We start from the raw sequence: 70,575 nt of genomic DNA on the forward strand, positions 1-70,575 counted from the left end.
GAGTTACAATTGTTGTAATTAGTAAAGGAGTTTACTTACCTTTTAAACTTGGTTTTAAGTTGAGGCCAAAGTCCACTTATAAATCATGTTTGATAGGATCTTAGAACCACTTGATTCAAAAGGGACACATTAAAATTGGTCAAGTGCATAGCTTTTATTTTAAAGTGTTTAAAATTTGTTAAAAGCTATTATGATAAACATACTTATACTTTTTGCATCTTCTATGTAGATATCATGTCTGGTAACAACAATAATTCACCTTTTAACTTACGTTCAATCCTTGAGAAGGATAAATTGAACGGGAACAACTTCCTTGATTGGGAAAGGAATCTAAGAATTGTTCTTAGGTCCGAAGGTGAGAGGATGTTCTTGAAACCCCGATCCCAGTTTTAACTACTACCTCTACTGATGCTGAGAAAGAGGCCCATAAGGCCGTTGCAGAAAGGTCAGTAATTGTTACTTGCCTTATGCTAGCGGCTATGGAACCAAGCCTTCAAAAGAGGTTTGCAAGCTTGGATGCCTATAGCATTATCCGACAGTTGAAAACCATGTTTCAACAACAAGCTCGGATAGAGAGGTATGAAACTCACAAGGCTATTCTTGAGTGTTCGTTAGTTGAAGGCAAGCCGGTCGCCACTCATGTCTTCGAAATGATTGGTTATTTCGAAGCCATGGAGAGGTTGGGCTTTCCTTATAGCCAAGAGTTGGCTACTGACATCATTCTGCACTCACTTCATAAGGGGTTCAATACGTTTCGATTGAATTTCAATATGAACGGGGTGTCGAAAACCCTTGCTGAGTTCATGGGATGCTCATGACTGCCGAGCAAAACATCACTATTGCACCTAAGAAGGAAGTTCTTATGGTTCAAAAGGAAAAGGGTTTTAAGAAGGAATGGGCTGGCAAGAAAAGCAAGATAAGGGCAAGCAAGTTGCCACTAAGACTGCTATTAAGCCACAGGCAAAGGCAAAGCCAAAGGTGGCCGCAAATGCCAAGTGCTTCTATTGTGATCAAATAGGTCATTGGAAGCGTAACTGCCCAAAGTACTTGAAGGATAAGAAGTCTGGGGCTTCTTCTTCAGGTATCTATGTCATTGACATTAATTTAGCAACCTCTACTTCTTGGGTATTTGATACCGGTTGTGTTTCTCACATTACTTCGAATGTGCAGGGACTAAGAAGGAGTAGAACTTTGGCTAAAGGAGAGGTGGAACTGCGAGTTGGAAATGGTGCAAGAGTTGCAGCCGTTGCAGTTGGGACTTATAGTCTACCTTTGCCTTCTGGATTAATATTAGAGCTTAATAATTGTTATTATGTTCCTGCTATTACCAAAAACATTATTTCTATTCCTGTTTTGGATAATGAAGGGTTTTCATTTACAATTGAGAAAGGTTGTTTCTCTGTTTATTTGAATTCAATGTTTTATGCCACTGCTAAGAGGTCTAATGGTCTATATTACCTAGACTTAGACAAAGATGTCCTTAACATAGACAGCAAAAAACATAGATCAAGCGATACTAATCCTACTTACTTATGGCATTGTCGTTTAGGACACATAAACGCGAAACGCATTCAGAAGTTGCATAAAGATGGACTTCTAACATCTTTGACTTTGAGCCATTTGATGTGTGTGAATCATGTTTAATGGGTAAAATGACAAAGTCACCTTTTACTGGAAAGGGTGAAAGAGCCAGTGATCTATTGGGCCTAATACATACTGATGTATGTGGACCAATGAGCACAAAAGCTAGGGGAGGGTTTGGATACTTCATTACTTTTACGGACGATTTAAGTAGATATGGATATGTCTATTTAATGAAGCATAAGTCGGAATCATTTGAAAAGTTCAAAGAATTCCAAAATGAAGTCCAAAACCAGCTTGGCAAAACAATCAAAGCACTGCGATCCGATCGTGGTGGTGAATATTTGAGCCAAGAGTTTAATGATCACTTGAAGAGTTGTGGAATTCTTTCACAACATCTCCACCTGGAACACCTCAGTTGAATGGTGTTTCGAAAGGAGGAACGAACTCTACTTGATATGGTTCGGTCTATGATGAGTTTTGCTGATCTTCCAATATCCTTCTGGGGATATGCTCTCGAAACTGCTACTTTCACACTTAATAGAACTCCATCAAAGGCAGTAGATAAGACACCATATGAGATATGGAGTGGAAAAGTTCCAAACTTGTCTTTTCTACGTATTTGGGGATGTGAGGTTTATGTAAAGCGTTTACTTTCAGATAAACTCGCCCCTAAATCAGATAAGTGTTTCTTTGTGGTTATCCCAAGGAAACCAAGGGCTATTACTTCTACAATCGCACTGAGGGCAAAGTGTTTGTTGCTCGTCGTGGTGTCTTTTTGGAAAAAGATTTTATTTCCAAAAAGGCAAGTGGGAGTAATGTATTTCTCGAAGAAGTTCGAGAAGAGCAACAAATGGACATAGTTCATCCTATGTTAGAGACAACGACACAAGAGCCAGATGTTGGGCTTGAAGTAGTTCCTCCTTTGGAGGAATCTTCTCCCATAACTGACCAAGTGTTGGAGGACGTGCATCCCGTACACGAACCTCCTACTGTCCCACTCGAATCTAATTCGTGCGAAAATTCTCAAATTGTTGAGAAGAAAATTTCTCCTGTTGCAGCCCCTCGTAAGTCTAGTAGAACAAGAATACCAACCAAGAGGTTTGTTGATTTCTTGTTAACCGAAAATTCTGAGATAATGATTTTAGAATTTGAGGAACCTACTACTTACAAGCAAGCTTTGATGAGTGAAGACTCCGAAAAATGGCTTGAAGCCATGAGGTCCGAAATGGCATCCATGTCTGAAAATCAAGTATGGGACTTGGTAGATTTGCCCGATGGGATCACACCTATTGGTTGCAAATGGGTTTTCAAAGTGAAAACAGACAAGGATGGTAATATTCAGGTTTACAAAGCAAGGTTGGTTGCAAAAGGGTTCAAGCAAGTTCATGGTATAGACTATGACGAAACCTTTTCACCGGTAGCCATGCTTAAATCCGTTCGGATACTCCTAGCGATCGCCGCCTTTATGATTACGAGATTTGGCAAATGGATGTCAAAACCGCTTTCTTGAATGGGTTCTTGAAAGAGGATGTGTATATGACACAGCCGGAGGGTTTTGTGGATCCAGAAAATCCTAGGAGCGTATGTAAGCTTCAAAAATCCATTTATGGATTGAAGCAAGCATCTCGGAGTTGGAATCTTCGTTTTGATGAGACAATCAAACAGTTTGGTTTTCTCAAAAACGGAGAAGAGTCTTGTGTTTACAAGAAGGAAAGTGGGAGTAACATAGTCTTCTTGGTCTTGTATGTAGATGACATACTTCTCATAGGAAGAACATTCCCATGCTTGAGTCAGTCAAGGAATGGTTAAAAAGTTGTTTTTCTATGAAAGACCTTGGAAACGCTGAGTACATTTTGGGGATCAAGATCTATAGGGATAGGTCTAAGAGGATGATCGGACTTAGCCAACGAACTTATATAGATAAGATCGTCACTAAGTTCAACATGGAAAACTCTAAGAGAGGCTTCCTACCCATGCAACATGGAGTGTCGCTTAGCAAGACTCAGTGTCCTTCTGGGCCTGATGAGATTAAGCGAATGAGTAATGTTCCTTATGCGTCAGCTATAGGGTCCATTATGTACTCCATGATTTGTACTCGCCCAGATGTTTCATATGCCTTGAGCATGTGTAGCAGATTCCAATCAAATCCAGGTGACGCACACTGGAGTGCAGCTAAGAATATCCTAAAGTACTTGAGAAGGACTAAGGATAATTTCTTAGTGTATGGAGGTGAAAGTAAGTTAATTGTTGAGGGTTACACAGATGCGAGCTTCCAAACTGACAAAGATGATTTCCGATCCCAATCTGGTTTCATCTTTTGTCTAAATGGAGGGGCAGTGAGCTGGAAAAGTTCAAAGCAAAGCACTGTCGCTGATTCTACACAGAAGCTGAGTATATTGCTGCAGCAGATGCAGCAAAGGAAGCCGTTTGGATGAAGAAGTTCATTCTGGAGCTAGGAGTAGTGCCTAGTGTTGGAGATGGTATTGTTTTACATTGTGATAACAATGGTGCCATAGCTCAGTCTAAGGAACCAAGATCACATCAAAGATGTAAACATGTACTTAGAAAGTTTCATCTCATTCGAGAAATCGTTGAGAGAAAGGATGTAATAGTTTGCAAGGTTCATACGGATAGCAATGTCGCTGATCCTTTGACTAAACCTTTGCCACAGCCCAAGCATGAGAGTCATACTAGGGCTATAGGGCTTAAGCATATAGGAGAGTGGGTTTAATTGTGTACTATTTACTTTTAATTAGTTCACAGTTATAATTACTCGCTTTGATATGTTATGTTTATGTTTATCAATAAAAGTTTTGTTCTTATTTAATCTTGGTTTAGTATTAAATAAAACGTTCAAAGTATTTTATAACGTTTGATAGAATTGTCAAATACGTGATTTGACAAATGGAACTCTATCCAGTGAACAGGAGTTATAATATACCTTAGTCCCTAGTTCGAATCATTAAGTTGAACGTAAATGATTCAATTTCATGGACTAGATTGCAAGTTGATTGATAGCGCAGTTTCATGGGCTATAGGGACATGGAGATGTCTAGTCATTTGCATAGGCTTGTATAGTTGATACACGCTGGGCAGACCTAGTGGGAGTTCTCTAAAAGGTTTATGAGACTCTTATTAATATATTTAGTGGATTCCTTTGACATGAGTATGAAACTGTTCTTACTTAAGGATTAGTATGTTCTTGACGCTGCAAAACGCCGTGCCGTAAAAGGAGGTATAAAAGCAGCGATCGGAACTGCTATGAATTGAGTGGGAGCTTTGGTCATACAAGATTGGATAAGTCCTCCTAAGAGTTAGGATTGGTGTCTTGGCCTCTTGAAGAGTGAGAACTGAAAATGCATGGCCGTGCTCAAATGGATTAAGAAGTTAATCATTTGTTTCGACAGTTCGAACTCAGATTTCAAGGAACGACTTGAATATTGGTATGATGAACATATGATGTTATCATATCATCAAGTTAGACATTAAGCGACTTAAGGAGTTTGAAGGTTACACACTTGTTCTTAGACAAGTGGGAGATTGAAGGATTTTGTCCTCGATCAAGTGTAATAAACTAAATAATATTAGGATAAGTTATGGAGATAATATATTCAATAATATTAGATGATCACAACGTTTTGCTAGAAGCTAATTGTGGTTTGTTGGACTAATATGATTAGGGCCAACTACTAGTATTATTGGTCCTATGAGGTCACACAAGTAATAACATTGGATATATCCAAACCATTTGTGAAATGGGTTGGACGGTTTTATGGTGGATGGAAAGATGTGTAACTATGAGTTTATTAGGCTCATAATGTATACATTATGAGGCCAATAAAACCTCATGAATTCACTTGTAACCACTCTATATATTTGTATTAGGAGTTACATAGTTTCATCTTTGTGTGTCATCTTCTTAAGGAAAAATCTGATTTTTCCTCTAGTTTTCCTCCCATATTTGGCCCTCATACACCACCAAAGAGAGCAAGTGAGTTTGTCTCTCTTCCGTACTAGCATACGTGGTGATCCAAGTGTTGTTCGTGGACCAACATTAGAGGAACGGCGCTTGACGTTCTAAGGTGATCTCCACTAGAAGTTTGGTGGACAAGAGGAACATACGCATCAAAGGTATAATTCTATACTATTGTTTGATTCATACTAATTTATGCAATGATCTTGGGATAGATGTACAAGTATTTGATACTTGATTTTCCGCATTATGCATCTAAGTTCTTACACCACAAAGAATAGCACAATTAGAAATTAAAGCAAGAAATGTAGAAGATAACAGCATACTTACTTGCCTGTTATTAACAGAAAAGAAATAGCAGTTGTTTTGGTTCTCTGATTGACCAAGCAGTTGAGCAACCAACATGTTGAGAGGAAGAAGACGAAGAACCAATGATAGAAATTGGAAGTTCTGTATCTTTGAGATTAAGGGAAAAACAAAGTGAACAACCTTTAGAAATGATGAATTATAAAAGCTAACATTGATGGGAGGCTGAAGACAAAAAAATCAATGGTAACTCGAAAAATCAGAGATTGAAATTTACAAAAGTTCAATGGAAAAAAGGACATAATTCGAGAGAAACCTGCTGATCAGATGCCTATTGCCTGGTGTGGGGATTGAGGGTAAACAGTTGATTTACAATTTTTGTTTAACTCCCAAATTTGAAGCGCCAAGTATGGGAGATGAGATGAGATGAGTGGTTCAGCAGACCTGGTGCCCACGGATGACCAAACCTCGTGGCTGGAGCTGCTGAAAGGTTGGGCGAAGATGGACTCGACGATAGTGAAGCGGCTGTGCTTCCTGGCGTGGTTCCTTTGGTACCGAAGGAACCAAGCTACCTTTGTTGACAAGTTTATTGCAAATCAAGTGGTGGTGGAGAGGGCTTCAAAGCTGGCAATTTATTATTGGGAGTATAATGCAAGCATCTACGGGGTTGCTTTTATGCCGCATTGTACCAGCCCGAGGCCTTGGATCGCCCCACCTGCAGCAGTAATAAAAGTGAATGCAGATGAGAAGGTGGGTGATGATGGATGGGTAAGATTGGGTGTTGTTACCACTTGCCAGGGATAGTTCGGGGAGTGAGCTTTGGGATGCTACTCGTCGATGTCGTGCGTGCCGCGTGGTGGCCTACTGGCCTCCCGAGGTTGCAGAAGGGAAAGTGTCGTTGTTTGGTGCAAGACTGCTAAACTACTAGACTACTAGACTAGCCCAACGCCATACACCCCATGAGCGATCTTCGAAACCGACTGCCAAAGCTTGGTCTCTAAGCTCTCTAAAGGAGCCATCGATCTTCTTCTTTGATCTAAGATACAATATTGGAAGATACCTTTTTTATTTGCAAAAATTGTTGTTTGTTGTTTGGTCACATGTGTAGGCAATACGGATGACAACAGTGTGGCTCATCACTTCGCAGGAATCATTTCTTTTGGTGTAGAGCAACAGTGAGCGCCATGTTCCTCCCCAAGTTGCATCTTATGTTCTCATGGATGTTCGACCTATTACTCAAAATATGAACAACACCTTTCCAATATTGCTAAAATTTAATAATTAATATTAAAGTATGGTACGTGCAAGACACGTGTATTGGTGACGTCGAAAGTTCTGGACGCTTTTGGGCAATGCGGGATTTCGTTATGTGTATTACATCGCCTACAGCAAAGTGTCGACGTACAAGCAAGGTTCTTGTAGTAGTGCACGATCTCAATGAATCGGGAGTTTTTAAATTTTTAATCAGTTTGTCTAACTAAATCAAGGATTTTATAATTTTTCCAAATATTTAGCTGGGAGGGAAGTAAATGTGTGATGTAAATTCTTACTTCCTTATTTTTGTTATGCCTTCTCTATCTTTTTATTTGTTTTGATTAATTAGGTAGTTACATATCTTTTTATATTTTTCTTTTTCTATTTTTTTTTTTTTTGTGTCTCACCCCTGTTACCATATACAATGGAGATATAGCCTAAATCGCATGTAATGCGTGAGATAACTTTCTAATATTAGTACTAAAATTTAAGTCTTAAAAATAGTAATGCCGATTGATGAAATTTCATGTAAAAAACAGAAATTACAACACATTGAGATAATGACAAACAAATGATAATTTAAAATTGTCAAAAATTTAAAAGAAATTTACAAAATAAAAACTTAAAAAATTCATCAAAAATACTAAAAAAAAGATTGATTAAGAGTGTGAAGTAAGGTCAACACATATGTCATGATGATTGTAATAATTGACGACGACGACGATGTTTTGTAACATAGTGTTTCCTAGGGATAAGAGACATCTCCGACTAATTGACGATAGAAAACAATTAGTTGCAAATACAATATTTACATTACAAAAGAAAAAAAAGGAGAGACAAGTTCGATAGTGAAATAGAAGATCAGAATATCGACATTTATATACCCATCAAGTAACTAAATTCATGGATTTATGTGAATGTTTCTATGAATTGTAAAAAAAATGATTTATTTGTGCATGAGAAAATTGATGTATTAACGGGTTAAGTGATGAATTGAGGATGGATTTGTTAATTAAAATCGCTAATTTGGGAATTTTTTTATTTAGAAAAAAAATTAATTAATTGATTAATTGAATCAATTAAAGACTTAAATTAAGGACTAATTGTAACAACTTGTCCTTCTACTACTAAGATACTAAATAATATCTACTCTAGATTGAATAAAACAATAAATAAAGATAATCTCAAACTAAAGTTTCATAGGTTTCAAATGAGATATCTCAAACATTATAATTCTAATAAAAAGGAACATTCCAAAATATCATAGAAAACAACATCATCCGAAACTACGAGACATGCAAGTCTCCCATAACATCTCAAATAAAACTAAATATTTTTGAGGTCTAGCATAACATAGGACTCCCTATTGTCTGCATACAACTCATTTACCAAACAGACTACAAGCAATTTCTTCTCATCATTAGCTACCCACACTTTGCTAGCCCAAGTAGTCACAAGTCTAGCAGTCATTTTCATTCACAATGATATATTAAATAATTTCATAGTTAGTGAGGAATAACTAGCAGTTCTCCCTAAACAAAAGAAATCAAAGCATAATTCAGACATAGATTAATAAGAAAGGAAGGCATACTATCAAAACAATTATAACATGGATTAAATGATTATTTGTTATACAATTTTGCAATTGCAATGGATTCTTATTTGGGATCTACACCGTCAAATAAATATATCTCTTGCAAACCCAATAAATCGATGCTCTCCTAAAAGGTTTTACGATTCACCAAACAACATAGATTATGGGTTACTGAAGGAGAAAAAATTAATTTGCTTTTTGTGGGAGCTCCACTATACCTCCCTTGGTATGTTTTACAATACTAGATTTTTTTTGCACGCTACGCGTGCAGTGACATTTTAGGCATATAACTATTACTTGGTATTAAAAGAAATGAAGAATAAAATTATGAAAGTACGTATCTACGTTTTTTAAGTATTTAAATACTTACAAATAGTATTTAAAAATATTTTTAAAGTAACTATAAGTGATAAAATTACGTATTTAAATGATAAAAAGCTTGCCAATAATTGAAATGCGTATTGAAATTTGAAACTTTTGAAATACTTCAATAGCATACAAAAGGGGAAAAAGGAAATAGAACATCTTAACCAAACATTTGGACAAGCTTTTCGAAAAAGAGCCAAATTAAAACAAAATTCCATTAATTGAGGAAAAAGAGACATACTACAATAATAATTAAAGGAACCTTTGAGGGATTTTCAGAAGATCAGGAACAAACATACAAGAGAAGCGGTGGGATATAATGATATGATCCTCTAATCAAACTCCTGATGCCCTTCATTCATCAGAGTCGACCCCACAAAAGGCCTTCCCAAATTTACATATCTAACCCAAATCTAATTTTTTTTTCCAATGCCCTTATTCTGAAGGGATTGGGCGTTAAGGGGTAAGAACAAAATGGGTAACAAACCCAAAAGCTTAGAAACTAATATCAAATGCCCTACTTCAAACGGCACACTGAACCAATTGAACAGAAGTTGGGCCGGGTGCTGGCCCACCAACAACCTTGTCGACATCCACGTTGCATTTTGATGGGCCTTGTGGCGGCCCATATAAATATTCTTGGTGGTCTTTATTACCCAGTTGCTCATCATCAATATCATCATCTTTGTTTCCAGTAACTACAACCTCAATTTCTGGAGTTTTCTCATGTGGAGGAATATAATCCTCAGATTCTGTTTTGTTAGGACTGGAATTTATTGTATCTATCTCGACTGTTTCTTGCTTCACTGGACTTGCAACTTCTGGTAGCTTCTCTTTTTTAGCTTTTATGTCATATTTCCTGTATATTGAATATAATCCCATTTGTGCCACACCAAACATGAACCCCACAACATTTGGAAGCTGCCATTTTTTTTTTTTGCAAAATATGAACAAATAAGTATGATTAATAATATAGTAATTAAGTAATCTAGTATATATATATATTGATCCATATGAACCACGAAGGCAGTACAAACAAAGAAGGGGAAGGGGGATTCGAATGTGTGCCCTATCGTTCACAGCACCTAGTCTTAATCATTAGGCCAAAACATCCTTGGTAGTAATCAAGTATATATTGATAGAATATGAAAATATTATCTTTAATATTTTTGTATTAGATATACTTTGCATAGTCCGATTGTATTTCGGATATGATTTATTGTAAACCTATATATATTAATGATCAATGAACACACTCCGATTAAGGGAATTGACCCGAAATCTAGCATATATCAATAAGCATATAACGCAAATTAAAACATATGGTTTTGGCCTTTCCCTTGAGAGAAGGGACGCTTAATCTTTATCTCAAAAACATAAATATAATGCAAATTATGGTTTTATATGTATAAAATTGGACTTACTGTGATGTAAAGATCTTTCTGGACAAATCCATACAAAAACCATATAGTAGCGGTTAATGTGAGACTTATGGACAAGTTAATTGGCATGTATTCCACGCTCTTTGTGCTTATTACTGTCCTCTGTAAAAAAAACAAATTGATATTTGATAAGTGAAGTGCTAAAGGTTTAATTCGAGAGTGAAGAGTTAACAAAAATGTTTGTTTGGAGATTTTTTTAGCTTTGGTTAGGTATAATGATTCACTTACCATTACACTCAAAGGTGCAGCAAATACACTAATAGAGAACGCGACGCATATCCATCCGAAAACTTGAAGTCGATTTTCCGCTTTAACTAAGTAATGGCAGAAGAGGACAATTGTACAAAACCCGCAAAAATTCATGAACAAAAGTAGCTTCAGTGTCGATATCTGCAAAAACGAGTAATCACATAAGGTTATGAGGTGAAATTAAGCCGAATGTAGTCCACTGACATACCTAGGAATTTACTCATAGGTATATGAATATGTTAGTAGTTAGATTTGTTAATTTTTTTAAAAAATAAAGCTTTGTCAATATTTTTGTCTTCATAAGTTTGAGTAAGAACTTAGATATGATTGCTAGCTATTTAATCGTTCAATATTTCAATTTAAATAACCACGACTTTAAAAATAAGTTGTTCACTTTAAAAACAATTGTTTAAGTATATAAACGAGGAAAATTTGAGGGAAAATAATAGAGATAAAGATATTATTTTGAAGCTTTGATCTTTGTGGGCTTATGAATTTGTGGTTGCAGAGTAATCTTACTTATAAATTTTATTACTTCTAAATTTTTAGTTGCAGACTAATAGCCATAGGCTCATAGGGAATAGTATATAGTAGAACTGTAGAAGTCTTGAAGATAAATTAAACCTGAGTTAATAATTAAAAGCAAAAAAAAAACTTTGTGGGATTTCGAACTCAAGATCTTTTCATGAATTCATGTATCTTTCTTTTTCTTTCTGCTGCCAGCATGACAAGCCTTACCATATTATTTTGTTTTTATTATTTTCCAGAAATAATGGAGATATAATACCCCTTGTACCCCTGTAGATCCGCTTATAAAATATACCACCGATAATGTTTTTAAAATTGCTAACACTTGTGAATGCCACGTGAATGCAGTATGATAACAATCAAAATGTTTCCCAAATACTAGGTTTTTTAGCGTTTTTTAGAGAGTAAACAATTTATTTGTATAATTATAAGCATTAACAACAACAACAATAACAATAATAAATAAATAGTAACTATAATAATAGAAAAATCTTAACTTTTATTTGAAAAATTGACTAGCCCAGCCACTTTTATTATGTTACTGTGTTGAATATATATTACTTGCAGATGCATGGAATGATAATTTATATATGATAATATATATAATATTTCATTAGAAAAACTGACAAACATAGATCAAAAATCAAATCATGTTAATAGAACTAAAGGTAGTGACTTCAAGTTGAAATATTAAGTTTTGGAAGTGCCGAACAAATAGCATTATGTATGTAATTCAGACTTTCAGTCTTTTCCTTTTCTTAGTTTGAGTACAGTTACTTTATTATCACCTTCGATGATCCATAGTTTAGTCTATATTTATCAAATACACCTCTTTTCTTGGTACAGTAAATAATGGTACGTTGATGTCTTGATGATATGTCAATAACCTATCATACGTACCCTTGCTTGCCTTGGTGCATAGGTAATGTATATGGCAACGTAAATGGTCTCAATAATAACTCCAGCAACATTGATGGTGATTAGAAGGACAGAATTGCCCTTCAACAATGCATAGTAGATCCATAACATGGCACTGAAGATTGCTACGACATAGGGTACTGATTGGAATCCTTCTGTTGATTTTTTCTTGTACACCCGTATAAAAGTTGGCCTGTAATATCGATTGATAAATTTAATCAAATCAACTTTAGCACTATCATTAAAAGTATGATTAGAATATACAGTCTCTACTTAGTGGTGTTATCTTATAATAACAATATAAATTCTAGGATTAACTATATTTCATGCATATGAAAAGGGACAAAGTAAACGTCTAAGTGAAAAGAATTAATGAACAGGAATACTATAATGATAAAATAATACTTACAGTGGTGCAAGAAACACCATGAAAGAGATGACGTTGCCTGCAACATAATAGGATCACACAAGGTGACAAAAATGATTAGTCCTTGTGATCCAAAGCTTAATTGATTGATCAAACTTAAGTAATAATATTATCATGAGGTGGGTTAATAAAGAATGACAATATTTTCAGGTGAATTCTGTTCAATTTAGAAGGAAATTTTATGTAAGAAGAAAAAAATATTAATATACATAGTTTCGGCCATTTATATATACATGAAGATCATTTCAATAACCTTTTAGAATACTTTGTGAATGTTGTTGAATTAAATTTTTGGTACACCTCAATAAAAGATCTATTTGTTATATCAGTTGCTAGGAAAGATATAACAAGATTGTTTGTTTTTAATAGCGGTTTCCTTTTAAAACTATAATATACTACAGGTTACATCAATGAGGATCAGACAACGTAAATTGCCATCTTTGATATAGAAATAGCGCGCCTTCTTACGTTGATAACGCAATAACATGCACTGTTGCCCACTTGCCCTGAAACTTGTAACACCCCAACCAAAAGCATGCATGATTAAGAAAATTAATATGAATGATGGAAGAGAAACATGCACTTGTTACATCTATCCAAGTGTACCAAGAGATAGATAGACCAATGCGAAATGAATAGAAAAAAAGAAGGAACTACACTTTTCACTCTTGTAGAAACGAGATTTTTCGTTACTTTAGGAAAAACTGATTGTTTTTTCTCATCTAAAACTATGGTAATTGAATTAATAAAACGGTTTTCTTTATATGTTTATAAAGATAGAGACACTTATATTGCTTAATGAGCTAAAACTTAATGTTTAAAAAATAAAGGATAGTATATACCTAGTAGGCCAAAGGCAAAAACCCATGGGTGGTGGATGGTAAACATGGCTTGAATATTGGGTAATATGAATTTCTCTCTTTTTTGTATTTGGGGATTTCCTTCTCTCTTTTTTTTTTTAGTTCTCTACTATTAAACTTAGCTCCCTCTCTTGCTTTGTTTTCCAAGGTTTATTGGGGGTGACAGAAACTTGTGTTGAGTCTATCAGAAAGAAACACCTGAAAATTCTAATCTGAGGAAGCAGTAAGAATGGATTGGGGTGTATATATAGGGAGTGAGAGGACCCATCATCAAATTATAAACTTGTGTTTATATTTGAGCTCGTCCGTATATGCGTCTGGCATGCAATGGTGGACGGATGGAATGATAGGATCATTTTTATTATGTTGTCAATATCACCCCCCTCATATCTCAAAGCTTCCATAAATTACAAAATTAACTCCATGATAAGAATTTCAATAATTTGTTTCTAAATAAAGTGGCATAGAGTAAAAGAGTGACAATAGGTGGCAAGGGTGCACCAATTGATATACAATGTCGGCGGAGTACCATTTGTATTCTAAATGAATCTACACTTTATTTAACGTTTTTAAAAGAATTGACACCCTCAACTTTTTGAATAAGTGATCTCGTTATATGTTTTGGAGAAAAAGTAGTGAACTGTACACTTTTTGGACCATTTGTGCTTTATTGATAAGCTTTTCTGGGCATGCTTTGGTTCAATTAATTTGTACTTAATGAAAAAAAGTAAAAAAAAAAAAAAAAAGCTTGTGAAAATAGATTTGTACTTCATTTGATGGTCTCACCCATCGGGAGACGAGACAAGGTATCAAATATAAATACCATAAGTTGGCTTTTGGGTCTTAAATTACAATTATTCGCGGAAGGTTGTAATTGACTAAATCACCTATCACGAAAATTGTAAGTGACCAAATTTTCATAAGATTAATATCGGATGCACTTATGATGGGTTTTTAAATAGTACCACAAGTCCACGGTCTCTGCTGTTAGCAGATACTTAGCAAATATGGGTCGATCCATAGCGAGAGAAGTTCTATAGATTGATGTTCAATTACTTAACTACTTCCAAGAGAAAAAATTATTGAATGATTAATAACTAAACTAGATTACAAGGAATGGATATTTGTCAAATAATTAGAAACCTAAGGCAATCGATCGGTCCACCATGCTTATACCAATTAAAGAGAGTCAGCAACTAATAATACTTAGATATAGAGTCGAGCAATTAGAGCAGGTGTTAATCCTATGGTTGGGTCTTAACACTCTCAAGTCAACAAATGCAGTATGGCCACTTCACATAATCAGACTCACCAAAGTGTTCTATGCCTCTAAAAGTAGAATCTTGATCAACACAAACAAATATTAGCCAGATTACAATTCATAACATAAATCGCAGATGAAAATGAATCACACTAGAATTGCTCTTATCGCAACCTAAATACTAAAAGAAATTAAATGTATAACCATTGCTTCCCTAACTAAGCACTGGAAATAATACTCACTCATGGCAAAAGTAACAAAAGTAATAACTATTTATATATTCATACTTTGAAGCAATTAAGAATAGTAAAGACACAAATACATGAAAGCAACAAAGAACAATGGAAGAATAAATTACCAATTTAAAGGAAAAGGGAAGAACTTGAATTAAAATTGAACAATCTTTAAAGTATGCTAATTAGGTCTCAAGACAGAAAACTAGTTTTTAGGAAAACTAATGAAATAAAAGATAAAATTAGGAAAAAGGTCCCTTGCTAAATAATTCACTAAGCTATTTATACTAACTCCTAAAAACGAACTAATTTGGAAATAAAAAGTTCGAATTTAGGCTTCTGTGACACCCGTCCGATCCTATCCAGCGGGTCTTCAACAACACTAATCTTCAAAGGTTTAGCATAAGAAGGCCCCCGATGAGACCGGACGGACACACCCGATTGCTGGCCCTCAGCAAATTGTGACGGAAAGAGCAGCGCCTGATCGTGCCCGAGACAAAAGTGGGATTTGGAATAAAGATCGCCCGATAAGATCGGATGACCCTCCAAATATCGTTTTCTTGGCACTTGTCGCCAAGTCTTCAGTTCTCTTCATACCCTAAGGCTTTAAGCACCCCCGAGCCTCGGGAACTTGTACACCGCGCCTGCTAACTCCTCTTATCCACTGCGGCATCAAGAATACCAGAAAATAGGGAAATAATTCCCTAAAACCTGTAAAGAATCATAAAACAGAAAATCATAACTAGATGGACAATATTAGTATAAAAGAGCTCATAAGAGCACCATTAACATACATTTCAACTAAAAAGAAGGGGGGAAAACTAGATATAAAATCGTAACATCAAATTCTCCCAAGCTAAACCTTTGCTTATCGTGAGCAAAGCATGAGATGAACAGGAATACAATTGCTTCACCCCTTTAGATATGAAAACAGAGATCAAAAATAGTTTAAAAGCTCAAAATCATTCAAGTAGGCAAAATTCAAGTTCAACTATTCAGATCACTCTAACCACCAATCCCCCAAGCAAACAATTAAATGTGGCTGCTTTACATGACATTTGGTAGAAGCCTGCATGTGCAAGTCTTTCGGAGCCACGCTCACCGGTCCCGCTCTCAAATGGCTCGGATCCCTCAAACCAGGGAGCATTGGCAATTTTTCCACCCTAGTCAATAAGTTCTATGAGAAGTTCGAAGGCAGTCGTAGCCTGGAAAAGCAGACGAGCGACTTATATGGCGTTGTTCAAGGACATAAAGAATCTGTTCGCGATTATTATAATCACTTTAATAAAGAAATGATTAGCATTAGATCTTGATACTAAGACTGCTATTGAATGTTTCAGGAAAGGATTAATCTTGCGATCAAAGCTATACAACCATTTGACGAAGTACCCGTGCCAGACGTTCGAGGAAGTCAAGTCGCGAGCATTAGCGCAGATGAGATTGAAGGAAGATGATGCCATCCTCAACACCATATCAACCCGACGTGCACCAGAGACCCCTGTTGACCGGAAGGCTTTCGTCCCCAAGAAGAATAATGTTATTGACGTTGTCGAAAATGCAGGTAATGACGAAAGGATGGAGACGTCGACCTTCCCCGATCTAGACTCTTACGGATTTTCCGTCGATGTCGGAGGCATCGTGAATGCTTTGTCCAAAATCGGAGCACCCGTTCGTTAGCCAAAAAAGAGCGACCGACCGGAATCGCAAAAAGATCAAACAAAGTGGTGTCAGTTCCATCATAACTATGGCCATAAGACGGAGGAGTGCATTGCGTTGCGACGAGAGGTCGCGTTCATGCTTAATAAGGGGCACCTTAAAGACCTCTTGAGCGATAAAGGTAAAGCGTCCTTCGGTAGGAATACCGCGCAGTCCGACCCTCCTGTGTCGCTCACGCACGTAAAGGTAATCAACGTTATTTCTGGTGGGTCTGATGTATGTGGACTAACGTATTCCGCAGCCAAAAGGCTAGCAAGAGAGGGTACTCCCTCGTCCGCCGTTTTTAAATCTTGCAGGTCAGCTGAAGAACGCAAGCTCGAAGCAATGGCAATAACCTTTGATGACGATGACGTCTGCGACGTGGAGCATCACGATGGACTAGTCATATCCCTGACTGTCAGTAATTGCTTGTTGAAGCGGGTGTTAGTCGATGGGGGCAGCTCAGCCAACATCACATTCAAAAGCGCCCTCGAAGGTATGGGTTTGTGCGATAAAGATATTACTAAAAAATCTACTGTTTTGGTAGGGTTCAGTGGAGAGGCTCAACATACTGTCGGAGAGATCACATTGCCAACGCTAGCCAAAGGCGTCAACCTGCCAACCAGATTCAACATTGTCGATTGCCCGTCCGCGTATAACATCATTCTCGACACTCCATGGATACACAAGATGAAGGTCGTCCCCTCAACTTATCAACAGTCGCTGGTGGGGCGTCCAGGAAATAAAGGGCGAGCATAAATCTGCAAGAGAATGCTATAGTTCGTCGCTCGAACCCCCAAAAGCGTCCATCTAGCAATTAAAGGATGGATCAGCGCCGACCGCCCAGGGAGCAGGACGTGGATGAAGTGATGCTCGATCCATCCATCCCCGATCGTGTCGTTCGAATCGGAGCGACGTTGTCGCAAGAAATACGAGGTCAGTTAGGTGATTTTTTGAAAGCTAACCAAGATTGTTTTGCTTGGTCCCGAGGATATGACAGGAATCAGTCCTGACGTATCACGCATGAGCTCAACATCGACCCGCTCACAAGCCGTAAAACTGAAAAGACGCAAATTCGCACCGAAAGGAATCAGTCATCAATAGAGGTTCAAAAGCTGATCGACACGGAAAGATTCGTTAGGTAAATCAGATTGGTTAGCCAATGTCGTGGTGGTCAGCAAAAAGAACGGGAAGTGGAGAGTCTGCATCAACTTCACAGATTTGAACAAAGCGTGTCCCAAGGATCCATTCCCTCTCCCTCATATAGATGCAATGGTAGACGCGACGGCAGGTCACAATAGCTTTTAACGTTCATGGACTCATATTCCGGGTATAACCAAATATTGATGCATTCGGACGATCAGGAAAAGACCGCGTTTGTCACTGATAAAGGTATATATTGTTATAAGGTCATGCCTTTTGTTTGAAAAATGCAGTGCCACATATCAGCGATGGTTAACCAAATGTTTAAAGACCAACTAGGCGACACCATGGAAGTATACATAGACGATATGCTCGTCAAATCCAAGCGAGCAGACGATCACATCCAGCATCTGTCGGAGGCTTTTGATGTCGTGCGAAGGTATGGCATGAAATTAATCCCACGAAGTGCACATTTGGAGTGTCTGCAGGAAAGTTCTTAGGGTACGTCGTTACGCAACGAGGAATTGAAGCAAGTCCGGATCAAATAAAAGCCATCATTAACATTCAATCTCCACAAAGCGTCAAGAAGGTGCAAAAGTTAACCGGTCGTGTAGGCCGCGCTGAATTGTTTCATATCCGAGTTGTCTGAAAAATGCCATCTATTTTATGACGTTCTAAGAAAGAATAAGGGCTTCGACTGGTCGCAGCGATACGAAGACGCGCTGCAAATACTTAAAAGCTACTTAGCGTCGCCGCCATTGCTGTCGAAGCCGAATATCGGAGAGACGTTGCAGCTTTATCTCGCGGTAAGCAATGTGTCCGTCAGTGTTGTCCTGACGTGGGAAGCAGAAAGCCAGCAGCTACCAATCTAGTATGTCAGTAAGTCTCTGCTAGACGCGGAGACTAGGTATTCTTCATTAGAAAAGCTCATTTTAGCCATAGTCGTAGCTGTTAAAAAGCTTAGGCACTCTTTTGAAACACATATTGTTATCGTTATGACTAACTATCCTATCAAGTCTGTCTTGCGACACCTAGAATTGACAGGACGCATGAGCAAGTGGGCAATAGCACTCAGTGTGTACGACATCCAGTTTCATCCAAGAACAGCTATCAAGTCACAAGCTTTGGCAGATTTTGTGTCAGACTTTAGCCCAGAGTTGGAAAAGCTTGCGGACGACGAAGTCGCAAAGATTAATCAAGTAAACGACGACTCTTAGATACTGTTTGTTGATGGATCGTCTAATTTTCGTGGTGCAGGTCTTGGCATTGTGCTAAAGTTGCCACAAGGGGGCAAGATAGTACGAGCCATTTGCAGTGAATTCAGAGTGGTGAATAACGAAGCCGAATACGAGGCGCTCATAGCAGGAATGGCACTAGCCGAAGATATGGGAGCAAAAGCATTGAAAGTCTTCAGCGATTCACTACTGATAGTCAGCCAAGTCAAGGGCGAATTCGCGGCAAAAGACTCTAAAATGGCCATGCACTTAGAAATAGCTCAGCGTAAAAGTAAAGTGTTTAATTCATTTGACATTTTACAGATACCAAGGGACCAGAATACGCAAGCGGATGCATTGGCCAATATTAGATCTTATTTAAGGGACATTTCGTTTACGTCCGTCCCTATACTTCATTCGGCGAATCCTGCTATCGCTAGGAGCGTTGGGGACGCTGTCACGAAAACGGTCGAACGGCTCCAAGACAACCATGAGGTCATCAGTAACATCGGTAACCCCGCATCTGAGAGCGACCCTGACGCCGAGGAGGTAAGTGTCAGTTGGACAAAACCGCTTTATGATTTTCTTGCTAACGACGAACTCCCAACAGGTAAGGCAGAAGCACACAGAATTCGGTTCAAAGCGTCGCGATACATACTCATTCAAGGAGTACTGTTCAAAAAATCTGCCGCAGGACCCAACCTGCGTTGTTTGGAAAAGGATCAGTGGGGGCAAGTCTTGAAGGACATGCATGAAGGCACTTGTGGAAATCACTCAGCAGGACGCAGTTTATCCAACAGAGTGTTGCGCATGTGATACTATTGGCCAACAATGAAGAAAGACACAATAAGGTATGTCGCCAAGTGCGATAGCTGTCAACGACATGCAGGTATGACGCATAAACCTTGTGAAGTTTTGCATCCTACTCTAACACCCTAGCCTTTCATGAAATTGGGCATGGACATAGGGGTAAGTTACCCCCAACCCCAGGCCAGAAGGTCTTTATGCTGGCACTAACTGACTACTTTTCTAAGTGGATTGAAGCAGGTTCTTTTCAACAGGTACGCGACAAGGAAGTGATTTCTTTTATATATACTAACATTGTTTGCAGGTTTGGTGTTCTGTCCGAGATAGTATGCGACAATGGGTCGCAATTCATTAGCAACGAGACAAGACATTTCTGCGATGAATGGAGCATAATGTTGTTAACGTCAACACCAGATACCCGCAAGCCAATGGACAAGTTGAGTCCAATAGCAAGACGATCATTGACTCTTTGAAGAAGCGATTCACAACCAAAAAGGGTAAATGGGCGGAGGTGTTGCCTTCCATCTTATGGGCTAATCGCACGACACCGCGCACTGCGACTGGACAAACACCGTTCTCACTAGTATATGGTTGCGAGGCTGTCCTGCCTTCAGAAGTGAGCATCCCAACTGCGAGATGTAGTCTAACGACGGAGCGACAGAACCGCGATGAACTGGTAAACGACCTAGATACCATTGAAGAGTTGTGCGACGCAGCATTGGTACGCATGGCGGCCCAGCAGCAAATAGTCGCAAGGAGCTTTAATAAAAACGTCCAAGCCAAGTCCTTCGTCGAAGGTGATTGGGTCCTAAGGAAAGTATTTCAGAACACACAAGAGGCTAACGCTGGTAAGCTAGGACAGAAGTGGGAAGGACCATATCAAATTAGTAAGGTGGTAGGCAACGGCGCCTACCAACTGGTCCGACGTGATGGAAGCTCTGTGCCACGTAGCTGGAATACCACACACCTCAAACGATACTTCTTTTAAGCTAAGTAAAAAATTTTGTTTTCCCATTCGTTGTAAAAAAAAAATAAAAATAAAAATAAAAAAAGAAAAAGAAAGATATAGGTGATAATGCTATTATATCTGTGTCGCTAGCTGCTAGCGACCATAGTGTTCTCTCACTGGGTATTGTTGAATTTCAGGGACGCTGTTCCCGTCCATCTCGTTAACGTTCCGACGATTTTTTACAAGACATCAGGCAGATTTGCATTTTACTACCATATAAAGTCTTTTGGTCCACTATTGCTTCAGCTAACGCTACGACAGGGGCACAGTCATTTTAAAGCTATAACTGCTTACGATATTTCATCTTTCTCTCTGAGAGACACACGTAAGTATCTATGCATTTCCTATGTGTATTCTAAAGTCATTTAGTCCAAACATTGTGTCTGAACGACCAAAGATGGCTTACTAAGCGCCTGACTATCCTCTAGAAACGTTAGAATAACGACTGAGACACATGCATACGACACAAAGTAAGGACAAAAGATTAACATTGTTAAAGTTCAAAAGCAGCAAAGTAATGGAGGCGACCCAAAAGTTCAAACGATAAAAAGTTATGGTCACCCCCATAGGTGACCCAAAAGTACAATACAAACAGTCACTCCTTCGAGTGACCTAGAACAGAGTTTGATTAAAAGTTTAAGTGACATGGGCATGATATAGAGTGCTTAAAAATTAAACGTTAGGGGCGTCTTCAGCTTCCTCCTTCTCTGACGCAACAGCTGGCAAGATAGTGGCTGGGTCTTCCTTCTCAGTTTCAGGGTCAGGCGGCACGTCTGACGCTATGAACCCGGCACAGGACGGGGTGTTCTCATCAACTTTTGATGAAGAGTCCGCCGTCGCAGCCAGGCCTTCCTCGTCCATCAGATCCTTTATGGACCCCATGTACTTGAGGAATAGGTCAATGTCCTTCTGTGGCGTCCACGACACCGTCTTTTCATTAGGAATTGGTGCATCAGCTTAGCCCTGACCCTGGTCGTCACTTCAGCCTCGAGCACATCCAGCTCATTCTTCTGTGTGTCAACGCTCGCCTGGAGCGTCGCGATTTCCTAATGCGAAGATTCCTCCAGCTTAGTCGCCCTCTGCCTAATCTCTTCCAGCTCCTCCCCATTCTTCATTAGGGCTTTTCCCGTATCCTCCATGGCCTTCTTGCAAGACTCCACCTCAGCGCCTTTGGACTTCGCGTCCAATTCAGTCTTCTCCACTCTCTGCTTCATGGACAGATGATCCTTCAGCAGAGATGAAATCTCCCTCTTAGCCATTAGGAGATGTTGAGAAGACTGCATAGAAAAGACATGATGCACGTCACTTAAAGAGTCGTAAGTTATTGTCATGATAAGCATAGTGTCTCAAAAGAAAAACAAGTGCCTATACCTTGAATACGAGTTTTAGCCCATCTGACATCATACGGGGAAGAGTATGGTCCTTGATCCTTTACATTGCGCAGGGGAAAAGGAACCTGTCAGCCTCATGGACCTCTCCAACGACATGAAGTCGTTAGGGACGGTCACAGTGTAGGAAGGACCGCTCTTGTCTGGAGGGGCCAGGAAGTCAGTTTTGCGCGTTTTAGACGCGACGTCATGCTCATCGTCCAACTGGACGACGACCGTTGTGTCCTTCTTTGTCGACGCTGACGACAAGGACGCCGCGTCAGTAGAGGACTCCCTCTTACGTTTGTGCAGCATCTCAGCTAGCGCTTGCCCATCCAAACTTCCCCTATGGCGCGACTGTGATGAACCTGTCCAGTAGTGTTTGAGTCAGTAACACGAAACCCTCTCTTAGAAAGTCCTACTCAAAAATAAAAAATCAGAAAGAATAGATAGACTAACCAGATGCCATAGATGAACAACTGTCTTGAGAAGCATATAGAATCCTTCTGAACTGTCTGTCTTCCTTTGGTACCTTCAGAAATTTGTCACAGAGACTCTAAGATTTGTCGTGATGCGACAGCAGTTTTGGGTTAAGACCTGCAGTAGAAACGATGTAAGAGTAGTGTTAACGACATGACATAAACTTAAAAAGACTGAAAATAAACACACCTTCGGTATTCCAGCCGCCAACCAAAGACGTCCCAGCTTCCCCTAGCGACGACCTCTTCACAAACACAAACCTGTTTTTCCAACCTGTGTCATTCGACTGGACTCCCCCGACCAGAGGTTCTAACCTCGCCTTTGCATGTAGGGCTATTCTATTTTTGGCCTTGACCCTAATTTCATAGTGTAATAGTAGGTCGTGGAGGGTGAAGGCGTCTTCCCACGACGCCGTCACCCTGTCGATGACGCTCAGAATCCGCCAGACCTGGGGCATAATTTGCCTAGGACTGATCTGGTAAATCTGCATCAGGTCCCTTGCTAAGGGGGTGAAGGGAAGTTTTAGACCTATTTTGAAAGGGAACTCATAGAGCACCACCCATTTGGGGGGACATAATTCTGGTGGTTCATCAAACTCAGCGTTCCTAATCACAGTACTTTCGGGCAAATTCCCTAAGTCTAAAAACCTTAGTAGATCCTCTTCTGACATCGTTGACAGTTCATCTTCATTCTCTACCCTTTGTTCTACAGCTTTCTCTTTCCCTCTCGATTTTTCTTGATTTTTTACGAAAGTCCTAATGCTACGTCTGATAGGCGCCATGAGAACAGTGGAAGAAGAAAGGAAAAATAGCACGAATTAAAGGAAATGACGAACGGAAAGTGCGAAATTACCTGGTGTCAGTGATCGATTTTCCGGCGGAGGGAATAATGGAAGTTAAGGAAACTATCTTGCTTAAGGAGAGAGAAAGATTTGATGAAGTTGGAATAGAAGTTAGAACCCTTAAACCGCCCAAGTTATTTATGTCATCAAGAGCAATGATGACAATGTGCCAACGGTTATAATTAAAACGGATAATTAAAAATACAAAACCACCTTTTGTGTTTTGCGACTATTGGGTTACCAAATATAACTGCCTAAAAGGATTTTCTTTCCTTATGTTTCTTTGAGGAATTTGTTCTCTAATTGACAAAAGCGAGATTCCTCTTGTGATTTTTGATATCTTAATGACTTAGAGAGAATTTCATTTGATTTATTGATTTTTCTTAACAATTGTCTCATGGGTCTTTGTGTTACCCTGATTCAACAATTGGGGGCAAACTGTTATGGCTGAATTTTTTGACAGGATAACATTGACGCAATGACGTGATGACCCGATGACATGATGCCATCTGACATGATGACGAAGTAACTATGACTTGAAGATGCAACGTTGGACGCGAGATTGGAGCAGAGCATTAAGTGGTAACGGTTCAGCTAAATAAGGAAGGAGTGTAATGAGGCATAAATTCAGCCGTTAAAGAGCAAGGATCATGACGTTGGAGCATAAATGAGGAAGATCTCCCATGATTGAAGGACCGAAATTAATGTAATAATTAGGGAATTTATTATGTATTTGTTGAGAAAAAGCCAAGGGGCGATAAGAGGCATACAAAAGGGGGTAGAGAATCATTAGTCATTTTTTATGCATTATTATCGAAAGAACACTAGAGACAAAAGTACTTTTGTAACGTCAGTCGCTCACTAAGAAAGACAGTGAACCATAGTAGATTGGTGGATCTCCATCCACCCGCGGTTTTTACCTACCTTCATTGGGGTTTTCCACGTCACCATTTTTGTGTGTTCACCCCTTTGATCCCCATTGCATTCGTTTGTCGCATTGTCTTAAACATAATCTGGTTAAATTGTCCCAAACTTTAATTTCGTCGTAAGTGATAAATTTTAGCATAAACATTGATCGAACTTTAATATTTTCATCCTGTGGGAAAAAGGTGGTTATGGTGTAGGAGAATCAATAACCTTCTCCTTTCGCTTCTCTATTTCATCTACTTTCCCTTGCTGATCAATTTCACCTTTTAGGTTATCTTCACCTTAATTTTCATCCACAACATCATTCTTGTCTGCAGATGTTGAATCATCAATACGCATAGGTGGAGCATGATACTATGTATCGCTTCGAATAGTGACGGCATTAGAAGTTTCTTTGGAAATTGGTTGCCCCAGTAAATGACCTGGTTGCCTCTGCGTATGATTTCTGGCCGCCTAAGCATGTTGAGTCTCCAAAAGTTTGGTACTGTGCTTCAACTCTTTGATGCTCTCATCATGACTCTGTTTCATACAAACCGTCATCTTCATCAGATTAGACAGAGTAGGTTCTTGAGAGTGGGCATTCTGAGAAGGTTGCTGCTAGCCTTGGTGAGTGGGCCTACTGATACCAATAGGAGGATTTTGAGATGCCCTTTGGTAATAGTATTGTCTAGCAACATGTTGAAGTGGGTTTGATGAGGTGGTTGTAGGATCTTTGTGGCATAGGTTGAGGGTTTTGGACATTGTTATTTTTGTATGAAAAGTTCGGGTGATCCCTCCACCCTAGGTTGAATGTATTGGGGTATGGATTATTTGCTCTCTAGTGGAAAGCATTCGCAAGCTCCATTTGACTTGGGTCTGCTTGACTGTAGGAGCAATCATGACCAAAGTGTCCTTGAATACGCACACCTCTAGTAAGAAGAGGTAATAGGTGTCATAGAAGACATTGCATTAATACTCATAGGAGGAGTACTAGAATGTGAAGTTTTTAGTGAATCCATCTTCATTCTCAACTGGCAACTTGTGCTTATAGAAGTGCATATGCATCAACATTCAACTTTTTCTTTGTAGCACTCGTGGAAGAACTATGATCATTAGCTATAAGGTTGGCCAGAAAATCATACCCTTGATCTACCTCCTTATCTAGGAAAACAGCCCCTACAAAAGAATCAATTATACTCTTGAAATGAGGTTGCAGACAATTGTAGAATGCTTGGGTAATGAACCACTTATCAAGGTTGAGGTGTGGGCACTGTCTCATTAGGTCTTTGAACCTATTTCATGCTTCCTTCAGTGTCCCATCAGGCTCTTGTAGGAAGGTTGGAAGTTTATGTCTGATTTTTTGCAGTTTTGTTAGGAGGGTAGTACTATCTCAATAATGCTTCAAGAATGCTTCTGATTAGCATAGTTGTTGTGAAAATATGTTAATGTTGTTTGCAAATAATTGTCGTGTAAAAAAATTTAGTTAATATTAATAGTTGTGATTAATTAACTTATTAGTAATGATTATTACATGTCAACAATGATTATATGTTGTCTAAATAGTAAATGTTAAAATGGTTTAGGTTTATTTTCCCAATTTTGAGGGTGATTATATAGATTATAATCACATATTTTATAATGAAACGATTTGGGCTGAGAAAAAGGAAGTACAAGCTTGAGTTAAATCTAGGGCACTTGAAATTGGGTTTGTGACGGTAATTTCGTCAATTCATAGACTCGAGTCTAGTGGCCGAGATTATGTTTATATGAGATGTAACCGGGGTGAAAGATATCGGGGTGAAGGCAAGGATCTTAGCATAGTAGAACATGTAGCTACAAAAACAAAAGCATGTCGAAAAATATGAGGCACTTGTACAACCTCATGGAAAAAGATAGAAGGGAAGCAATGGATGGTAGAGACGTGATGCAACAATTCCTCCACCTTGTTCGAGAGCACAACTACCTTCATTGGATAAGACAAGACGAGGAGACAAATGTAATGACACATGCGTTCATGGTGTACCGCCGGTCGACAATTTTTTTTCGTACTTATCTGTATATTGTTGGTATGGATGCAACATACAAAACAAATAAGTATAACATGCCTTTTATGGAGCTCATTGGGATGACACCTTGTAACAACAACTTTATGGTTGGTTATGCTCTAATGGCCAATGAAACAAGTGATAGTTACAATTGGGTGTTGGACATGTTTAGGTTGCTGATCGGGGTGAATGTAGTCCCTGTTACACTCATAAAGTCATAAGTGACCGTGATTTGGGTCTTAGGAAAACGGTAGGGGAAGTGTTCCCTAATTCTGCACATTTGTTATAAAGATGGCATATCAACAAAGATGTGCAGAGTCGAGTGCATCACATCATGGGCGACCCCAATGCTGTTCCGAGATTCTTGAAGCGAAGTTGGTATCGGATAATTGACTATACCTTCGCGATGTGATATTTAGCTGACTTTGAATGCATGAGAGATGTTTACATACAGTGACCTAAAATCTTCGAATATGTTAAAACCACTTGGCTTGTGTACAAAGAGACTACTACATTAAAAGGCAACACACAAAAATCGTTGCAATAGGTCCAAAAGTCGTTGCAGTAGACCTATTGCAACGGTTTTAAACCATTGCATTTGGAGGCATTGCAATAGGCCTACTGCAACGACTTTTGGGGCCTATTGCAACGGCTACCACAAAGCCGTTGCAATAGATGTAAAGAGCCGTTGCGTTATCTATAAGGTCTATTGCAACGCCTCTATATCTATAGCAACGCCATTCGATAGCTATTGCAATGATCCTAATATTCATATTGTGTCCCATTTTGGCTTCTATAGCAACGCCTCTCTATATATTACAACACTATCATATAGCTATTGCAACGCCTTTATGACGGAATTTTTTTTAAACCCCTGATGCCTATTGAAAACCAATAATATTACAGCCTGGATATATATTACTAACGAGGCAACAAATGCAAAAATACTCTTGAAATGGCAAAAATAATTATCATATCTATATTATAATTTCCAAAATAATTAAATTAAGAGTATACATAAAAATCCTAATTAACGAAAATTAATACTTAATCAAACCTAACTAATAAATATTTGTTTTAGTACCACAAATACTTCTAATAAGTACATATAAATCATTTTCCTTCTAACCACCAAGTACCGCATCATTATAATATAGCTAGCTAAATCTGGCCGATAGTATGTATAGTGAGATGTCTACGTTTGATCTCCTCCAGTTGGTTCATCATTCACCTAAAAATTCAAACATTGTAATAGTTAGTAAATGTACCCATCTACAACACAAAAAAGAGACAAAATTACAGTACCTTGCATTATTGCTATAATAAGAATAATGTGGGATTAAGATGACAATATAAAAGAGACAAAATTACAGTACGAAAATTAATGTACTTAATCAAACCGAACTAATAAATATTTGTTATGGATGTGGTTTGAAGCTAGCCACTACCCTTTTACAAAGAAAATCAAGCAAAAAAAAAAAAACTCTTCCTGTAGGGAAAAATAAGGGGGGCTAACATGAAGGGTAACTATCTATAGTCGACATATATAGATTAAATCCAACCACTTCTCCAGTAACAGTTTATGATGTCCAAGTTAGATGCTTAACTTAGACATGTACTAGATTTAAATGGACGCAATGCGTGCTTCAAGTAGATATTGTTAATGATGATTGGCAGAAAGTATGTCATGGAATGAAGGTATACCTGATCTGACCAGTAGTTAGTCTATTATGTTTTAATTTGGGGAACATGATGATCCTTCTCATATATAAAAGGTCAGGTGCTCTGTACATGACAATGTTACATGACAGGATCACGGTATTGCCGGGAACACTTAAGGTTTGACATAGTTGGACCAGATTTGTCCATGTTTTGTGAGGTGTCGTTATGAGCACTACCGTAATTAGTGTTCTTGTGAGTTGCAAAACTATAGTCTATAGACCAACACTTGAATTGATAGATTTGAAAACCTGCTGATCTAAAGGTTAGTTACCCTTGCCTCAATGTAGTCCTCCACTGCGGTTTAGTTACATAGATTTTGCTGATAATTAAAAGTGGGATGGAGATGACAATAGAATAATGTGAGATGGAGATGACAATATAAAAGAGACAGTAATTACAGTACCTTACATTATCACGAACCTCAAGATCAGGAAAATAAAGAGGAGTAAATGCAAGAAGACGAGATTGTGGAAATGATAATACAAAAAACAGCTGAGCAGAAATGGTTCTTCACTGCATTACTGACTTTTAGTTAAATAAAAAATGGCAGGAAACATATCGAGCTGAGATGGTCAGATTGGATAACCAAGTCAAGTTCATCCTTGGAGTGGTTGAAGGAGATATTATGGTATGCAAGAGGAAAATGGTAGAAATTGTCTATGAGTTGCGTGAGAAAGGATTTATTCCTATGCACAAGCAACAACCTGTTGGGGCAGCTGTTGTAGGTGCCGAAGATGATGAAGAAACAGAAAGCACAGAGGGTCAGCAAGACACCCCTGAGAATCCTGCATCCACTGCACCGCAATTGAGTGACTACGGTAATGAGCCAGGAGTACATAAACGGATATGAGGCAATGAAGACCTTGTTGCATGCATCAATACTTATGCACTATGATACTGAGCCTAGTGAAATGGACTCAAATAACGCGAGGAAGCACATATATGGAAATCAAGCTATCAAAACCCTATTGCAATATCTGAAACTGATGGAGTCTGTGATCTAGCAGATCTACCCGAAGCCTCTATAGAGAACCAAAAACATAGACATACTAGTTGAAAATACCAAACAGGAGACACTCGACGGAACTCTTCCTCAGAGTGGGAATTTCATAGGCAATACATGTCTATCATGCCAAGCACAAAACATGCAACCTTCCCTCTAGTAAATATGTAATACATCAAAAAAATCCAACAATATAGGCCTCTTTATTTCACTGGCCTCAGTCTTAGAACAAGGTTAGAAGAATAAGTTTCCAAGAAGCTATATATGGATACTGATATATTATACCTTTGATGCCATAAATGATTCATCATGCATTTATATTTCTTTTTCTTCATCTCTTTTGATTTATTTATTTTTATATTTATTAACTTCTATCATGTTATAAACCTCATAATGTTATAAACTTCTATCAATTCCAAATCAGATGCAGCCACAAGTAATGAGACACCAATTATGCTCGCAATTCCCAAATACCAGAAAAATTCTTTTGCAATTACCAAAAATGGATAATCACTTGAATGAAAAATGATTGCATAATGTACAAAATTAGAGTCCAAAATATGGCTTTGATCATACCCACCAAAAGATAACTCCATTTTGAGCAAATAACTTATCCGAATTTAAAGTAGATCTCAGAATTGTCAATCTGACAGTTAAGAATGCACAAATTAATGGAGAAAACACAACAACTTCTTAGAATTTACCTGGTTTTTCAGCTGAATTGCAGATTTTGTGTCCGAAAACCAGAAGAATTCCTCTGTCCAGAAACAAAAGTAACATCAAAAACAAAAAAGGAATAGTGTATAGATCGTTGAAAATGTAGCTAAACTTGAAAGAATACTTAAAAAGATTGTGTAACTTGAAAATTGGGTTATTCTTTGAATAATGAATTAGAGTTCTTATTGTGGTTGTGAGCAGCTATACTAATAAGCTATATTTACTGTAACAGAGGCTTTTTTTTGTGCATTTTGGCCATTGGGCTGTAGAACTTGTGTGCTTATTGAGATATCAAAGCATTGAAATCCAGCCTTTATAATCCATCTGCTCATGATGTTAACCCTAGATAAGGTATAAGAAAGCATGTTCATGGACATAGGCTAACTGGATGAGTACAAGTAAATATGAGGTGAAGTTTCTCCTTTTTATACTTCTTGCTTCATGCTAAAATTTGACAGCCGAGTGGTGAAATTTGGAAAAGCACAGAAGGTTTTAATCATTTATGTCGTCCTAATTTGACAGCCGAGTGGTGAAATTTGGAAAAGCACATCCAATTCACAACAATTCTAAAGCTCACCATATCGTAACTAAAATCCTATCTCAGAACATTGGAAACGCGAATAAATCGACTCCAATCAAATTACACTCCAGAAACCCTAATCAAGTTGAACAATTACAACAACATAATCAAAACCCGAAAATCACAGTGCACAACTTGAAAAAGGCAATCAAATCAAGCTCGATATTGCATAAAATTGAAAAGCAAGAGGAGAGAGAAACCTCAATAAGAGTAGTGAGAGCAGTGCATATCCAAAAGTGGAGATACGAAAGAAATGTAGAGTTGAAATTTGTCATAACTTCATCGAAAGAACGTTGTTCTGAATTTAGTAGCGAAAAAAACGCGTTCGAGTCTTCGATGCTGATCATCGTCTTTGAAGTTCTGGTTCACCAGAAAGTACAGAGGAGAGAGAAAGAGAAGGTAGATGAGAGAGAAAATGGGTTATTGGTTCAACTTTGAAGGAGAACGAATCAACGCCATTTTCATTTTCATGGTGTTGAAGCTTTTTTATTTTGGTTGAGGGTTCCATGGTTTCTTGGCTTTAAGTTGGTGGGTTGTTATTTTCTGCCATTTTATACAGTTTTTGAAGCGGCAATGATAAGCGAGGAGTTGAACAAGGATTTTGAGTTGGAGGAGAGAGAAAATGGTTATCTACAGAACTTAGATAAAGAGCGATATATGTGTGAGTTTTGAAATTTCATAAACCAAAGGTGGGAAATTAGAAGACCCAATTTTTGGGGCGCTTAACTTTTTTTCGACAACCATTGCAGTAGTTATTTTAACGCAACGACTTCACATTACCCGTGCATTTTATCAATCTACTGCAATGGTTATAACTCACCCGTTGCAGTAGCCTAGTCAATTATGTAGTTCGCAATGGGCCGTTGCAATTGAACTTTCTATTGCAACGGTATTAAAAGAACTGTTACGTTAGCTATGTTTAAACCATTGCCTTTGATTGAAAATGTAGTAGTGAGAAGTTTGTTCGGGCATGGATGAACAATGTTATTCATCTTAGGAATAGGTGCACTAGTCGAGTTGAAAGTGCACACTCAACTCTGAAGTCTTGGGTTTTTAGTACCATAGGTGCATTGGACACCATATTTTCTATTGCTCATCGTGAGATAAAAAATCTAGGGAAAAAAGTGCAGAATGACCTGGAGGAGAGTCAGCATCGACATGGGATCTTGTACAAGAATGTAGCTTTGCATAAGTTAAATGGTCGAGCCTCGCATTACTGTTTAGAGCTCTTACGACTTGAGGAAACACGTATGCGGGAGTTGGCCAATGAGGTCTATGAGCGTTGTGGTTGCTTGTTGAGAACCACACATGGCATTCATTATGCATGTGCCATAAGCAGACGCTTGGAGGCGAAGCAGAGTTTGGTCCATCATCTCATAGCACATCGAAGTGTTGGGTCGTTGGTCATTGTGCCAATCCTCCAGCAAAGCTCTCGTACAATCAAAATGTCGGGCCATACACGGCAAAATATGACTGAATAAGTTAGTTATGTTAGGTAACAATAATAATTAACAACAAAATCCTTAACATAGAATACGAAATGCATACATAGTGTATGTTTGTAATGTTGGGTCGGGCCGGATCCATGATGTTCTCAGCAAGAAGCACTAGTAGAATAAATGTTATTTGCTGCGGTGATATTGCTGCGATTTTACCTATACGCAGCACTATAACACGCAAAAAGAAATAAAAAAAATATAAATTGACAATATTGCTGCGGTTCCCGCCCAAAACCGCAACAATATTGTCTAACAGTTACTATTTTAAAAACATGTGGGGCCCTGTACAGCTAATATTGCTGCGGTCCTACGTGGAAACCGCAGCAATATTAACTGTCACTTACAAAAAAAAAGACGGGGTTTCTTTCACACTTAGGGTTTTTTTCCTACATTTTCTATCTCTCACCCTCAGTGTCTCTCAGCGCCTCACCCTTTCTTCAACCTCTCAACCTCCACTACAAAAAAAACTAAATATAGAGGCAACCCAAAATTGCATCTAAATATACATATGTAGCCTCTAATGGTGTTTAGAAGCAATTTTCTCGCTGCCTCTAATTAGTCCGTCGCTAATTATAGGTTGCCCCTAATGCCACCTTTTAGAGACAGACAAGTTATGTTGTTGCTAATTGTTGGTTGCCCCTAATGCCACCTTTTAGAGACAGACAAGTTAAGGTGTTGCTAATTGTTGGTTGCCCCTAATCCCACCCTTTTGTGGCACAAAACTTGAATTGTTGCTAAAACCACTTACATTTAGAGGCGACCACCAAGCAGTCGCTAATTATAGGTTGCCTCTAATGCCATATTTTTGGGGCACACATGTTACATTGGTGATTAGACCATTTATATTTAGAGGCAACCATAAGTTTGTCTCTAATTTTAAGTTGCATCTATTGCTTAGTTTTTGGGGCACACAAATATTGTTTCTAAAACCACTTATGTTTAGATGCAACTATAAATTTTGCCACAGATTATATTTAGATGCAATTACGTTTCATAGGTTCAAAAAACATTTAGGGGTATTTATACATGTTGCTCCTAATTATATTTAGATGCAACTGCAAAATTTTATAAAATAGCTTTTTAGATGCACCAAATTTTTATAATGATATTTAATAATAATGCTACGTAATTTTTAATATTATTTATTTATTTACTTATTTTGCCTAATAATTCAGAAAATTAACATAAATGGAAGAAAGAAATTATAGATTATCAAAGAAAGAAATATGCATTTATATAAAAGTGACCACTATACACAATCCAAAATAATATCCATAGATGGTGAAACATAATAACCTAGAAAGTTTTAACATAATCATTCCCGTATTCTAAGGAGCCAAAATCTAAGTAACTTAAGCTATATAATAGAGATGCACCATATCTGCCAATCTGTTCCAAAAAGTATGTGCCCAAAAAATCTCCTAAATATGCAACTGTTGTACATCTTCACTAATAGTTATAAGCCGGGCTTAGTAATACCCTGTAACCTCGTCGTCACTAACACTAGTATCACTAACAATCTCTATGATCTGATATTCTTCGCTTTCATAAGCTAGAGCAGAATATCCATCCCCTTTCAAGAGCTCTATGAGATGATCATCACTGTTTTCACTTTCACTGTCCTTATGTATGTCTTCTTGGTCAAAGATCATGACCCCGTTGTTCGTCCTCTTCCTGTAAGACCTTCTTCTAGGAGCAACCAATCCTGAGTACAAACCAAAAAGATCCAGCATTAAAATACAGAAATAACATATATAATAAAAAGACAAATAACTGTACAAGCATGAAACCACAAATAGATCACCCAACTAGCTATGGGTGGACCACTTTGAAGGCTGCAATTGAAGAGATTGAAATGAAAAAGCTGCACTTAATAAAGTGACCACTTTGAAGGATGCATTTGGCAAAAAATTTAAAACGAAATAATCGTCAAAGTTGATAGTTTCCTTTCCTAAAAAAACAAATGTAGCAAAGAAATATAGAAAGAGGGAGTGTTATGCATGGTTAATTTGTTCATATCTTTGAAACAGATTGTGAGATAGTTCCATTGTTTTAATTTTTCTTTTTTGGTTTTTAATGATTTTAAGGGTGCATATCGTGATGATGATGGGAAACCTGTTGTATTGGATTGTGTCCGAGAAGCTGAAGCCAGAATTGCTGGTAATCTAAACATGTAAGTGCTCATTTTTGTTGTTACGTCTGAGATTAATATCAATTCTTATTTGCTGTGAAATTGTAGCTGTAAATCCTACTTTGCTCCTATTTCGAGCAAAGTTAGCAGATGATCTTGCAGCTCATTTGGTTGCTGTTGAATTCGACAGTGGAACTAATTTTGTGATGCTAAGTTTGTGAATTTAATTTAAGCTTTTGGGACTTTAGTTTCTTTTAAAATCTGGGTTGAGTTTTGTTATCGGTTCACTTCAACATATAAAATAATGTTACAGTTAAAATCAGCTTTGATCAGCAAACATCAGTTTCAATCGATACAATCGAGTTTCAGTTTGTGAAATCTAGTGAACTGTGTTAGTAGAGAATCATCAAAAATCTTCTCCACTATGTTTGAACCAGTTCTAATTGGTCATTAAAGATATGTTAGAATCAGTAGAAATAAGTTATAATCTGTATAAATAATTACATCTCTGTAGAAACAGGTTAAATGGACAGGGCCTATGTCAGGTTCTAGGCTAGTGGAATTTGTTAGCTTCCGATCCAGTACTTTATTTTCCTCCAAAATTCATAAGCAAAACATCACAGGAGTTGGGAGGGATACCTTTAACACGGGCAAATTTGTCCCTTTTTATCTAGATATCTTTGATATTTTGTTAAAAAATCAACATGGCTTTGTTTTAAGGGCTGGAGAGAATACTCCATTGATGTTATACACAAAGGGTGTGTGATTATGTTGTGTGAGGTACAGCAGAAGCATTTGGTCAAATGAAAGTTGTGACTAAGTATTGCAACGAAGAATAAGTAGTTTGATTAATATAGAAGTTTCAGGGGAATGGGTGGAGGTTACTAACTCTAATGCTGAGTACAAAAATTCACTCTACATTTTTGTGTTTGATAGGGAATATCTTCCTATGGGTGGCAGTAACCCTTACAAGGACAATTTGGAAAACTAGATCAAAAATCATAGTCTTTCTGAACTTGGGAACAGTCATAAGTTCAGAACGTTAATTCAAGTTATAAACTTCTGAAGCAGATCCTTTGATGAGTCGCTTAAGTTCTTAGTAGACAAGAGGTCAACAACAACAACAACACAACAACAACACAACAACAACAACAACAACAACAACAACAACAACAACAACAACAACAACAACATAATAATAATAATAATAGAATTAAAGGGACGTAATTAGACCTTCTGATTTGAAAAAAAAAATTATTAATAACTAAATTGAACCAAAAAAAATACTTTATACCTTCAGAATCATCAACCATCTTCTCCTTCCCCTTACTTCCAGCCGCAATTTTCGGGGATGAAACCCTTGCTTTCTTGCGTTCCTTTTCGTTGACCAGTTCGCTCCCCTTTGCTAGAAGGGCACAAACAATTTGCCTACCTTCTGCAACCTCTTCTGCAATGGTTCGCATGACTTTGTCGAAAGCTGCTTTGGCAAATACACTCATGAATGGCGTTGTTGATTCGGTTCCCCTCAAAGAAAGATAAAAATCAAGGAATTTTCTTTCACTGATATGCTCGAAATAAAGTTTCAACCATGCTTTTCGTTGTGGATCTTGTTCAATTTCATAAGCAATTTTTACTGGTGTTAAATCTACCATTTTTGGGTGTTTTGGGGTTAGGTTTACCGGAAAAAGGGAAGGGATTGGTGTTGTACAGGACCGAAGAGTGGAGGAGGCCGAAGGGAAGGGAAGGGAAGGGAAGGGAAGGGAAAGATGAACCGGAAAAGAGGATGGGGATTAGGGTTTAATGGGAATTAATTAAGGGGTCATATAGTTGGTTTGGCAAAGGGAAGGGGAGACGTTATTAGCAGGTTTGTTTCGTTAAGGCGGGAATCTAATTTAGAATTTAAAAAATTTCCCTCCTTATGTTTTTTTTTTTATATCTTTGATTTTTGTGTTTGAAAAACTTTGAAATTATACCGTAAATAATTTATAAGATTTTAGAGAATTTTTATATTTTCTTTTTTATACAACAGATATTTCGTCTCGGGAAAAAAATATTCATTTATTGTTCCTTATGAAATAAAGGACATGTTCTCTTCCGTATAAAACAGCTGAACTGAACTGAATTGAATTGAAATTGTATTAAATTGAATTGAATTAAATTCAATGTAATAAATATATAAATAATATTAAACAATAATTATAATGATAAATAATAATAATGAATAATAATAGTTTTTGGATATTTTAAAATGATTTATAAATAAATAATATTAATAATCATAAATTAATAATAATAATAATTAATGATAATAATGATAATTGCATCATATAAAAACCGTTTTGACGCGATTTTATTGGTTTATGAGATAAAAAACGTGGGTTTATGTGTGCTTTTGACCTAAACCATGTTCATCCTAATAATAATAATAATAATAATAGTAATAATAATGAGTAATAAAGCTACAATAAACAAAATAATATATAGAAACAACAACAAAGACGATAACAATAATAATAATATTTAACAAAATGGTTATATAAAAGATTGGAGATGAACTGAACTGAACTGATTGGAGCTGAGTTGAACTGAAATGAACGAAACTAATATATACTTGGAGCTGAACTGAACTGAACTGATTTATGCTTAACTCAACTGAACTGAAAATTAGTTGAGGAGACAAGGCCCTAAGATAAATTTCTGCACGATCACATACACGTTGTCATAATATTGGCAACAATTGAATATTTTCAGAATTTTCTGCAATCAAACCATCTACATATATGCTAAGTTTGTAATTCACCATTATTGTCCTATTTTCCACTAGTGAGTATGAGCGTGAAGTTTCAAACACAACAAAGATGACAATCGCTAGGAAGCGCAAGTTCATTCAATGGTTCAAACATCGAGTAAGTTAAAATAACGAGAAATTTGCCTCCCTCATATGACAAAGATGTCTACCTATTTACGTATATAAGTTGGAATAATGTTTGGTGCAGGTGACTTCTTTAGCTCAAGAAAAGCATCCTGCTGTGACTGAACATTTACAGGCCTTAGCGGATGGCCCAGGTCGTGTTGTAGCGACTATGAACAGCTACATGGTAAATGGTTGTTTGTTCCGCACAAAGGACAGTGAAATGGAAAGAGAGACACAAAACAGTGGGATTGTTGTGTTGGGGGAAAATGATGTTGAACATTACGGTCTGCTGTGCGAAGTCATTGAAGTACAGTACACAGGAGGAAATCGTGTCACTTTGTTCATGTGTGATTGGTGGGATGTTCATAGTCATAGGCGAGGAATAACTAAAGATTGCTTTGAATTCATCGGTGTCAATATTGGAAAGGTGTTGGGAAATGATCCCTACGTTTTAGCTTCACAAGTTGGGCAAGTGTACTATGTTCAGGACGTTGCGAAGGCAAATTGGAAGGTTGTAGTGAAGGCAAACCCAAGGAACTTCTACGACGTTCCTGAAATACTTGTCCAAGATAGCATTGGGGAAACAACGAAAGTTTAATGCGTTTGGCTTTTTTTTTTTAAATTGATCCATTATAGGGATTTAATAATTCCATTTATATTGATAGAGTTGTTAAACAATTTGTATTGAAATTTTTATGGTAGTTATTATAATTTGTCTGTTTGTTTGAAATTTATGGAATATCAACTTAGATGTTTTTTACATTCTCTTTCGTGCTATTGAAATTTTTATGGTAATTATTATAATTTGTCTGTTTGTTTGAGTAAGTAATGATAATGTTTTTTGTTAGCGTGTTTTTCTTCGGTGTTGGGAGTTTTTCATGAAAATGTCCAAACTAAGTGGAAAGACATCCAGGAAAAAAGTTGAAGGTCCAACAAATGAGTACGAAAAGCTGAGACTTCAAAGGATTGAAGCTAACAACACAAAGCTGGATAATCTAGGTGTGAAGCGCATTATGGCTAACATGATTAGCACGAAGCAGAAGAAGGAGGTGAGCAGCAACAAGAGTAAAGCTACCTTAGATCAAGATAGTGACTACTCACCGGAGGATGATCTTTCAGATGATGGAAATGACGAGGAAGCCACTATTGCAAACAAGAAAAGGAAGGTATGTTGAGTTAGATTTTGAAATTTCTTTGTACGTTCCTTTTTCTGTGTATTAGCAAAATAAACAAATCGGAACCATCTTTCACTTATGTATAAAGAATCCTGTCTATTAGCATTTAGCAGGGTATTATTAGTTACTAGTAATTATATGGCGATGCCTTTGAAAAGTTAGGAAACGGGGCTGACTGTATTGCATAATCTGTTATGGAAGTAGTCTAGGAGGATGCATTGTATGGTAAAAAGTTAGTCAGTTAATCACTTATTGGTGTAAGAGCCTTTGTTTGAAGGTATCCACCAATGCTCAGTTAGTTTTTGCTTGCCGGATTTATCCCCTGCTGTCTCTTGCAGTTTCCCTCTAAGCTTGACTAAAGCTGAATCAGAAACTGACTTCTGGTTGAATGTGGGTGGCCTTTTGGGTGAAGGTTGCAGGACTCTCTCTTGTTTTTGCTTAGTAACATCACCATTCAACTTACACTGCGGACTTTTGCAATCTGACCTCTTCTCCACTTCCCCATCTTCCACAATTTGCTTTGTATCCAACCGCTCCACCATGCTGCTATCGAAAAGATCGACCTTGATATTCTGCTTGATGAGTGTATCTGAAATCAAAGTCATGGAGTCTGCCTCTATATCCTGACCATCCAAAATTATGTCTTCATTCTGATCATAGCAAACCTCATAATGTTTGTGTTTTCCTTCATCCAAAAGAATATCATCCAAGGCCAATTTAACATCTTCTTTCTGATTCGTGTCATCCATAAGAATGTCTTTGACTGCATTAAGATCAGAAACAACATCCCGGTGCAGTATTTTGCTCCAATCATCCAGGTCTATATCCTTTACTGCTTCAAGCTCCACTAATACTTTTGAATCTCGTATGTGAGCTCCTGTTTCCGGTGCACAATCTACAAATGCAGGAGGCTCTCTATCCTCCTTCCGCCCTCCGCCACCTCCTCCTCCTCTAATAAAACTATCATGAATCAAAGAGGGATCCATATCAGTCTTCCCATCTTGGGCATCAACAGCATTACTGAAGATCTCTTCGGCTTCAAAAAATTCCTCTAGTTTGTAATCAATCTTGAAAAAGCTAGGTAAAAACTCACTTGGCATGGGTGATTGCACTATGACAACGGGCTAAAACTCGAACCATGGCTAAGTCCCTTCCACGAGCATTATTGTACCTCTGCTGACACTTGCTTCATCCAGTTTAAGAAAGATCAATAGTTATGATACAATATCAGTCAAAATGCAATTAGAGTGAAAGGTATGCTAATACACAGAAAAAGGTTCAATCTAGTACAATTACACTTTTTTTTTTAACATCCAATCAACGTACAAAAAAGAAACTAGTCTAAGTTAAATCTATTCCTACGGCAGGTGAGAGCCGTGGTATGTGCTTGTTGAACTTGTTCTCTACCTACCTTCCTGATTTGTCACCAATTGAATGCATTTGTTAATACTAATCATGCTTTCTTTTCTTATACGAAACAAAAATGGCAGGCACATAACCAAGACTGTGCGAATAAGGGACGAAAAGGAACTTCATTTTACCGGGTGCAATCGGCTCTTTGTTGACGCAGAGCAAAAACGTGCAAGGGAAAGGAAACAAAGGGGGAAATGTGCAGCTAAAAGCAGCCCTCAAAGTCATACAGAAAGGTTCACCTTTTAAACCATACTCATTCCACTTATGAAAGTCATTAGATTTAGTTTCATTCTAATATCTTAGTTGCGAAATCACTGCAATACAGCAATCAATAGTCAACAGGAGGCGGAAGTTCAAGACAAGATGGACTTCGATGAAGGTATAGTAGTCCATATGTATAAATATAGGATTTAAAAACAGAATACCTATGACAAATGAACTTATGTACTTCTAGGCATTATAGTGTCTGAGATTGTTTAATTTCTTTACAGAAATGAAAGAGTCTGATGAAATTGGGAAGGCTGATGTGGGAGATAGTGAATTCCATGAGCGAGAAAGTGATGGAATCAATGCAAGGGAATCCCAAAAAGCAATTGACCAAGAAGGTTTGTTTAAAGAGCCATTGCCTCTTCTTTCCTTTTTTTTGATTGACGAATGTGTTAGCTTCCAAGAGAGTTGATTTGATCATGTAAAGTGTGTTTTTTGACGGAAAATTAAATTTGGGTCAGAAGGCTCGATGGAGAAAAAAGGCGAAAGCATGCTAACAGGAGAAAAGGAGGCATCTAATGAAACAGGTATGGTTTGGCTCATTTATTTAAAGACATACCCTAAGCCTATTTTTCAAAGACAATATTTATTTTTATTCAAATTACACATGTCAGGAAAGGGAAAAACGAAGAAGTCAAATAAAACCAAAACACCAAGAGGTCCTACAAGAAATTTACAACTGGCTAAAATGAGACCCGGTGAGAAGATAAAGGTAGATTTTGATTTCAGTGGTCAACCAATAGGTGTCAACAGAGCTAAGCTGTCAAGTTACTGTGGTTCCCTCGTCAGAGATCCTATGAATGCGCCACTTTATCGTATTGAAGAATTTTCACAAGTTCCACAAGAGAATAAAGAGAAGATGTGGAAGCTCATTTTGAGTAGAACAATACTTCCACAAGCATTGATAATTCTTCAATATCTTTTACGAACTTTATTTTCTAATTAGAACATTTCTCATGTGCAGGACAAATTTGATATTGGGCTGGATGATGTTAAAGATCAAGATGAACGTGAAAAGAAAAGAAAAGATAAGAGGAAGTATATCATGACATCTTTGAACAAATAGTATCGGAATTTTCGTGCACGTTTGAAGAGAGAATATTATGAAACTGAAGAAAATGATGACGACAGACTGAAAGAAGATAATAGGCCCCAAGTGTTGACGAAAAAGACTGGGAGTGGCTTGTATCATACTTTGGCACTCCAGACTTTCAGGTTAATGCACCCTCGTACACATAGATTTCTTTATTTATTTTCAAGTTTTTATCATTTCACACAATTGTAATTTGTTTATATTTGAATTTAATAGAAAAAGAGTCGCAAAAACATTGACAATAGGTCATACCTTGATGCCGGACATACGGCAGGAACAAAAAGTTTTGCACAAAAAGCACAAGATATGGTAACGCGTGTTCTTTCACCATTCCTGTCCTAATTTTTGGAATAGTTACTTAGGTTTATTGTTTGCCATTCCTTCATTTTACGTGACAAGGTAATGCCGATTATTGGAATTGTACGAGGAGACTCATACCAGAAGCGACAAAACACCTGTAACTCAATCGGCACAGGACACCATGGAAACGAATATTCAAACTGGATTTTTTTTGGTTGTATTTGAAAGTATATTCCTACATGACAAGATCTTCTCCCGTTACTGCAGAATGAAATTAAGCAGCTAGTTGAGCAACGAAACAATTTGGAAACAAAAATGACTGATGAAGAAATCTATGCAACAATTAAGCCAAAACGCAAGCCAAGTGCACGTGATCGACAAAAAGGGATAAGTCCCTCAGTGACATCATTATTTGGGTCATTTAGTGAAGGAAAAAGTTTCGCAAAGAGGCTGAAGCATCCAAAAATGAAGCTAGTGAGGCAAAGAAGGAAGCAAACGAGGTTAAGGAGAAGAACGAAGCTCTAAGTAATACAGTGAGAGACCTCGAAAGAAATCTAGACTTATGGAACGCCCTAGAAGCCTTCATGAATTTGGCTGGATACAACATGTCCGATCTCAATATGGATGCGGTATGTCATAGATTATACCTTCAATTTAATGCAAAACAGATTAACACATGTGCATTATTAACAATTACAAATATTAACTTCTGTATTAATACTTATGACAGTGGACCGATGAAGAGGATGAGGAAGAGCTAATTCAAAAGTCTGAGAAAAAACACAATGATGTTGAAGATTAAAGATATTTGTTAGATATCAGTATTAAGGTGACCCAGGTTTCTCCTTATCTTTTTTTTAAAAAAAAAATCATTGGTGACTCTATAATAATGGTTATTTTGATGCGTTGTTGTTCTGCTGCTATGCTGCTGTTCTGCTGCTGCTATGCTGCTACTGCTATGCTGCTATTCTGCTGCTGCTGTTCTGCTGCTGCTATGCTGCTGTTGTTCTACTGCTGCTGCTGCTATGTCTCTGTCTGCTTGCTGCTCGCTGTTGTTGTTCTGTTGCTGTTCTGCTGCAGCTGCTATGCGTTGTTGTTCTGCTTTTGTTTTTTATGTTGATCTGCTGCTGTTCAAGTTGAAGTTAATATACTGGTGTTTATATATTATATGTTCAAGTCCATATACTGGTTTTTTTCCAATAATAATGGTTATTATGTTCTAAGGATTATGGTTTTGTTAGTGGTTATTATGGGTTTGTGTCCTAAGGAGTATTTTGTTAGTGGTTCATATACTGGTTTTTTTCCAATAACAATGGTTCAAGTTCATGTTCTGCTATTATGCTTCTGTTCTGATGTTGTTGATCTGCTCTGCTTTTATTCTTCTGTTGTTGTCTCTTATTTCTGTTGTTCTCATGTTGTTGAGTTTGTAAATTAAAGTTTAAACTTTTTGGGTTGCTGGATTTTGAGGATATAGGATTATGAATCGGACGCGAGTCCTAAATTAAGTTTTAGGCGGTCCGTATTACAAAGGAAACTCTCCGAATTTTCTGTAGAATTTTAATAACATATCTAGTTGTTTAAAATATTTGAGGATCACTTAATATAGTTTATTAGAGTTAGAGGTTCTAATATATTCATTGGATTCTAAAATTTTAGTAAGTTAAGCGTTAGAGGTTCTAATATATTCATTGGATTGTAAAAGTTTAAATATTCGACTTTCCATGACTTCTTTCTCCTTTTCTTTTATTTTTCTTTTCGCAATAATCTTAAAATATAAAATCAGTCAGCTTCAAAATGTTAGTTCCGCTCCAACCACAATTCAAGTGGCACTAAAAATATCTTTAGATACAACAATAATTTATGTGATGCCAAAAAATGGCTATAGAGACAACAAATTCATCTGTGACACTAAATACATGGCTTTAAAACATAATAACTACAATTGATGCTAAATAAGGTTATGGAGACAACTAAATTCATGGACGCTAAATACATCTTTAGAGCAACTAACTCACCATGCTAAACAAATGGCTTAGAGACAACTAAATTCATGTGACGCTAAATACATGGTTTTTAGAGACAACTAAATACAATTAATGCTAAAACAAATGGCTTTAGAGACAAAAAAATTCATGTGACTCTAAATACATGGCTTTAGATGCAACTAACTACCGTTGATGCTAAAAAAAATGGCTTTAGAAACAACTAAATTTATGTGATGCTAAAAATATGGATTTAGAGACAACTAATATTCATGTGATGCTAAAAAATGGTTTTAGAGACAACCAACATACATGTGATGCTGAAATGTATCTTTAGAGGCACCAGAATATATTTGACACTAAAAACCATATAATTTAGAGGCAACTATGGTTATGTGATGCTAAAAGGGGGTTTCAGAGGCAACTCAGCCAGATGATGTGCCTCTATATCCATTTTTTTTTGTAGTGCTCTCAACCCTCTCTTCACTCTCTCATCTCTCTTAACCTCTCTAAACACGCCAATTCGCCTCATGTCAACCTTCGCCTTCTGTCAACCTTGTGCGACCCGACGAAGCCGACGCGACCATGTGCGATTCCAATTCGCCACCTTCGACGAATCTCCGGCGAGTAAGGTGTTCGATTCTTCGAGATGCGTGTCTTGATTTGCGTAATTTCTTCGGTTGAGGACGGTCGTTGATGGCTCGCTGAGAAGCAATGAAGACCGTTCAATTCGTCGATCGCTCGAGTTTTCCTTCGCTTCTTCAGTTTGTCGACCGCTCGAGTTCTTCTTCGCTTCTCCAGTTCGTCGGCCGCTCGAGTTCTTTCTTCTCTCATCGTTCTTTCTATTCAGATCTATTGCGAATTTAGGGAGTGAATTGATTCGAATCAAAGATAATAATTTTTTTAATTTTGTACAAAAACAAGAATATGGTTATTGTTTGATAGAAAATAAAACACTATTAATTTTTTGTCATACAAAATAATCCTCTATCGCACCTGTTTTCACTATTGCACACTTGTTATTAGATGCTCATACGTTAATGTCTTACTGTGCTTAGGTATTTCCCGGAGGGTATCGACATTTATTTCGAGAACGTTGGTGTAACACCCCGATAATTCTCTTTTTCTAGAAAATACTTTATAATATAAAACTTAGAGAATTACCCAGGCATTATCGCCCGTGTGAAAACGTTTCGGCTTACTCAGAATTTTGCAGCGGAAAACTTACTAAAACAAAACCAACTTTATTGAACTTATGAAATAAGAGTCAAACAATGTTTGAACTGAAACACACCAACTCAAAGCTAAAGTCTGAAAATATAAACTCCTAGAAACAACTTAAATACTACTATCATAAAAGCTCTCCATTCCAGATTCCCCAATGTATGCATCTTCGAACCTGTAATGTCAATGCTTTATTGACTCTGCTCCCCCAAGGATCACCACAGGATCAATAGGCAAAGCCATGATCACACACACAAACACGACGTAATCAGCAAAGCTGAGTACTACATATCAGACAAAAACATCCTAAACATGATACTACACATGAATTTGCAGGGATAAATAACAACATAAATAAGTAATACTCTGCAGACGACTTTTACTGAACTAAACTTAAATTAACTTTTTATCACTTTAATGGAATAGTTATTAGACGAGTTGTCCTGCCAATAAAAATGAAATGGGGGCGCGACTCCAATTTCAGAGTGACCTGCGATATCGAGGAACCTTTGAATAAAAGGGATGGTGATCAACCCATCCTAGAAAAGCTATGGCACGCTCACCATAACCCAACCCTTATGTCCAACTCTAGACGTGCACTAGTCTAAAGTCTATAACTTATTCTCGTTTCACTTTACGTTGCATTCCTTTTAATACTTGTGATGACACCACAACAACCAAATAATACACAATTCATAATCACATAATCACAACAAAATTCCTTTTATCTTTAGATTAACAAGTGTTCACAACTTATCAATCAAGACTCCCTTTTATTTCTTTTTATCCTTTGTTGAACCCAGCCAACAGAAATCCGTACCTTTACATAGGTATAACCAACTTACCAAATAAGATCCCGGTTCTTATAAGATAAATTAATAACTCAAAGAATCCATGATTCCAATTTACTTAATTAATTCACTCACGAATTAATACCAAATAACTTAATTGCTTGCATCAAACTTCCATACAAACAAGTCATACTTCAACATATTCTTAGTTTACATGTAGCACAAGCAAATAACATGTAAAGCAATCTCAGTAAATCATATATATGAACACAAGGTCCTATACATGATACTAAAATAAAAACATCCCTAGAGCATGTTTCTAAACCATTTAGCACGTAGACTATGTACGTACCTTGTATAAACGAACGGTAGGCCACTTTTAAGCACTAAAAGTCCCCTACAGTGAATTCTCCGCCTAAACAACAAAAATCGAATAAATACTTGCTAAAAAAATACAGCAACTTTAAAATCCCAAACCCTTTTAAACTTCTTTAAAAATCGTTTTATAATTTAAACTCTCATTATTTTTAATCCCTAGTATAGATAAACTATTCTAGTGATTAAAAACATTAAAAACCTTAAAATATTAACTTTCTGAATTTCCAGCACTATAAAATTTTCTAAACCTTCTGAAAATATTTTAAATGCATATAAAAATCGATTCCAATCAAAATTCATATTCATACTTTAAATATATGCGATTTCTAGTGATTTAAAACCCTAAAAATCACATCTTTCATGATTAAAAATAAAAATAATAAATCTGAAATTTTTTTTTATACATATGATCCGAAATAATATTTCATAATAAATAATAACTCAAATCAAATCATGCATATAATAATAAAATAATAATAAAAATTGAACTTTAATGGAATCTTAAAGGAGAAGTAAAGAAAACAACCAAAATAAGAGGAGGAAGAGGGCGCCGGACTGAACAGCAGCAAGGACGGCGGCAGCAGTTTTTCGGCTTCAAAAAATATGTTGTGACGTTTCTTGTTCAACAAGAAACGTTACTTAGCGAAGAAGAAACGATTTTTGAGAGAAAATGAATCACGCACAAGAGGAAGAGGAGAGAGAAAAGTCGAGTGAGAGAGAGAGAATTCGAAATCACGTGCAAGGAGGAGAGAGAAAATAAGTGTAGGGCAAAAATTGGGTTTTAGGATATTTAAATAGGCTAATCCTATTGGGCTTAGGAAAAGGATTTCAATAATTAAAACTTTGATGACTAACAAGATGGGCTTTTAGGACTTTAGTCATCAAAATCCTTTCCCTTTTTATTTCTTTTGGGCTTTCGATTCCATTAAGTTTCTTTTCAATATACTTTTAATAATTAAACTCTTATTTAAAAACTGCTTAATTAAAATTTACAAATTTATTAAGCTAGAAAAATATTTTTAGTTGACTTTTAAAATAGTCAACCCTTTTTAAAAGTCAAATCATTTTCCAAACTCATTTGGATTTAAATATAATTACATAAATACTTAAATATATTTATGAAAATCCTTTAAAAATGTGGGGGATTACAGTCTACCCCCCTTAAAAGAAGTTTCGTCCCGAAACTTAACACAAAACCCTCTGTTTTCGAAAGTTGAACTCATCATTTCGAAAATTTTGAAGAAAAGAGTGCCTCTGTGCACTTTCCCATTTTTAAACACTTGTGTTACTTAGAACACTTTTCTTATGCGGAGACTCTACTTCTTTTGCACTAACATGTGCAAATTGCCCAACATAGGCATACATATACATGAAAATCATAAAAATAGACAAAAAGCGCGAAATTTATCGCATTCTACCCCCCTTAAAGAAAACGAGTTACGCCCTCGTAACTCACCTCAAGGAATAGGTCTGGATACTTTTTCTTCATATCCTCTTCGGCTTCCCACGTTGCCTCTTCTGACTCGTGGTTAGACCAAAGAACTTTGACAATATGCATCCTTGTTACGCGTACTACGCACTTTCCTGTCGAGAATCTTGACAGGTCTTTCCTCATAAGTGAGGCTACTATCTATCTGACTCGTTCAGGCTCTAACACATGGCGCTCATCAGGGATATAGCGCTTCAATTGGGATATGAAACACATCGTGCATCTTTTCAAACTCCATTGGCAAGCCAATCTATAAGCTACTTTCCCAATGCGCTCCAAAATTCATATGGGCCTACATATTTAGCACTCAGCTTGCCCTTTTTCCCAAATCTCATAACGCCTTTGGTGGGTGATACTTTCAGGAATACTTTATCACCTACAGCGAACTCATCTTCGCGCCGTTTTAAGTCTGCTAACTCTTCTGCCTATCTTGCGCAGCTTGAATTCTAGCCTGAATCAATCTAACGTTCTTGACGGTCTCCTCAATGAATTCTGTCCCCAAAACTACATTCTCACTATAGTCTTCCAGCAAATGGGACTTCTACACTTCCGTCCATATAACGCCTCAAAAGGTGCCATCTTGATACTCGCATGGTAACTATTATTGTAAGAGAACTCAATCAAATCTAATTGGTCCTCCCAACTTCCTTGAAAATCTATAGCACAAGCTCGCAACATGTCTTCCATAGTTTGGTTAGTCCCTCAGTCTGACCATCGGTCGCAGGGTGAAAGGCGGTACTCATCTTTAATGTTGTCCCAAGGTTTGCTTGACCTTCTTCCAAAACTTAGATAGAAATCTAGAGTCACGGTCTGAAATAATGTCCTTTGGGACTCCGTGCAATCTCACTACATGCTTGATATAGGTTGTAGCGAGTTGCTTCTTCTTCCATGTCTCCTTAATAGGTATGAAAAGCGGACTTGGTCAGTCTATCCACTATAACCCAAATGGTATCATTTCCACTCCTCGACTTGGGTAAGGCAGTCACAAAGTCCATAGAAATCGAATCCCACTTCCATCCAGGAACCTCTAGTGGTTGGACTGTCCCCATGGGCCTCTTATGGTCTATCTTCACTTTCTGACAGGTTAGACACTTAGACACATACTCGGCTACCTCGTTTCATGTTCGGCCACCAATATATCACCTTTAGATCCTTATACAGCTTGTCACCCCCAGGGTGCACAGAATACGGAGTATTATGCCCTTCATCCATAAGACGTCTCTTTAGATCGTTACACTTCTGTGGTACACACCACCGTCCCTTAAAACCTTAGACTCCCATCTCATGAATCTTGAAGTCTACTCTTACCTTGCTTCATTTTCTCTTTTATCTTATCTAGATGCTCATCCCCAACTTGACCCTCAATGATCTCATCGAAAATGACACTCCCAAAGAAAGATTACTGAGTCTAGCCTCACTTTCCCCAGGATTTAAAATTTCTAGGTTCAACCTTTGCATATCTCTACACAACTCCTCAGGACATATCAAGTAACTCAAGCTATGACTCGATTTTCGACTCAAGGCGTCAGCAACCACATTGCTTCCCCTCATGATACTGGATGTCTAGATCGTAATCCTTAATCAACTCTAGCCATCTCCTTTGTCTCATATTCAAGTCTTTTTGGGTAAATATGTACTTCAAGCTCTTATGGTCTGTAAATATCTTGCAAGTTGCCCATAAAGATAATGTCTCCAAATCTTCAAAGCAAACACTATGGCAGCTAATTCTAGATCATGGGTAGGGTAATTAGCCTCATAAGGTTTCATTGACGCGATGCATAAGCTATTACCTTACCATTCTGTTGCAACACACAACCCAAACCATTCTTCGAAGCATCACTATAGACCTCAAATCCCTCATTCCTCAGGTAGGGTTAAGACAGGTGCAGTGGTTAAACGATCTTTCAAGATCTGAAAGCTTCCTCACACTTCTCATTCCACTCAAACTTGGACTCCTTTTTCATCAAATTAGTCATAGGTCTTGCTATCTTGAGAAATCTCTCACAAATCTCCTATAATAGCCAGCTAAACCCAAGAAACTCTAATGTCAGTCACACACTCTTTGGAGTTGGCCACTCACTCACAGCTTGAATCTTAGCAGGATCTCCGAGACTCCTTCCTTAGACACAAAATGACCCAAGAATGCTACTTTCTCCAAACGAAACTCACACTTAGAGAACTTGGCATATAATTGGTTCTTCCTCAAGGTTTCCAAGATAATCCTCAAATGTTCATCTATGCTCGGTTTCATTCCTCGAATATATCAAAATGTCATCAATGAAAACCACTACGAACTTATCTAAAAACTCATGAAAGATTCTATTCATCAAATCCATAAATATAGCAGGAGCATTTTTTTTTTTAACCCAAATGGCATTACAGTGAACTCGTAGTGACCATAACGCGTTCTAAAGGCAGTCTTAGGTACATCCTTATCAGCTACCCTCAATTGGTGATATCCTGAACGTAAGTCAATCTTCGAGAACACACTAGCTCCATTCAATTGATCGAATAGGTCATCTATTCTAGGCAAAGGGTACTTGTTCTTAATGGTAACATTATTCAACTCCCTATAGTCGATACATAACTCATACTCCCATCCTTTTTCTTCACGAACAAAACAGGAGCTCCCCAAGGCGATGCACTAGGTCTGATATAACCCTTATCCAAAAGTTCTTGCAATTGCGTCTTTAACTCACTCATCTCAGGAGGTGCCATTCTATAAGGTGCCTTAGATATAGGTGCAGTTCCAGGAACTAAGTCTATGGTAAACTCAACAGCTCTTGCAGGCGGCATACCTGAAATTTCACTCGGAAATACGTCCATAAACTCATTTACTATTGGAACATCCTCAAGTTTTAACTCAGCTTCTTACTCACATCTTGCACGCTACAGAAAAAGCTCACACCCCTTTCTCATCAACTTCTGCACTTGCATAGCAGAGATCACTCCAAATTCTTGGTTTCCCAAATCGTCTATATGAGGTCAATTTTCCCGAAGGGTTTCTCAACACTACTTTTGAACTTCACAATCGATCCTGGCCTTGTAAATCAAAATATTCATCCCAAGAATCACATCTAGGTCTCCCAAATTAATTCTATTAAGTCAGACGGAAATACAAAGTCTCCTATCTTTAAAGGCAATTTCTAACAACTTCGTATACCTTATGATTTCTCCAATAGGTATGCTAATAGGCAAATCAACACTTCAAAATCTACTAAACCCAATTGAATTTCCTCAATCAAGCTTGCTCAAATCATTGAGCCTTTAACTCCTCAGTGGCTATTACTTCAAGTGCAAATCTAGACAACGCTATGAACTTGCTATAATACTTAGAGATAGTCATACTTCTCATCCTAAGGTTTATAAACTCTAGTTTCCTCATAAAAGCAGGGTAAAACTTTTCTCTTAAAGCAGCAATAAAGGATTCCCAAATAAACTCTTTCATAATACTGAGTCTAGTCTCATTCTCTTTCTACTATAAGTCAGTCTCATCTTTCAGATATAGTAAACTTGACCTACTTTCACACTCTCAGGACAGTTCACAGCCCCAAAAATCTTTTCAAACGCCCTAATCCGACTCTCTAAGAGGATAGGGTCAGCTTACCCCTTAAGGTACGACAGTTTAATCTTAGCTAGTCTCTCAAACATGTCCCAGCAGAATCGGGACACTCAACTTTTTCGAGTCAAATTCTTTGCCAAAGGCGAATAGCAGAAGCTAAGGCATCATTATTGTTTGACGCTCTACTTCGCGACTGAAATCTAACGTAATCTACTTTGGTTCCAGCATAACTTACATGTCCATCTAATAAGGCAACATTTGATTTGATCATTAAAGATCGCATCAACAAACAATTTCCACTAAGTTCAACATGAATGTTCTCTAATAATCACATAATCCATGTAAAATATATTCACATCAACGTGCAAGTAGAAACAAGCAAGCAAGAATATAATCACATGATGAAAAAATAATAAATAAAAAAATTTCCCATCACGTGCCCAGAATAAATTCTTACTCACTCATATAAAGAAATAATAACTTCTATTCCTCAATCGATAATAAGAATATTCTCCCAATCCAAAATAACCAACTTATTCCTCAAATATAGAATAAGGAAATTTAAACCATTATAGCTTGACTACTTTCCAACAACTAATCTTAAACATAAATAAATACTCTATGGATTACACATCATTCTCATCCTTATTTCCTTTATACGGAGTAAACATTTCATCTCCAAAGTCTCCAGGGTAATCACTATAATAATAATAATAATAACAATAATAACTTGAGTTCCTAGATCTAGTAGATCTTCAAATACTTTTGGATTGATGTCCATTTCATCCATCTCTAAAACACTCACATCGCTCAGATAAAGTCTCCAAATAACATTGTAGATGTCCTTTCAAGTTTGCACTCTAGTACAATCAAACTCTTGAATTACTTCATATCGCTAACAGGGATACCTACTTTTAACCATAATGCATAATGATCTCAAGCTATGTAACTATAACTTCAGGCTCATACATCGAACATTCTCATCATCACTCAATATAATTGGGTTATGATAGCTTCCTACTCTATTAACTTTGCCTGACAATTCTATTAACTTGTCTGGCAGACATGGTTAGGGATCTACAACAAATAAACCATAATGGTTTAGCACTCTTTCTAACGTGTTCCCACAAATAATCAAGAGGTAAACAAAAACAAAGGCATGTAAAATATAACACCTTAGCAGGCAAGAAGGATATAACAGTTAGCAGGGAAGAAACATTCATGCATCATAGCAGGGAAGAAAAATAATAATGCACTTATTTGCAGGGAAGAAAATAATATGATGCTGAACTAATTTTCAATGCAGGCATATAATATTTCTATCCTATATGCCCTTCTATACTACCCATTCTCACAATGTCATTCTATAAACCTTAAAGGATGAAAATAATGCAGACTTTTTAAATAACATTACTTTTGTGCCTAAATAAATTTTCTAAAAAAAAAAATTTCGAACTCAAACATTCGAAAAAAAAATTTACTCGACACAAATTTTTTTTTTTTTTTTTTTTTTTATTCGGCTCCAAAAAAAATTTCCGAAAAACGAAAACGAAAGAATTTCGAACTCCTCGACTTTCGGAAAACGAAATTTCGAACCTAATTTCCGAAAAAAATTTCGGTTCTAAAAAAAAATTTTGATCCTCAAAATATTTGTGTTCATCTTTCGAAATGAAACGTAGGAGCATACTTAAGGTTTCCTTCAAATAACCCATAAGCTAGGTAACTTAAGAAGCTAAAGTCACTTAATGAACTAGTTAGTTAGGCGCCTATAAGTCTTAAACTAACCTAAAGCTCAGATACCACTTTGTAACACCCCGATAATTCTCTCTTTCTAGAAAATACTTTATAATATAAAACTAGAGAATTACCCAGGCATTATCGCCCGTGTGAAAACGTTTCGGCTTACTCAGAATTTTGCAGCGGAAAACTTACTAAAACAAAACCAACTTTATTAAACTTATGAAATAAGAGTCAAACAATGTTTGAACTGAAACACACCAACTAAAGCTAAAGTCTGAAATATAAACTCCTAGAAACAACTTAAATACTACTATCAAAAAGCCTCTCCATTCCAGATTCCCCAATGTATGCATCTTCGAACCTGTAATGTCAATGCTTTTTGACTCTGCTCCCCGAAGGATCACCACAGGATCAATAGGCAAAGCCATGATCACAAACACAGACAAGCACGTAATCAGCAAAGCTGAGTACTACATATCAGACAAAAAAATCCTAAACATGATACTACACATAATTTGCAGGGATAAATAAAACATAAATAAGTAATATCATGCAGACGACTTTTACTGAACTAAACTTAAATTACTTTTTATCACTTTAATGGAATAGTTATTAGACGAGTTGTCCTGCCAATAAAAATGAAATGGGGGCGCGACTCCATTTCAGAGTGACCTGCGATATCGAGGAACCTTTGAATAAAAAGGGATGGTGATCAACCCATCCTAGAAAAGCTATGGCACGCTCACCATAACCCCAACCCTTATGTCCAACTCTAGACGTGCACTAGTCTAAAGTCTATAACTTATTCTCGTTTCACTTTACGTTGCATTCCTTTTAATACTTGTGATGACACCACAACAACCAAATAATACACAATTCTAATCACATAATCACAACAAAATTCCTTTTATCTTTAGATTAACAAGTGTTCACAACTTATCAATCAAGACTTCCTTTTATTTCTTTTTATCCTTTGTTGAACCCAGCCAACAGAAATCCGTACCTTTACATAGGTATAAACCAAACTTACCAAATAAGATCCTCGGTTCTTATAAGATAAATTAATAAACTCAAAGAATCCATGATTCCAATTTACTTACATTAATTCACTCACGAATTAATACCAAACCAAACTTAATTGCTTGCATCAAACTTCCATACAAACAAGTCATACTTAAACATATTCTTAGTTTACATGTAGCATTCAAGCAAATAACATGTAAAGCCATCTCAGTAAATCATATATATGAACTACAAGGTCCTATACATGATACTACAAATTAAAAACATCCCTAGAGCATGTTTCTAACCATTTAGCACGTAGACTATGTACGTACCTCGTATAAACGTTACGGTAGGCCACTTTTAAGCACTAAAAGTCCCCTACAGTGAATTCTCCGCCTAAACAACCAAGAAATCGAATAAATACTTGTACTAAAAAAAATACAGCAACTTTAAAATTTCCCAAACCCTTTTAAACTTCTTTAAAAATCGCTTTTATAATTTAAACTCTCATTATTTTTAATCCCTAGTATAGATAAACTATTCTAGTGATTAAAAACAATTAAAAAACCTTAAAATATTAACTTTCTGAATTTCCAGCAACTATAAAATTTTCTAAACCTTCTGAAAATATTTTAAATGAATATAAAAATCATATTCCAATCAAAAATCATATTCATACTCTAAATATGCGATTTCTAGTGATTTAAAACCCTAAAAATCACATCTTTCATGATTAAAAATTAAAAATAATAAATCTGAAATTTTTCTTTTATACATATGATCCGAAAAATACATATTTCATAATAAAAATAATAACTCAAATCGAAATCATGCATATCATAATAAAATAATAATAAAAATTGGAACTTTAATGGAATCTTAAAGGAGAAGTAAAGAAAACAACCAAAATAAGAGGAGGAAGAAGGGGCGCCGGACTGAAACAGCAGCAAGGACGGCGGCAGCAGTTTTTTCGGCTTCAAAAAAATATGTTTGTGACGTTTCTTGTTCAACAAGAAACGTTACTTAGCGAAGAAGAAACGATTTTTGAGAGAAAAGATGGAATCACGCACAAGAGGAAGAGGAGAGAGAAAAGTCGAGTGAGAGAGAGAGAATTTCGAAACTCACGTGCAAGTGAGGAGAGAGAAAATAAGTGTAGGGCAAAAATTCGGGTTTTAGGATATTTAAATAGGCTAATCCTATTGGGCTTAGGAAAAGGATTTCAATAATTAAACTTTGATGACTAACAAGATGGGCTTGTTAGGACTTTAGTCATCAAATTCCTTTCCCTTTTTATTTCTTTTGGGCTTTGATTCCATTAAGTTTCTTTTCGAATATACTTTTAATAATTAAACTCTTATTTAAAACTCGCTTAATTAAAATTTTACAAACTTTATTAAGCTCAGAAAAATATTTTAGTTGACTTTTAAAATAGTCAACCCTTTTTAAAAGTCAAATCATTTTCCAAACTCCTTTGGATTTAATATAATTACATAAATAACTTAATATATTTATGAAAAATCCTTTAAAAATGTGGGGGATTACAGTTGGAGGGAAGATGCTTGAGGCTGTTTTATCAAACATGAGAAACAATGGTCGAATCCCAGTTTGTGGAATGATATCACAGTACAATCTTGTACAGCCGGAGGGCGTTCATAATTTGTTCAATATTACCACAAAGCGCATTAGTATGGAAGGATGTATTGTGGGTGATTACTATCATCTTTACCCTAAATACCTGGAAATGATTCTACCACAACAGGGAGGATAAGACTTCTTATGTTGAAGATGTTGCTGAAGGTTTAGAGAGCGCTCCCTCAGCCTAGATCGGGCTCTATTATGGCCGTAATGTTGGGAAACAACTTGTTGTAATTGCTCAAGAATAAGGTCTATCAAACTAAGCGTGAATGTCTTGTGTTCAGCGTGTAAGTGGTGATGTTCGAAGGGTAATTATATGTTTATTGTTCTTGAAAAAGAGTTGTTTGTAGTTGTTATGATTAATATGGTTATTGTTTTTGTTTTTGTATAATAATTTTTTGTCATTAGTATCAACCAATAGTGTTTTATTTTCTTTTAATTATTTTGTCTTTCAAATTTGATGGTAAAATGCAAACAAAAAAAAAAATTTTTTTTTACCTGTACAGACCCTATTGCTGCCGTTTTCCAAAAAACTCGCAGCAAATGTCTATTTTTTATAGCATATGTCTATTTTTTAATTATTGCAGCGGTTTTCCAAAATCTGATATAAAATAAATATATTGTTGCGGTTTGGCCTAAAAACCGCAGCAATATAATTAATACCTATTGTTGCCCCCTTAATTGATGCACGCCAAAACCGCAGCAATAGGGCACTTTTTAACCGCAGCAAATAGCATTTATTCCACTAGTGAAGGATCGGATGAGAATATGTAGAACACCAGTCCATGTAGCCCAATGAACAATCTCTTGGACGACTAGCACATTTCAAATGCGAAACATTGAGAATTTTTAAATGTCGACTGAAACGATGCCATGATGACTCAACTAGTGTTATGTTGACCTCAACCTCATATTTCTTCATGTTTGTCGGTCTGTATGCAAAGTTGGGTTCAAGAATCGGAGAAGGAATAACCCGGACATAACCCTACTATCGTATACCCGTTCTGAGTTGTACGGCTCACCAATATCTCGGTAGCATATGCAACCGACATACAACTTCCTCGGCACCGTCCTAGCCGGATCATCCTTGTATGGCATCCAAATGACCTGAAAATAGAAAACATGAATTAATTTGATTAGTTTTATGTACTACTAATATTCTACTACATTAATAAAAGAATAAATTGTGTACCTCTCAAGCCTGAAGGGTGTCCAACCATCTGTGTACCGACTGGAGTAAAATGAGACCCGGTGAGAAGATAAAGGTAGATTTTGATTTCAGTGGTCAACCAATAGGTGTCAACAGAGCTAAGCTGTCAAGTTACTGTGGTTCCCTCGTCAGAGATCCTATGAATGCGCCACTTTATCGTATTGAAGAATTTTCACAAGTTCCACAAGAGAATAAAGAGAAGATGTGGAAGCTCATTTTGGTAGAACAATACTTCCACAAGCATTGATAATTCTTCAATATCTTTTACGAACTTTATTTCTAATTAGAACATTTCTCATGTGCAGGACAAATTTGATATTGGGCTGGATGATGTTAAAGATCAAGATGAACGTGAAAAGAAAAGAAAAGATAAGAGGAAGTATTCATATAGACATCTTTGAACAAGAAGTATCGGAATTTTCGTGCACGTTTGAAGAGAGAATATTATGAAACTGAAGAAAATGATGACGACAAACTGAAAGAAGATAATAGGCCCCCAAGTGTTGACGAAAAAGACTGGGAGTGGCTTGTATCATACTTTGGCACTCCAGACTTTCAGGTTAATGCACCCTCGTACATTGCATAGATTTCTTTATTTATTTTCAAGTTTTTATCATTTCACACAATTGTAATTTGTTTATATTTGAATTTAATAGAAAAAGAGTCGCAAAAACATTGACAATAGGTCATACCTTGATGCCGGCATACGGCAGGAACAAAAAGTTTTGCACAAAAAGCACAAGATATGGTAGCGCGTGTTCTTTCACCATTCCTGTCCTAATTTTTGGAATAGTTACTTAGGTTATTGTTTGCCATTCCTTCAGTTTGAACGTGACAAGGTAATGCCAGGATTATTGGAATTGTACGAGGAGACTCATACCAGAAGCGACAAAAACCTGTAACTCAATCGGCACAGGACACCATGGAAACGAATATTCAAACTGGATTTTTTTTGGTTGTATTTGAAAGTATATTCCTACATGACAAGATCTTCTCCCGTTACTGCAGAATGAAATTAAGCAGCTAGTTGAGCAACGAAACAATTTGGAAACAAAAATGACTGATGAAGAAATCTATGCAACAATTAAGCCAAAACGCAAGCCAAGTGCACGTGATCGACAAAAAGGGATAAGTCCCTCAGTGACATCATTATTTGGGTCATTTAGTGAAGGAGAAAAGTTTCGCAAAGAGGCTGAAGCATCCAAAAATGAAGCTAGTGAGGCAAAGAAGGAAGCAAACGAGGTTAAGGAGAAGAACGAAGCTCTAAGTAATACAGTGAGAGGCCTCGAAAAGAAATCTAGACTTATGGAACGCACCCTAGAAGCCTTCATGAATTTGGCTGGATACAACATGTCCGATCTCAATATGGATGCGGTATGTCATAGATTATACCTTCAATTTAATGCAAAACAGATTAACACATGTGCATTATTAACAATTACAAATATTAACTTCTGTATTAATACTTATGACAGTGGACCGATGAAGAGGATGAGGAAGAGCTAATTCAAAAGTCTGAGAAAAAACACAATGATGTTGAAGATTAAAGATATTTGTTAGATATCAGTATTAAGGTGACCCAGGTTTCTCCTTATCTTTTTTTAAAAAAAAAAATCATTGGTGACTCTATAATAATGGTTATTCTGATGCGTTGTTGTTCTGCTGCTATGCTGCTGTTCTGCTGCTGCTGCTATGCTGCTACTGCTATGCTGCTGTTCTGCTGCTGCTATGCTGCTGTTGTTCTACTGCTGCTGCTGCTGCTATGCTGCTGTTGGTCTGCTGCTGCTGGTCTGCTGTTGTTGTTCTGTTGCTGTTCTGCTGCAGCTGCTATGCTGTTGTTGTTCTGCTTTTGTTGTTCAGCTTATGTTGATCTGCTGCTGTTCACGTTGAAGTTAATATACTGGTTTTTATATATTCTATGTTCAAGTCCATATACTGGTTTTTTTCCAATAATAATGGTTATTATGTTCTAAGGATTATGGTTTTGTTAGTGGTTATTATGGGTTTGTGTCCTAAGGAGTATGGTTTTGTTAGTGGTTCATATACTGGTTTTTTTCCAATAACAATGGTTCAAGTTCATGTTCTGCTATTATGCTTCTGTTCTGATGTTGTTGATCTGCTGCTGCTGTTATTCTTCTGTTGTTGTGCTGCTGTTATGCTTCTGTTGTTCTCATGTTGTTGAGTTTGTAAATTAAAGTTTAAACTTGTTTGGGTTGCTGGATTTTGAGGATATAGGATTATGAATCGGACGCGAGTCCTAAATTAAGTTTTAGGCGGTCCGTATTACAAAGGAAACTCTGCCGAATTTTCTGTAGAATTTTAATAACATATCTAGTTGTTTAAAATATTTGAGGATCACTTAATATAGTTTATTAGAGTTAGAGGTTCTAATATATTCATTGGATTCTAAAAGTTTTAGTAAGTTAAGCGTTAGAGGTTCTAATATATTCATTGGATTGTAAAAGTTTAAATATTCGACTTTCCATGACTTCTTTCTCCTTTTTTTTTATTTTTCTTTTCGCAATAATCTTAGAAATATAAAATCAGTCAGCTTCAAAATGTTAGTTCCGCTCCAACCACAATTCAAGTGGCACTAAAAAATATCTTTAGATACAACAATAATTTATGTGATGCCCAAAAAAATGGCTATAGAGACAACTAAATTCATGTGACACTAAATACATGGCTTTAAAGACAACTAACTACAATTGATGCTAAAATTAAGGGTTATGGAGACAACTAAATTCATGGGATGCTAAATACATGGCTTTAGAGACAACTAACTCCACTCGATGCTAAACAAATGGCTTTAGAGACAACTAAATTCATGTGACGCTAAATACATGGTTTTAGAGACAACTAAATACAATTAATGCTAAAACAAATGGCTTTAGAGACAAAAAAATTCATGTGACTCTAAATACATGGCTTTAGATGCAACTAACTACCGTTGATGCTAAAAAAAAATGGCTTTAGAAACAACTAAATTTATGTGATGCTAAAAATATGGATTTAGAGACAACTAATATTCATGTGATGCTAAAAACATGGTTTTAGAGACAACCAACATACATGTGATGCTGAAATGTATCTTTAGAGGCACCAGAATATATTTGACACTAAAAACCATATAATTTAGAGGCAACTATGGTTATGTGATGCTAAAAGGGGTTTCAGAGGCAACTCATCCAGATGATGTGCCTCTATATCCATTTTTTTTTGTAGTGCTCTCAACCCTCTCTTCACTCTCATCTCTCTTAACCTCTCTAAACACGCCAATTCGCCTCATGTCAACCTTCGCCTTCTGTCAACCTTGTGCGACCCGACGAAGCCGACGCGACCATATGCGATCCCAATTCGCCACCTTCGACGAATCTCCGGCGAGTAAGGTGTTCGATTCTTCGAGATGCGTGTCTTGGTTTGCGTAATTTCTTCGGTTGAGGACGGTCGTTGATGGCTCGCTGAGAAGCAATGAAGACCGTTCAATTCGTCGATCGCTCGAGTTTTCCTTCGCTTCTTCAGTTTGTCGACCGCTCGAGTTCTCCTTCGCTTCTCCAGTTCGTCGGCCGCTCGAGTTCTTTCTTCTCTCATCGTTCTTTCTATTCAGATCTATTGCGAATTTAGGGAGTGAATTGATTCGAATCAAAGATAATAATTTTTTTATTTTGTACAAAAAAGATATGGTTATTGTTTGATAGAAAATAAAACACTATTAATTTTTTGTCATACAAAATAATCCTCTATCGCACCTGTTTTCACTATTGCACACTTGTTATTAGATGCTCATACGTTAATGTCTTACTGTGCTTAGGTATTTCCCGGAGGGTATCGACATTTATTTCGAGAACGTTGGAGGGAAGATGCTTGAGGCTGTTTTATCAAACATGAGAAACAATGGTCGAATCCCAGTTTGTGGAATGATATCACAGTACAATCTTGTACAGCCGGAGGGCGTTCATAATTTGTTCAATATTACCACAAAGCGCATTAGTATGGAAGGATGTATTGTGGGTGATTACTATCATCTTTACCCTAAATACCTGGAAATGATTCTACCACACAACAGGGAGGATAAGATTTCTTATGTTGAAGATGTTGCTGAAGGTTTAGAGAGCGCTCCCTCAGCCTAGATCGGGCTCTATTATGGCCGTAATGTTGGGAAACAACTTGTTGTAATTGCTCAAGAATAAGGTCTATCAAACTAAGCGTGAATGTCTTGTGTTCAGCGTGTAAGTGGTGATGTTCGAAGGGTAATTATATGTTTATTGTTCTTGAAAAAGAGTTGTTTGTAGTTGTTATGATTAATATGGTTATTGTTTTTGTTTTTGTATAATAATTTTTTGTCATTAGTATCAACCAATAGCGTTTTATTTTCTTTTAATTATTTTGTCTTTCAAATTTGATGGTAAAATGCAAACAAAAAAAAAATTTTTTTTTACCTGTACAGACCCTATTGCTGCCGTTTTCCAAAAAACTCGCAGCAAATGTCTATTTTTTATAGCATATGTCTATTTTTTAATTATTGCAGCGGTTTTCCAAAATCTGATATAAAATAAATATATTGTTGCGGTTTGGCCTAAAAACCGCAGCAATATAATTAATACCTATTGTTGCCCCCTTAATTGATGCGCGCCCAAAACCGCAGCAATAGGGCACTTTTTAACCGCAGCAAATAGCATTTATTCCACTAGTGAAGGATCGGATGAGAATATGTAGAACACCAGTCCATGTAGCCCAATGAACAATCTCTTGGACGACTAGCACATTTCAAATGCGAAACATTGAGAATTTTTAAATGTCGACTGAAACGATGCCATGATGACTCAACTAGTGTTATGTTGACCTCAACCTCATATTTCTTCATGTTTGTCGGTCTGTATGCAAAGTTGGGTTCAAGAATCGGAGAAGGAATAACCCGGACATAACCCTACTATCGTATACCCGTTCTGAGTTGTACGGCTCACCAATATCTCGGTAGCATATGCAACCGACATACAACTTCCTCGGCACCGTCCTAGCCGGATCATCCTTGTATGGCATCCAAATGACCTGAAAATAGAAAACATGAATTAATTTGATTAGTTTTATGTACTACTAATATTCTACTACATTAATAAAAGAATAAATTGTGTACCTCTCAAGCCTGAAGGGTGTCCAACCATCTGTGTACCGACTGGAGTCGAATATGATCCTTGGTGACGATGTGATAATCCCATTTTCTAAACCAGGGATCGTGATCAGACACCGCTAAACTATCTCTCTAAGGACGAAAAAATGGGAAGTTACTCGTACATCTAAGCCTGTAAAAGCGTGAGACACCCGACAATTTTTTTGGTTGACTGCCTAGTTGTCAACCCTAGCTGACGATATAGAAAAGCCAAAGTCGATGATCCCCATGAATACTTATGTACTCAATCAAGGTCATCCAACTCAATAATGTTTTGCACCGAGAGTTAGGCACCACTCTTATTAGTGAACAACGCATATCCATGTATGATTAGCAGAATAGCGCGAATCTTCACATCAGCGGGACGACCACCAGGCCCACATCTGTCAAAGATATCGCTAACACTAACGCAACCGTTCTTCTAAATAGGTGTTGGGTCCTGAAGTAGCTCATCACGAATAACCTGGAGTAGCTCCTCAAAGCGAACATACAAATTATTAGATGACAAAATACCCCTCACTATGCAACCATCAATATGAACTAGTATAATTTGCCAAACGTCATGCAACATGATCTTCATCTCCCCGAAAGGCAAGTGAAACGTGTTCGTGCCGGGATTCAAACGTTCTATAAATGCTGAAATCAATGGAAAGTCAAGGTGTAAATACATAATGAACAAGAGATGGCTAATACAAGTCGCATATACACGCAACTGCGACTGCAGATCGAAGTCCTAATTCTTCAAACTATCAATCACACTAGCACGATTATGGCACATAATCAGTGTATAAGTAAATAGATCAACTTAGATACGTGTGTTGATGTGAGCCGGATAATTAGAAATCACACTACCGTCAATAGGGCCCCTAGGCATAGACTCCCTAACTAACTAGGAAGTATCACTAGCAACTCTAGCCCTGCTCGAAGTCCGACTACGTGCAGAACCTGACGATTCCGAAACAAAACTCCTTCCTCTACCCTTCCTTACAGTCACATGGGAAGTGGCTTCCTCTACAGCACCACTCAAAGCATTTTCCAAGTCCTCATCCTCGATATCCCAACCCGGACTATGAGGCGCATCCTCTGGAATAGGATCCGACCTAACCCACTCTTCTAGTCGTGCCCTCCTACTCGATGCATTGATACCACAAGATCGAGTGCGTCGTGGCTCAGATCCCTCAAGACCCGTACTCTCACAGCCTAAAGCCCTCGATTGGTCCTAATTATAATTTTTTTAAATCAGTCACTATTTAATCAATTAAATTATTTAATTCAATATCTACGCACCTTCGTCGTTATTTTAATATAACTAAATTATCGCATAACATGCTAATTTCGCTTAATATTATAAAATATTAACATACTACATTTAATGAATATAATTACAAATTATAACATGCTACATCAATTTTTTTGAAGAACATTATTATGTAAAAATTATTATAAAAATTATGACACACTAATTAACATGTTAATATCACTAAACAACACATTATTATTAGCAACATGTAACAAAACATTCGAAATTAAAAAGAACAATCATGGAAACAAAATTTTATTTCCTCAACGAACAAGGAAACGAAATGGCGAGTTAGCGGTTGTAGTGGGTTTTTCCGGCGAAAACGTAATAACACTTACCTGGGTTGGTGATTCTCCGGCTTCTTTCACCTTCTTCCTTGGACCCATGCTCCTCACTAGTAGTGACCCGCCGGTCGTGGTGGTCGTCACTTTCTTCGCTTTAGTGGTGGTGGGGTCCGGTGTTTGTGGTTGAGGTGAAGTTTGTGGTGAAGCGGTGTTGGTTGCGATGGTGGTGTTGGCGGTGGTTCGGTGGTTGCGACGGTGGTGGTGGTTGTGGTCAAGTGGTTGCGATGGTGGTGGTGGTGACGATTGTGGTTGTAGTGGTGCTTGGTGTGGAGGTTTGAGTGTACTGTGAGTGAGGGAGAGGGAGAGTGAGATTAAGGTGAGCATATATATAGAGGTAATTTAGAAATGTATTGAAATTAATACGGATGATTTTTAGTAAATATGGATGGTAAATAGTAGTTCAGTTAGCATACTAATTTAACAACTATGCATTGTTCACTGTGAAGAGAAAAACACTACATTGTTTATAAGTTGGATCTTAATTCTGTAACGTCAATACTCATTAAATATTATTAGACGTGGGTTATCGATATGGGAAAAAAGGTTTTCCTTGAAAAGGAAATATAGAATGCATTTTTGCAATACCATTGCACCACAACAATTGTCGAGACTTTATTAGATACAAGCTAAATTGATGGATATCTCTAGGCGATGTTAGTGGTCAGAAATAGCTAATTGTGAATCTTTTTGTCTCTTCTCCTCGGCTATATTTGCATGACAGTCTTAGATTGCTATCTATGGAAAGCTGGTTCTTGGTCCGTGAGAGCTTTGGTTGCTATTAGAAAGTTCGAAATACTCATTTTTTTAGTTTGGACTTGCGTCGTTTTTTGATTTGTCATTGCATAATACTATCATCCTATCATCAATTTATCAGTCTATCAGTCTCTCCTTCATAATTATAGCGTCCCCTCAAATTATAGCCTATTTGTTCTACTAGATGAAAGCCCAAATTTTGTTAGTTTCTTTGTTATCGCCTTAATTTTAAGTTTTATTAGTTTTTTGTTTTGTTGAATAAGTTTTCTATCTTCTTTTAGGAATTTTTCGGTCTATATGATGATTTTATCTATTGTTATTTTAAAAATCATGTTTTGTTTTTAGTTTACAAAATTAAGTATTTAGGAAATCAAAGTTTCTTGCATACAACCGGCAACACATATAAATATAGGTAAGGCATTGCGCACACCCCTATCAGCCTGTCAGCTCGTTTTAAAACCTCATATTTCACTTATTTCTCATGTGAATTGAGTTTTCGACTAGGCGTTGGAAACATATCGAGTCAAATATTCATATCCAACTTGAATTCTAAATTCCAAAGATATTAACTGTACTGTGAGATATGACCTTTTGAGGTTTACCCTTTTGCACAAACTCATATGAATAAATAGAGTTACTCTTATGAGTAAATGAAATTACTTGTGTGAATATGTGGTTACTCTTGACAATATAAGGGTGTTACTATTGTAAACAAACGTAGTTACGTTTATAACAAAAAGGAGTACTAATCAGTTTACTCTTATGAACGAATAAGGTTACTCGTATGAAAAAATGAGTTTCATCTGTGAATGATTGAGTTACTCGTATGATTAAATAGGATTGTCGTATGATTGAATAGGATTGTCGTAAGATTAAATGAGGTTAATCGTATTACTTTTCTGAACAATTGGGTTTACTCATATGATTAAATAGGCTTATCATATGATTAATTGAGCTTGTATGAAGAAATGGGTTACTTTCTGAACTATTGGAGGGTCAACCGTATAATTAAATATGGTTGTCGTATAATTAAGTGAGATGATTCGTATGAAAAATATGGGGTTATTTTTTTTTTTAACAATTGGGTTTACTCGTATATTCAATAGGGTCATCGTATGATTAAGTAAGACTACTCGTATGAAGAAATGGAGTTACTTCTATGAATGATTGGGGTTAGTTGTAGGGTTGCTGAGAGTATTGCTTGGACCTCAACAAACAGCAACTCAACCCATTTTTTGCGGTTTGGATTGTATCGACAGAAAATCGTATCTCCCCATTGAGTACCTCATGATGAATCATATAGTCATCCTAATTGGTCCTGTCCAAAGAAAGAGCAATCGGACGAGCTAAGCGCAAAAGCATTTCAAAAATATAAAGTCTATTTATTAAATCCAAGCTCGGTTTTAAATGCCCAATTAGTTATTCATGATAATTAATAGTATTTTCTATTATTTAATATTAATTATTGTCGATAATTAATTTTAAAGGATATTTCGAACATCAAATTTTTATTCTTTATGATAGAGGATTTTATATTTCAAAAGATAAAAAAAATCTTAAAACAATAAAAAATCGGCCAGAAAGCAAGTGCGCCTGCATGTGACTTTATCTTTTCGATTTGTTTTCGGCTTCCTTTGCCCGAAAATACCTTGTTTCTTCGAACGAATTTTCACAATGCTGGAACGCATTAATACCTCGTTATCCCTAAAGTCAAACAGTCAAACTCATACTCAATCTTACATTCAAACACATTCATACCTTTAAATTTCTATTTCAAGCATCAAGATTACTCAACCTGAAGATCGTTCATAAGATACAGGCAACATATGTATAATTCCTGAAGGTCAATTTCAATTAATGTCTTGTTATACTACAATCTACTTATCATGGTGTAGATCTTAAAGGTATTAACGGTTTCTTGTACATTCTTCTCTACTCTTTTTTTTATTTATTTCTATTTTATATTATATTCTTCATATGCATGATTGTATGTTTAATGCTTTCATCACCGCACATGCTTATTCTTGCTAATCCAAGACCCAAAGAACTGTTCCAACATTAAATTCAGATAATTGGATAATCTGATTAGGATCTCAATAATTTGATTTTATAATAACGTCACCAAATATTAGTCTTATGTTAATTTGTTTAATGAATCAACATAGATTAATTATACATTATATTAAAATGTTTCACGTTTATTTATTTGCATAAATATATATATGAATCGATATTAAGTAGAGACCATCAATATGTGAACGTGGTTCATGACCGTGTTTGTAACCTCACCCCAAACTCAATATATGGTCATTGACCATTAATGGAGTCATGACGGGAAATTCTACATTGGATAAGTTCCTAAGTTGTCCTTATGATTTCTTAGTATCATATTAAATTTATGAGTCTTTCTTTAAAGATTTGCTGGCGAAGACCAAACCGCACCATAAACCATAAACCTATTTGTATAATATTTTTTTTTTTAATTTATATTGGCAATCTGAACTTTTTGTATTTGATTATCTAGTTTGGAAACAAATGTATTAGGTTTTCATCGATTTTATACGACATATTTTAGTCATTTATGAGTTACTTTTCCAACCATGTGCCTAATTAAATATTTTCCAGCAACAAGTTTACAACCTTTACCAAAGTCTACAAATATATAGAAAAAAGTTGTTTAGCACCGCACCAAAGATTCACAAATATAGAAAAAATGGTTTCAAAACTCATATCGTGAATGAAAAATGGTTAATTCGCAAACCGGACGGCGCCAAACGATTTCACGTGGTGGGTTTAGGTTGGTTTTGGCAAAAGTGCAGTACGATTTGGTTTGGAAAAATGTCAAACTGCATATTTTCAAATTGGTTTGGGTTTATCCCTAACTACACTAACCCAACCGACGAACAACCCTAGTTCCTTGTGTGCTTAAATGGGGTCGTTGTATGATTAAGTGAGTTACTTGTATGAAGAAATGAGGTTACTCATATGAAGAAATGAGGTTACTTGTATGAATAAATGAGGATACTGTTGTAAACAATGAGGATTACTCTTATGATTAATTGGCATAATCATATGACTAAATAGGTTATTCTTATGAATGAGTGAGTTCACTCATAAAATAAATAAGGTTATTCGTATTGATAAATGGGGGATATTTTATTGACAATTGGAGTTACTCATATGAATAAATAAGTTTACTCGTATTGATAAATAAGGGTTATTTTTGTGAACTATTGGAGTTAATCATATGAATGGATATGGTTTCTCGTATTGATAAATTGTGATTACTTTTGTAACACAATTGGAGTTACTCGTATGATTAAATAGGGTTGTCGGATGATCAAATGAGGTTACTCTTATAAACAAATGAGGTTAGTTGTGTGAAGAAATGAGGTACTTTTGTGAGCAATTGGGTTACTCGTGTGATTAAATGTGTTCGTCGTATAACTAAATGAGGTTACTCCTACTAACAAATTATATTACTCTTGCGTTCCTGGATTTTGAAACTGTTTTCGTGTTGCAATGATGCATCCTAGTACTCTTCACGCTACGCAAATCTGAGTCGTTTTCAGTCCCTTAAAGATCATTTTCTAATTTTGATGGTATTTTGAAGTCCAAAATCAACTATATTTAGGAATATAATTCATTTGATTTTCGAAATCTTCTATTAATTATTAAGAATTATTAATATATATTGAAAATATAATTAATTATCTGAATTAATTAATTACGCATTTATGAAAATGGGCTCGAGAATACAATTAATTATGATGTATAATTAATTGGCTCTTAAAAATGAGCTTGAATTTGTTTTAAGCGAATAAATAGACTTTATGTTCGTAACTAATTTCAGGCTTAGTTTGTCATATTTCGCTTCCTTTGGACCGGACCAGTTACCATGATGATATGTTGCATCATTGTGTGCTGAATGGGGAGACACGAGTATGTGTGTACAAACAATTATCACTATACTAGGTCTTTAGGTTTTTAATTAGTTTATATATATAATATATGATAATGTAACAAATTTTACCCAATGCATGAAATGTATAATAAGACTAATTCAATTAAAATACACATAATTGCATGTTAGGCTAGCTAGATACCCTGAACTAGCCCCTTTTTCCATCTCCATCCATCATCATCGTCCTCGAGCCTCCTACATCTTCTCCGGCTATGGATGGCCATTTATGGTCATTCCTAGTATGTTTCCTTTCATTTTTTGCTGCTTTTTTCTTTTTTCTTTTTTCTTTCTATGCTTATATTTAATACGTTAGTATGTTTTTGTGAGAGTTTCTCTCTCCTTGTTATGGGAGTTTTTGTAATCAAAATTTGTACAGAGTTTTAACAAATATTAGTTCTTCATTAACAATCATTTGAATTAAATCATATTCTAGTTTCAAAAATACATTACATTGATAGTAGTCTCGTAGAAAGTTGCATAGCGATGTGAAAACAATGATTTTCAGAAGTGTTAGATCTAATAAACGATCATGATTTTGCTATATTAGGATTATGTTTATTTTAATTTGATAAGTATTTGTTAGTTTTTGAATTTTATTATAGATGTCGTATTATTTCAAATCAATGAGTTACATTTCACGTAAACAAATTTAAACTCATAATTCTTCATGACCATCATTCATTTATAATTCTTGCCATGTAAAACCTTTTTGAAAGTAAATAAGAGAAATGAGTGATCATCGAATTCCCACCTCCTAGTTGTGTAATTTTCGAAGTTGATTCTTCTTCTCCAAGCTCTCCGTTGGGTCTGTACAAAAAAAAAAAAAACGATTTAGTGTTTACCTTGAAGATCCGCATTCTTTTCCAAATGTCTACATTGGGGGCCTGGGGCATTAAATTATTGTGGCGGCCATATCAATATCGGGCAACTTGCTTCAAATGTAAGTCTGATAATAAGTAACCAATTTGTAAACATTTTAATTAGTTTTTAATTTCCAGCGATGTTCCGGATTGGTAACACTTTCATGTTAAAAAATATAATTTTATTTTCTGCTGCCATATCTAGTATGTTTCCTATCCGGATTGGTAACAATTTCATTTATGGTCATTCCTAGTATGTTTCCTTTCATTTTCTGCTGTTTTTTTCTTTTTTCTTTTTTCTTTCTATGCTTATATTTAATACGTTAGTATGTTTTTGTGAGAGTTTTTCTCTCCTTGTATGGGAGTTTCTGTAATCAAAATTTGTACAGAGTTTTAACAAATATTAGTTCTTCATTAACAATCATTTGAATTAAATCATATTCTAGTTTCAAAAATACATTAGATTGATGTAGTCTCGTAGAAAGTTGCATAGCGATGTGAAAACAATGATTTTCAGAAGTGTTAGATCTAATAAACGATCATGATTTTGCTATATTAGGATTATGTTTATTTTAATTTGATAAGTATTTGTTAGTTTTTGAATTTTATTATAGATGTCGTATTATTTCAAATCAATGAGTGACATTTCACGTAAACAAATTTAAAACTCATAATTCTTCATGACCATCATTCATTTATAATTCTTGCCATGTAAAACCTTTTTGAAAGTAAATAAGAGAAATGAGTGATCATCGAATTCCCACCTCCTAGTTGTGTAATTTCCGAAGTTGATTCTTCTTCTCCAAGCTCTCCGTTGGGTCTGTACCAAAAAAAAAAAAAACGATTTAGTGTTTACCTTGAAGATCCGCATTCTTTTCCAAATGTCTACATTGGGGGCCTGGGGCATTAAATTATTGTGGCGGCCTATCAATATCGGGCAACTTGCTTCAAATGTAAGTCTGATAATAAGTAACCAATTTGTAAATTTTAATTAGTTTTTAATTTCCAGCGATGTTCCGGATTGGTAACACTTTCATGTTAAAAAATATAATTTTATTTTCTGCTGCCATATCTAGTATGTTTCCTATCCGGATTGGTAACAATTTCATTTATGGTCATTCCTAGTATGTTTCCTTTCATTTTCTGCTGCTTTTTTCTTTTTTCTTTTTTCTTTCTATGCTTATATTTAATACGTTAGTATGTTTTTGTGAGAGTTTCTCTCTCCTTGTATGGGAGTTTCTGTAATCAAAATTTGTACAGAGTTTTAACAAATATTAGTTCTTCATTAACAATCATTTGAATTAAATCATATTCTAGTTTCAAAAATACATTAGATTGATAGTAGTCTCGTAGAAAGTTGCATAGCGATGTGAAAACAATGATTTTCAGAAGTGTTAGATCTAATAAACGATCATGATTTTGCTATATTAGGATTATGTTTATTTTAATTTGATAAGTATTTGTTAGTTTTTGAATTTTATTATAGATGTCGTATTATTTCAAATCAATGAGTGACATTTCACGTAAACAAATTTAAAACTCATAATTCTTCATGACCATCATTCATTTATAATTCTTGCCATGTAAAACCTTTTTGAAAGTAAATAAGAGAAATGAGTGATCATCGAATTCCCACCTCCTAGTTGTGTAATTTCCGAAGTTGATTCTTCTTCTCCAAGCTCTCCGTTGGGTCTGTACCAAAAAAAAAAAAAAACGATTTAGTGTTTACCTTGAAGATCCGCATTCTTTTCCAAATGTCTACATTGGGGGCCTGGGGCATTAAATTATTGTGGCGGCCATATCAATATCGGGCAACTTGCTTCAAATGTAAGTCTGATTAATAAGTAANCACGAG

General features: G+C 36.5%; 4 protein-coding genes and 1 non-coding gene across 5 annotated transcripts; 3 read left to right on the forward strand and 2 right to left on the reverse strand.

Annotated features, from left to right (window-relative positions):
• Positions 1–9,269: 9,269 nt before the first annotated feature.
• Positions 9,270–13,798, reverse strand: LOC104893854 (bidirectional sugar transporter N3). Its single transcript, XM_010679986.4, has 6 exons — positions 13,484–13,798; positions 12,624–12,660; positions 12,197–12,407; positions 10,748–10,909; positions 10,502–10,621; positions 9,270–9,998 (listed from the first exon to the last, which is right to left on the reverse strand). Exons 1-6 carry the CDS (start codon positions 13,527–13,529, stop codon positions 9,600–9,602), a joined length of 975 nt encoding a protein of 324 aa, XP_010678288.1. The 5' UTR covers positions 13,530–13,798; the 3' UTR covers positions 9,270–9,599.
• Positions 13,799–25,710: 11,912 nt separating this feature from the next.
• LOC125498058 (small nucleolar RNA R71) lies at positions 25,711–25,817 on the forward strand. The gene has a single exon (XR_007274824.1). It is a non-coding gene; the product is annotated as a small nucleolar RNA R71 (small nucleolar RNA).
• A 7,547-nt stretch (positions 25,818–33,364) lies between these two features.
• LOC125497721 (uncharacterized) lies at positions 33,365–35,956 on the reverse strand. The gene is made up of 2 exons (XM_048645390.2): positions 35,449–35,956; positions 33,365–33,728 (listed from the first exon to the last, which is right to left on the reverse strand). The coding sequence occupies exons 1-2, from the start codon at positions 35,804–35,806 to the stop codon at positions 33,493–33,495; spliced, it is 594 nt and encodes a 197-aa protein (XP_048501347.1). The 5' UTR covers positions 35,807–35,956; the 3' UTR covers positions 33,365–33,492.
• Positions 35,957–40,019: 4,063 nt separating this feature from the next.
• Positions 40,020–42,118, forward strand: LOC125497720 (uncharacterized). The gene is made up of 7 exons (XM_057394754.1): positions 40,020–40,035; positions 40,148–40,261; positions 40,385–40,450; positions 40,538–40,758; positions 40,888–40,961; positions 41,747–41,945; positions 42,047–42,118. The coding sequence occupies exons 1-7, from the start codon at positions 40,020–40,022 to the stop codon at positions 42,116–42,118; spliced, it is 762 nt and encodes a 253-aa protein (XP_057250737.1).
• Positions 42,119–57,388: 15,270 nt separating this feature from the next.
• Positions 57,389–60,462, forward strand: LOC130591435 ((+)-pulegone reductase-like). The gene is made up of 3 exons (XM_057394755.1): positions 57,389–57,706; positions 57,808–57,845; positions 60,144–60,462. The coding sequence occupies exons 1-3, from the start codon at positions 57,389–57,391 to the stop codon at positions 60,460–60,462; spliced, it is 675 nt and encodes a 224-aa protein (XP_057250738.1).
• Positions 60,463–70,575: the final 10,113 nt, after the last annotated feature.

Source organism: Beta vulgaris, chromosome 5 (assembly GCF_026745355.1).
Source record: "Beta vulgaris subsp. vulgaris cultivar EL10 chromosome 5, EL10.2, whole genome shotgun sequence".
Classification (NCBI taxonomy): Eukaryota; Viridiplantae; Streptophyta; class Magnoliopsida; order Caryophyllales; family Amaranthaceae; genus Beta; species Beta vulgaris.

Excerpts from the sequence above, each read along its gene's own strand:
- LOC104893854 (XM_010679986.4), bottom strand. The coding sequence starts at position 13,529 with ATGTTTACCATCCACCACCCATGGGTTTTTGCCTTTGGCCTACTAG. Across the intron at positions 12,661-13,483 it reads TTTTGCCTTTGGCCTACTAG|GCAACGTCATCTCTTTCATG; the intron begins GTATATACTATC and ends ATTATGTTGCAG. Across the intron at positions 9,999-10,501 it reads AGAAAGATCTTTACATCACA|CTTCCAAATGTTGTGGGGTT; the intron begins GTAAGTCCAATT and ends AAAAAATGGCAG.
- LOC125497721 (XM_048645390.2), bottom strand. The coding sequence starts at position 35,806 with ATGGTAGATTTAACACCAGTAAAAATTGCTTATGAAATTGAACAAGAT. Across the intron at positions 33,729-35,448 it reads GATGGTTGATGATTCTGAAG|GATTGGTTGCTCCTAGAAGA; the intron begins GTATAAAGTATT and ends GTTTGTACTCAG.
- LOC125497720 (XM_057394754.1), top strand. Across the intron at positions 40,759-40,887 it reads GTATTGAAGAATTTTCACAA|GACAAATTTGATATTGGGCT; the intron begins GTTCCACAAGAG and ends TCTCATGTGCAG. Across the intron at positions 41,946-42,046 it reads CCGATCTCAATATGGATGCG|TGGACCGATGAAGAGGATGA; the intron begins GTATGTCATAGA and ends TACTTATGACAG.
- LOC130591435 (XM_057394755.1), top strand. The coding sequence starts at position 57,389 with ATGACTGATGAAGAAATCTATGCAACAATTAAGCCAAAACGCAAGCCA. Across the intron at positions 57,707-57,807 it reads CCGATCTCAATATGGATGCG|TGGACCGATGAAGAGGATGA; the intron begins GTATGTCATAGA and ends TACTTATGACAG. Across the intron at positions 57,846-60,143 it reads GAGGAAGAGCTAATTCAAAA|GTATTTCCCGGAGGGTATCG; the intron begins GTCTGAGAAAAA and ends TACTGTGCTTAG.